The sequence below is a fragment of the Bidens hawaiensis genome, unplaced genomic scaffold, assembly GCF_021521415.1.
Source record: "Bidens hawaiensis isolate Kalapana, Puna unplaced genomic scaffold, B.hawaiensis_p1.1 tig00031918_1, whole genome shotgun sequence".
Taxonomy (NCBI): Eukaryota; Viridiplantae; Streptophyta; class Magnoliopsida; order Asterales; family Asteraceae; genus Bidens; species Bidens hawaiensis.
In genome coordinates this window covers 39,948-108,828 of record NW_027505229.1, presented here as the reverse complement: position 1 = coordinate 108,828, position 68,881 = coordinate 39,948, and the positions used below count along the sequence as shown (strand labels likewise).

The 68,881-nt window shown below is 34.6% G+C and overlaps 13 protein-coding genes and 1 pseudogene across 14 annotated transcripts; all 14 read left to right on the top strand.

Moving 5' to 3' along the window:
- The first annotated feature begins 9,876 nt into the window (after positions 1-9,876).
- Positions 9,877-13,043, top strand: LOC143611679 (cationic peroxidase 1-like). The gene is made up of 4 exons (XM_077085856.1): positions 9,877-10,121; positions 11,265-11,367; positions 11,659-11,750; positions 12,489-13,043. The coding sequence occupies exons 1-4, from the start codon at positions 9,903-9,905 to the stop codon at positions 13,041-13,043; spliced, it is 969 nt and encodes a 322-aa protein (XP_076941971.1). The 5' UTR covers positions 9,877-9,902.
- A 1,675-nt stretch (positions 13,044-14,718) lies between these two features.
- On the top strand, positions 14,719-16,421 carry LOC143611666 (peroxidase P7-like). The gene is made up of 3 exons (XM_077085843.1): positions 14,719-15,263; positions 15,500-15,694; positions 15,864-16,421. The coding sequence occupies exons 1-3, from the start codon at positions 15,051-15,053 to the stop codon at positions 16,419-16,421; spliced, it is 966 nt and encodes a 321-aa protein (XP_076941958.1). The 5' UTR covers positions 14,719-15,050.
- Positions 16,422-17,700: 1,279 nt separating this feature from the next.
- On the top strand, positions 17,701-20,841 carry LOC143611678 (cationic peroxidase 1-like). The gene is made up of 4 exons (XM_077085855.1): positions 17,701-17,919; positions 19,063-19,165; positions 19,457-19,548; positions 20,287-20,841. Exons 1-4 carry the CDS (start codon positions 17,701-17,703, stop codon positions 20,839-20,841), a joined length of 969 nt encoding a protein of 322 aa, XP_076941970.1.
- Positions 20,842-22,516: 1,675 nt separating this feature from the next.
- LOC143611667 (peroxidase P7-like) lies at positions 22,517-24,219 on the top strand. The gene is made up of 3 exons (XM_077085844.1): positions 22,517-23,061; positions 23,298-23,492; positions 23,662-24,219. Exons 1-3 carry the CDS (start codon positions 22,849-22,851, stop codon positions 24,217-24,219), a joined length of 966 nt encoding a protein of 321 aa, XP_076941959.1. The 5' UTR covers positions 22,517-22,848.
- A 3,346-nt stretch (positions 24,220-27,565) lies between these two features.
- LOC143611677 (cationic peroxidase 1-like) lies at positions 27,566-30,706 on the top strand. Its single transcript, XM_077085854.1, has 4 exons — positions 27,566-27,784; positions 28,928-29,030; positions 29,322-29,413; positions 30,152-30,706. The coding sequence occupies exons 1-4, from the start codon at positions 27,566-27,568 to the stop codon at positions 30,704-30,706; spliced, it is 969 nt and encodes a 322-aa protein (XP_076941969.1).
- A 1,675-nt stretch (positions 30,707-32,381) lies between these two features.
- LOC143611665 (peroxidase P7-like) lies at positions 32,382-34,084 on the top strand. The gene is made up of 3 exons (XM_077085841.1): positions 32,382-32,926; positions 33,163-33,357; positions 33,527-34,084. Exons 1-3 carry the CDS (start codon positions 32,714-32,716, stop codon positions 34,082-34,084), a joined length of 966 nt encoding a protein of 321 aa, XP_076941956.1. The 5' UTR covers positions 32,382-32,713.
- Positions 34,085-37,430: 3,346 nt separating this feature from the next.
- LOC143611676 (cationic peroxidase 1-like) lies at positions 37,431-40,571 on the top strand. Its single transcript, XM_077085853.1, has 4 exons — positions 37,431-37,649; positions 38,793-38,895; positions 39,187-39,278; positions 40,017-40,571. The coding sequence occupies exons 1-4, from the start codon at positions 37,431-37,433 to the stop codon at positions 40,569-40,571; spliced, it is 969 nt and encodes a 322-aa protein (XP_076941968.1).
- Positions 40,572-42,246: 1,675 nt separating this feature from the next.
- LOC143611664 (peroxidase P7-like) lies at positions 42,247-43,949 on the top strand. Its single transcript, XM_077085840.1, has 3 exons — positions 42,247-42,791; positions 43,028-43,222; positions 43,392-43,949. Exons 1-3 carry the CDS (start codon positions 42,579-42,581, stop codon positions 43,947-43,949), a joined length of 966 nt encoding a protein of 321 aa, XP_076941955.1. The 5' UTR covers positions 42,247-42,578.
- Positions 43,950-45,202: 1,253 nt separating this feature from the next.
- LOC143611675 (cationic peroxidase 1-like) lies at positions 45,203-48,369 on the top strand. The gene is made up of 4 exons (XM_077085852.1): positions 45,203-45,447; positions 46,591-46,693; positions 46,985-47,076; positions 47,815-48,369. The coding sequence occupies exons 1-4, from the start codon at positions 45,229-45,231 to the stop codon at positions 48,367-48,369; spliced, it is 969 nt and encodes a 322-aa protein (XP_076941967.1). The 5' UTR covers positions 45,203-45,228.
- Positions 48,370-50,044: 1,675 nt separating this feature from the next.
- Positions 50,045-51,747, top strand: LOC143611668 (peroxidase P7-like). Its single transcript, XM_077085845.1, has 3 exons — positions 50,045-50,589; positions 50,826-51,020; positions 51,190-51,747. The coding sequence occupies exons 1-3, from the start codon at positions 50,377-50,379 to the stop codon at positions 51,745-51,747; spliced, it is 966 nt and encodes a 321-aa protein (XP_076941960.1). The 5' UTR covers positions 50,045-50,376.
- Positions 51,748-53,000: 1,253 nt separating this feature from the next.
- Positions 53,001-56,198, top strand: LOC143611661 (cationic peroxidase 1-like; annotated as a pseudogene). The gene is made up of 4 exons (XR_013149805.1): positions 53,001-53,245; positions 54,389-54,491; positions 54,783-54,874; positions 55,613-56,198. The product of XR_013149805.1 is annotated as a cationic peroxidase 1-like (transcript).
- A 1,892-nt stretch (positions 56,199-58,090) lies between these two features.
- LOC143611663 (peroxidase P7-like) lies at positions 58,091-59,520 on the top strand. Its single transcript, XM_077085839.1, has 3 exons — positions 58,091-58,362; positions 58,599-58,793; positions 58,963-59,520. Exons 1-3 carry the CDS (start codon positions 58,150-58,152, stop codon positions 59,518-59,520), a joined length of 966 nt encoding a protein of 321 aa, XP_076941954.1. The 5' UTR covers positions 58,091-58,149.
- A 2,336-nt stretch (positions 59,521-61,856) lies between these two features.
- On the top strand, positions 61,857-63,132 carry LOC143611686 (cationic peroxidase 1-like). The gene is made up of 3 exons (XM_077085861.1): positions 61,857-62,107; positions 62,182-62,376; positions 62,548-63,132. The coding sequence occupies exons 1-3, from the start codon at positions 61,886-61,888 to the stop codon at positions 63,103-63,105; spliced, it is 975 nt and encodes a 324-aa protein (XP_076941976.1). The 5' UTR covers positions 61,857-61,885; the 3' UTR covers positions 63,106-63,132.
- A 1,096-nt stretch (positions 63,133-64,228) lies between these two features.
- Positions 64,229-65,897, top strand: LOC143611685 (peroxidase P7-like). Its single transcript, XM_077085860.1, has 3 exons — positions 64,229-64,784; positions 64,948-65,142; positions 65,293-65,897. Exons 1-3 carry the CDS (start codon positions 64,560-64,562, stop codon positions 65,848-65,850), a joined length of 978 nt encoding a protein of 325 aa, XP_076941975.1. The 5' UTR covers positions 64,229-64,559; the 3' UTR covers positions 65,851-65,897.
- Positions 65,898-68,881: the final 2,984 nt, after the last annotated feature.

The following is a 68,881-nucleotide window of genomic DNA, read 5'->3' as shown; positions in this document are numbered from 1 at the left end:
AAACATCTCAAATCTCAAGCTTCACTTCCGGGCTTTTATAGCCCAAACCTTAACATAAACAACATGTATAAGTAGAGATTAAAAAAAACCAGTTAACCAGTTAATACCCGATAAAAAAAAAACTGGCTTATACTCGGAACCGCAACAGGTCAGTAGTCCTTTAGTAACCAAAACTTTTACCTCCTATATTGTGTGGGACCACCAAAAACGGTTTTCAGACATTAAATGCATAACCATGTATGGTAAGGCTTATTATAGTTTACAATTTACAAATGGTTTTAACCAATGTTTTCAGACCCGGTCCGGACGTCGATTCAGACGCCTTACCGGGTCAAAGGTCGGACCGACCCGGGAGAGCGGTCCAGTGTTTGACCCGAATGACGTCATAAGTGATTTAAATATATAATTCATATACATATAAAAAATAATAACCAAAAATATTAATAATAACAAACTTTAATGTTTATCTATATACATTGTTTTTTAAATATGTATGATTTATGCTTGATCATGTTGGGTTTCAACGGTGGTTCAGAACGAAAACGGTCAAATATATGAAACCCGTTTTAGTTAATAATTATTTCGTTTCGATAGATGTTAATCAATATTAATATATATATATATATAAACGAACTATAAAACGCAGCGGAATATAAACGATTAACACGAACCAAAAACCGAAACCCAAAACCCGGATCCGAATACAACGTTAAACGAGCACGATAAACAAGAATAAATAATCAACCATAGATGAGTATTCGATATACCTCGGTTATCGAAACCGGGAAGACACCGAAGGTTAACGAAACAAGCTAGAGAAAACGACACAATCAAGTTCCCGACTGAATTCCGGCAGTGGCAGCAACTCCGGGCAGCGGCGGCTTACGACGACAGTGCGGTGTCGGAAAGTGGCAAAGACAGATCTACAGTGGTGGCAGTGTTCGGTGGTGAAACAACAGCAGCGAACAGCTGCAAACAACGAGCTCCGGCAGCGTGGATCCGGTGGCCGGAAAAGCGGGTCACCGGAAAAGGATGGTGTCGGCTGGTGGGAGTAGACGACAGCAAGAAAGCAGCAGCTCCGATGCTATGGTGTACAACAGACGGCAACAGCCAAACAGACCAAGAAGGATGGTCGCCGGAAAAACGGCTCGCCGGAATACGGCTGTTGAAGGTGCGTTTAAGGGCGGCTCGATGGTGTAGGTGCAAAGTAGGTGCAACAGCAACAATGGAAAACAACACCAGTCGATTTGGGTGCCGGAATAGGGTAGCCGGAAAACCGGTTTGGCCGGAAAACGGCGCCGGATAATAAGTGGCAGCTAGGGTTTGTATTTTGTAAAGGTTATCTTATTAATATCATTATCTTATACTATTTATAGAATGGTATTAGGGTTTAACAAGTTAAACCAATTGGGCTTGAGCCCAATTAACAAAAAAAATGCCTTTAACCACTATCCGGTCCTATTAATAGATTGTGTCGGGCCTAATTAACAATTAAGTAGGTTTATATCTCGTTACCCCCGGTGTAACTCATTCCGGGTCACATTCGGGTCGGTCGCATTGACTTGACCCGAACCAACCATTAAATCCAACAGTCTCCCACTTGGACGGATTTGGGTCAAGTATCACAACGCTAACAGCCAGAGGCGTTCTAGCTACACATAGCTGTCCCAAACCAAATGTGACATTTTTAAATCCATAACCAAAGTATCTTGGAATACCTTATTGCAAGATAATGAATTTATAGTAATCATTGTCATTTATCCTTTCTATAAAAGACATTAATTGAACAATGAGACATGGATCAAATCAATCTCATACAGTGTACAATTATTGTAGTTCTCGATATAGAGTCAAAGTGGTCCAATCAAACACACAGTTAGTTTGGGTGAGGCCTCACACTTTACCAGTTTGAATCAACGAGGGCGCCAATATGTCTAACTGTTACATTTTAATGTAAGAGTACAGAATCCCATCTTGACTACATATAACTCCCACTGAACTCTAGAACATTCCCAATCAATGCCTTTATGGCTGGCAGTTACGCAACAGCGGTTAACATGATCAAAGAATGTTCCTCAGTAAACGAAAGTTCCAATATGTATCTCAGGTTTAAGGATAAAAAATGAGCATACTATTATCAAAACATCTTATGATCAAGATCCATGAAGATGATTTGATGCGAGTTACATCCAACGTCATTCATAATGAGGTCTGTGAGTTTGGAAGTCAACTGCGTGAGTCCAAAGTCAGAATAGTCTTAATTCAGAGTCGTTCCCACGAGTCTGATCGACTGCGGATAATTTAGAATACAATATTCACAGATTAAACGTATTAAAATGAACACAATTGTATTATTCAACGTTTGCATTTAACCATTAAATCAAAATTGAACAGAGAAGTACAACTGATTAAACGTTCATACATCCAAATACTAAATCAAAATAAATCACTAGCAAGTCTAAGCCCGATAGCATCTCTATGCTGATCATGCTTGTCCTGAGTCATTGGCTTAGTGAACGGGTCAGCTAGATTTAGATCTGTGTCTACTTTGCTTATCATGATGTCACCTCGTTCCAGTATTACTCGTACATAGTGGAACTAAAAATGTGCTTGGCCATGTGATGATAATTGGCTCTTTGGCTTGAGCAATAGCACCTGTGTTATCACATATCACGTCGATCATTTTCCTAAACTTGGAATTAGATCGAGGTTGGCTATGAATTCTTCATCCAAGCAGATTATGAGCGAGAAGCATCTCGGTCATTTTAGAAGTTAGCGTCAGTGTAACATCTTACAATGAGCTCCACTTCCACTTCTCCAGACACGCTTACGAGACGTCAAGTCTAGTGCATAATATAACATACATGACAGAGTAAATCGCTGAAGCATATAGAATTACTTGCATGTGCTTTGTCTCAATGTCCGTTGCCGGAGATTGCGATTTACTAAAACGGTTCCTTTAGCAATGGAACAGCTCCTATCTTGGAGTTGTCCATTGAGAAGGGTGTCATGACTTAGCTTATGACTTAGCCCTAGAAGTCACTTAGATCTATCTCGATAGATCTTCTATTCCCAGAATATATGCGGCTTCTCCAAGATCTTTCATTGCAAAACAAGATTCCAACCAGTGCTTAACTCCCTTAAGCATAGGAATGTTGTTTCCAATTATTAGTATATCATACACATACAAGATGAGGAATGATATAGTGCTCCCACTAGCCTTTCTGTAAACACAAGGCTCATCTTCATTGTTGATAAAACCAAACTCTTTGATTTTCTCATCAAGTGAAGATTCCAGCTTCGAGATGCTTGCTTAAAATTCACTTGCTCCCAATTGCCCGACCTTCGGGGGGTAGCTTAATAAAGTTCCAGACTTGATTGTCATGAATAGATTGCATCTCGGCGTTCATGGCATCTCGCCGTTTCTCATATTCCGGATCCAAGATTGCAGATATGTAGTTAGTAGCTTCGTCGCCAGACTCGGCTACTAATAAGACTTCCGGACCATCCAGATGCCATAGGTATCTAGGATTGGGTGCGAGAGTCTTAGTACTTCTGCGAACGCTCATGTTCATGTCTGATGTATCAGCAACAACAACTTGTTGATCAGACGCTACAACTTCCTCAGCGGTTGTTTGTGGTTCTTGAATTGCTTCAAGATCGACAATGTAATCTCCAGTTCCTCGATCGAGAAATTCTTTCTCGAGGAAGTGGTCTTTCCTCTTGATAGAAATCATATTTGTATCATGATGAATGAAGTAATAACCGCTTTGGTTGTAGTATTTGACGAATGCGGGAGGCGGTCATCAGGGCGAAACTCCAAAAGGAGTGAGGCAAGTTAGTTCTACATATCATTGATCGAACCATGTTTAGCAAAGTTCGATTCCTCCTCTCGCTCACGCCATTATGTTGGGGTGTGCCAGGTGGAGTGAGCTGTGAAATTATTCCACACTTTTTTAGATGATTGAAGAACTCTGAACTGAGATACTTTCCATCTCGATCTGATCGAAGTATCTTAATGGTTTTACCAAGTTGGGTTTTTCCACTTCGTTTTGAAGCTCTTTGAACCTTTCAAAAGTTTCATACTTGTGTTTCATAAGATACACATAAGCTTATCGACTATAATCGTCGATAAAAGAAACGAAGTATCTTTCATGGTTTCTAGACACGGTTCTGAAAGGTCCACATACATCAGTATGTATGAGTCCTAACAGATCTCTTGTTAGTTCACTTTTATGAGTGAATGAGACTTTGGCGAGTGTTCCAGCTAAGCAAGACTTACAATCGTCAAAAGAGTACGGTCCTGTGGATTCAAGAATCCCTTTGGATTGGAGTCTTTTAACTCTTGCCTTGCTTATGTGGCCAAGTCGGCAATGCCTTAGAAATGTATCATTGATGCCAGATCGGATACGTTTGAAAGATTGTATACGTTATTGTTAGTTTGAACATCAATCTCATATATATCATTTCAAGGTTTAGCCTTAAAATAAAAGATATCATTTAAGTAAGTAGAAATAGCTATGCCATTGAAAACGTACTTAAAACCTTGTTCAAACAAAAACGAAACTGAAACGATGTTTCTGGTTAAACCAGTAGCATACAAACAATTATTCAAAAGAAAAACTAGGCTAGATGGACAAGCAAAATGAAATACTCCAGTTGCCAGGACTGGTACTATCTTCTCATCTCCAACGATGAGTTCCATTATGCCTTTATTCAGTTTCCTCCACTTCTCAGGCTCCTGCAAGACATTAAAGATGTGGAAATCACATCCGGTATCAAATACCCATGTGTTGCTAGAGACAGTGAAAAGTTTAATAACGTATATGGAAATACCTCGAGAAGAGCCTTCACCATTGGCTCTCTTCATCTTGATCTCAGAAAGGTATTCGGGACAGTTTCGCATCCAGTGTCCCATTTGGTTGCATCGGTGGCACTGGCGCTCCTCAGGGGGCGGCGGTGGTATCTTTGGAACCCCTTTGTTAGCATTGGTGGCACGAGGGGCAACAATGGTAACATTCTTCTTGCCTTTACCCTTATAACCCCGGTTCTTGGGATTAGGCTTCTTGACACCAGCAGATCGAATAGTCAGAACTTGATTGGTCCTTGAAGGAATGTTCATCTCAGCCGTCTTGAGCATGTTATGAAGCTCCGGCACTGTCTTCACCCAACCATTCATGTTGAAATTAATTACGAACTGGTCGTATGAGTTGGGGAGAGAGTTGAGAATTAAATCAGATGCCATTTCATCGGGCATGGGATAATCAAGTTTCTTGAGTTGATCGATGTGCCCCTTCATCTTAAGAACATGCGCACTGACGGGAGACCCTTCTGCCATCTTGTAACTTATGAGTTGTTTCATGGTGTCGAAACGTTCTTGACAGGCTTGTTTCTGGAACATGCCCTTGAGTTGCTCAAGCATCTCATAGGCACCAAAGTCTTCCAAGCCTTTAGCAAGCTCAGAAGTCATGGTGGCTAGCATAATACAGGAGACATCAACCGAGTCATCCTTATGCTTCTCAAGAACTTTTCGAGCAACAGCTGTGTTGTTTTCAGGCTCGGTTGGAACAGGTCCATCGAGAACATACAGGCGCTTTGCCATGGTGAGAACAAGTCTCAAGTTGCGGTGCCATTCGATGAAGTTGCTACCGTTCAGTTTATTCTTCTCAAGGATAGTCTTAAGGGCGTAGGGTGAGTTTTCGTTTGACGACATATGATAAATTAACCAAAAGTAAATTTAATTAGTATCTTCGACGTTGTAGTCCCATTATTAATGACCCAATAACATTAATGAAATAGGAGCATGAGAATCCGGCTTCCAGTTATTAAAGGCAGCTGTAGCACACAACATTAATAAGTGGTTAGGTAGACTGACAACGATTGCCAATTGTGAATAGAGCACAACTCTCGGTTTATGAGGTCCATAGAGACAACGATTGTCTGTATAGATACGTTTAGCCTCATCTTTGCCCACTTTAAGTCTCCAGACAGCTTTAGCACGTAACAGGAGAGTAAAGTAATAGTCGTCCTAGTATAGTGACGTGTGAAAGAGCCGGTGTCAACGAAAAGCTTTCACCTTGATGGGATAGGCTTGAAAACAAGTGCGGTGCTGTAGCTCCAAACACTCGAAATTTCGCATTATGCCTCAAGTGTGACTTGTAGTAGGATTGGCATAAACTATTGGTTTTTAAATTGGGATTAATTTTAAAATTACCAAATAGAGTAAAAGTCAAATTTTACTGTATTTATTATCGGGACGAATTGATGAACCCTTTCATATCTCAGGACACTTAGTTTTAAATAACCTATTAAAACTAAGTTTGTCGCGATACGACTAACCAATTTTAAGTTAATAGAAATCTATTAAGTTATTAGTTTTGGAAATCAAAACGCTTTTAATTTGTAAAACATAATTGGTTAATAAAATGTTTATTTTCAAATTTATTTGGTATTAGGTCGGTGATATTATAATCCTATTATAAACAATCCAAGTAACCACAATAGAAAATAATAATATGTAAATCCTTATGGCCAAAAGGTGATCGGTCTCGCTAGAGCCAATTAGGGAGACCGATCGGGTCAAGGGGGTCACAACACAAAACAACCACAAGGATGGACTTCTTCGTGCATCCCGTCATCTTGCCCGAACTCCCACTAACTCCAATAAATCTTTGAGCTCGTCCTCGGTTATCTTCGCGTCTTCTTTATTACAAATTTATAAACTAACAACAATTTGCCTTATTACAAATTTGAACCATCTTTATGGCCAAAAGAAAACCGAAAAATTAATAATAACCGTTTACAACTTTTGAACCAACCATATGGCCAAAACAAGCTCAACAATCAAACACAACCAAACAAACATAGGTCGGGGCCGGATTTACATATTCAAAATAAATAAAATTTCGGGTCGTTTTGACTTGGTCAAATAAAATAAACAAAACTTTGACCAAATCTAAAATTACCCGAAAACTAATCTAGATCTACAAACTTTAAACGATTTAAAGTTTGAGATGTAGATCCGGTTCAAACGAACCGGGATCTACTCATACGTTGTAACCGCGGCTCTGATACCACTGTTGGGTTTCAACGGTGGTTCGGAACGAAAACGGTCAAATATATGAAACCCGTTTTAGTTAATAATTATTTCGTTTCGATAGATATTAATCAATATTAATATATATATAAACGAACTATAAAACGCAGCGGAATATAAACGATTAACGCGAACCAAAAACCAAAACCCGGATCCGATTACAACGTTAAACGAGCACGATAAACAAGAATAAATAATCAACCATAGATGAGTATTCGATATACCTCGGTTATCGAAACCGGGAAGACACCGAAGGTTAACGAAACAAGCTAGAGAAAACGACACAATCAAGTTCCCGACTGAATTCCGGCAGTGGCAGCAACTCCGGGCAGCGGCACCGGCGGCTTACGACGACAGTGCGGTGTCGGAAAGTGGCAAAGACAGATCTACAGTGGTGGCAGTGTTCGGTGGTGAAACAACAGCAGCGAACAGCTGCAAACAACGAGCTCCGACAGCGTGGATCCGGTGGCCGGAAAAGCGGGTCACCGGAAAAGGATGGTGGCGGCTGGTGGGAGTAGACGACAGCAAGAAAGCAGCAGCTCCGATGCTATGGTGTACAACAGACGGCAACAGCCAAACAGACCAAGAAGGATGGTCGCCGGAAAAACGGCTCGCCGGAATACGGCTGTTGAAGGTGCGTTTAAGGGCGGCTCGATGGTGAAAGTGCAAAGTAGGTGCAGCAGCAACAATGGCAAACAACACCAGTCGATTTGGGTGCCGGAATAGGGTCGCCGGAAAACCGGTTTGGCCGGAAAACGGCGCCGGATAATAAGTGGCAGCTAGGGTTTGTATTTTGTAAAGGTTATCTTATTAATATCATTATCTTATACTATTTATAGAATGATATTAGGGTTTAACAAGTTAAACCAATTGGGCTTGAGCCCAATTAACAAAAACAAAGCCTTTAACCACTATCCGGTCCTATTAATAGATTGTGTCGGGCCTAATTAACAATTAAGTAGGTTTATATCTCGTTACCCCCAGTGTAACTCATTCCGGGACACATTCGGGTCGGTCGCATTGACTTGACCCGAACCGACCATTAAATCCAACAGATCAATAGAAGCATCAATGAAGCTTGGTTGGTTGGCTGGCTCATAAGTAATTATTAAAGCTTCTATCTCTAAAAGGACCCAAGTTCAAATCTTGGCATGCACATTTCATTTTGGATTCAATGAAAAAATGAGTTTTACTGGTTCACCCGCCGGGTCAACCGGTCAGGGCCGACCGCACCCCCGCAAAACCGGCCGGGTTTTTCGAAAACGGGCCAAATACACTGACCGACCCGATATAGGGACCCGGTCCCGGTCGGACCGGCCGGGCCGGGTTTCAAAACACTGGTTTAAACAACATATTTTGCTTTGCAATATCTTCAAGTCTTGTGTGTGTAACTATTTCAAATGTATTATGCGCAAGAAAGTGTGTTGCACAAACACATGACGATCATGACTCTTAATACTACAAAAGTTGTTATTTACAAGGTTTACGTGCCCCCTTTGTTCGAAATCTGGATATTTCAACCAGTTATAATTAAAAATATATTTTTTATTATATTTTCGAAGTAGCTTGAGTCACATCTGCTTGGTTTAATTAGTCGTCGTATTCAATTATTCAACAAAACCATGTAATATTGTAGCAACAAACTGTTATATGAACGACACAACATTTACATCCACTATACATTGTCAAAATAAGCTAGTGCAAGGATCTAGTAACGTTTACTTCAAGTATTACTTCACCAACACCTTTATTTTAGCAAAAACATGTAAGACGTTTGCGCTACGTTGTTCTGTCAAGGTCATATATTCATATTGTTTTAAACGCAATCAACTAATCGAACTAAAGATCATGATAAGAGAATAGATACAAAGAAATAATTTAACATAGGAAATAAAATGGTTAAAAGTGTAATATTTCTCTATAGCAAATTTGAGAATGAGTACTTCCAAGTATTTTTTTTTTCAAATGTGTATATCCTATGAACGACTTAAGTGCTTTTTTTATTATTTGTTTTTTTTAATAATATTGTGTTTGAATTTGCTAACCAAACTTTATATTTTTTTTATATGTCATTAAGTTTGACAAATTCTCTTGAGACTTTTAAGTTATTAAACATTTAAATTACTACTAGCCAGCCAAGTCAACTTAACTCCATTTTCTTAATCTCAAGTTTAATTTATCAGGGAATTATGTGAAAATTAACAACAAACGACTAAATGCTACATTCTATAGGAATTAAACCCTTACATCCTATTCCACAACCATCTTACCATGTACGTACCCCTCCGAACAACTAATCACATTAACAAACAACTAATACAAATATATTACTTAAAACGTTTATTAAGTTGAAACAATATTTAAAAAAAAAGCGACCAAAAAACAAACAACTAATCACATAACCATAAACAAATCAAACAACTAATATATCTAATCTAAACAATACGTTAATACAAAATACCGGCACTTACATGACTTGAGAGTTGAGATCAACAAGAACACGTACAACCTTATAATCTGATGAGCTACTCATCAAATCCCCTAGCGTCGAAAAACAATATTAATTCGAAAATCGAATAATTAACCCAATGATCTTATTCAACGGGTTATGTGTTTATTAACCAAGTCTCCTGCACTTTTTACTAGTTTAGTGTAAGTATACTGATTAATAAATATTATCTTCTGTCATTGACCATTTCTAAGAACCAACCACCTTTAACACGTTTGTATTTTCTTATAAATCAAACATAATAGAACACAAAGAATCTGTACTAAAACACACTTTTAGTTATCAGTTTTGAAGAAGATGAACATCATAAGTTTCTTGTCTCTTCTTGTCTCGCTCATTATTTTTATTGTCTCCGCATCTTCATCTTCAGACTCGGGTTTGTCATCAAGTTATTATGATCAAATTTGCCCTGAAGCTCTGCTAACCATCAAACTTGTGGTTGAAGATGCAGTGGCACAAGAACAGCGCATGGGTGCTTCTCTATTACGTTTACATTTTCATGATTGTTTTGTTAACGTAAGCAACTTACTCTTATCGAATTTATATTTGATACTCCACATTTGTTATTCATATGATTACGGTCTATATATATGGCTCAAACTTATAAATTAAGTCTAGAAAACATTTGGAACAAGTCACCTAATTAGTTAACAAGTGTTCTAACCTCATAAAAAGGAAAGCACCTTTGCATGACGGATCGAGTAACATTTTTCTTGATGTTCTTCTATTCATAACTCAAAACTTTATTAAAATTGTTTATTACTTGATTAAACATGTAATTTCCACTATATGGTATAAACTAGTCGAGCCCATTTGATTTCAGTTCGACTCAATTTGTTTAACTTAAGAGACTGAACTCATCCTATGCGTAGTTTAGAAAAATTTAAGCTCGACTCACCTTTAAGTCTGTTGTGCCACGAACTACTGGTTTCATCTCCACTTGGCCATGAAGATCATTCAACATGTTATTTGTTATTTATTAAGTAACTTTTTATGTTATTTAAATATGTTTATAAAACACACACACACACGCACATATATAAACATAACATAATATAAGTTTCTCATAAATACATTTTTATTACGGATCGGGTTTGCCATTCAAAAAGGGGTTGCGACGCAACTTGTTGCTCGTTTACTTGCCTCTCTATTTTAATTGAATTTACATTCAATATTAATGATAAAGGATTACAGATAATTAATTATGTAAAATATATTTTATATATTAAATAGAAATTACGAATAGTATGATTTATAGGCTCGCAATCTAGTGTAGCTTAATATGTGAAACTCAGGCTTGTTTAATTACTCGGACTCGGTTCAAGATTTTATGAAGCAAATCTAAAGTAGCTTGGCTCGCTAACACTTCTGTTCTGGTTTCCACGTAATAATTGTATTTTAGTATCATATATTTCCCTGATTCGGTATTAAACTTGACTATTTACGCTTGCTAAAATTGAGATATTACAAACTTTCATATACTTTCTACTGTTTGGCAGGTAATCTGAAAGTTTTATGTTACATATTTGGATTTAATATTACCATTTAAAAAATTCTTTATTGTGATTTATATTATATTTCTAACGGATCTAAGGCATATAACTACAATGACAAGTGAAGTATTGCTTTAATTTGTTTTTTAAACTATATATCATATAGGGATGTGATGCTTCCGTTCTTTTGGATCAAACATCAACGATAGATAGTGAGAAAAATGCGGCATCCAACTTGAATTCTGCTAGAGGATTTGAGGTTATTGATGTTGGGTCAATTGTTGTTTGGCTCAAGTGTCAGGCCCAACACAATAATAGGTTTATTATATTTGGTAATGTCGTGGCTAACAAGTTAGGGTTAGTCTATATAAACCGAGTTATGGTTAGACATTAGAATAAGGTGAGTTTGGTGTAACCGAGTTAGGGTTCATCAAGAGTCAAACCGAGTTAGGGTTTGAGGTATTGTAATCGGTTTTTAGAGTGATATTTTCTGATTAATATAAAAGAGAGTTATTCGTTTAGTTTGTGTGTTGATTATCGATTCGGGACTTGAATTGACAAAATCAAGATTGAGGTCAACAAAGTTTGTGGCCGCCCCATTGTGTCTTGTGCCGACATCTTAGCTATTGCAGATCGTGATTCTGTTGTTGCGGTAAGTAAAACATGTCAATGAAAATCTTGAGAAGCAATCAAGTAATATCCATTTGTTCCATCTCAAGATGTGAACTCTCTATATTATGTTGCAATAATATAGAATGCATGAGGCCTTAAGAGAGCATAATTGTAAAAACTGTGAGCAGGTTGTCATGTAAAACTCAATTATAACATACTGATGTTATTGATGGTATTCATGTGCTCCTCATTCAACTTCTTTCGTAATGTTAATTATGTGGGGTCGTCGGGTTTTAAGCTAGTGGATAATGTTCAACTCGAACATGACCCATATTTTTATTTATATTATAAACATCTAACATAACTCACACACATGACTTAAATATATGTAACCCGAACACAACTTTTTCCCAAAATTAATATTTTAATCTATAAATGGAATAACATGTAATAATCAAGTTTTAAAGGTACTAATCGAGTTGGTTGTTGTAAGAAATTGGGTTACACGAGTTAATGGGTCGATATTTTTATTAAAAAGGTTGGTGAGTCGGCTATTTGAACTAAATAGGTTAAACATGTGAAGTGGACACGACATGTTTGATTAAATATGTCAATCTAATCACAACCTATCTTTTAAACTACTAAATACATTTACCCAAAGCTTGATTATATTTGTTTGGTGTTCGTGTCATGTTTCCGGCCTTGCGTATCCCACCCTAACTTTAAAGTTGTGAGTGGTGACTAATTTAACTTTTTTTTATGGATATATGGTGTGTAGCTTGGTGGCCCGTGGTGGAAAGTCAAGCTCGGAAGAAGAGACTCAACCACAGCTAGTCGGACGATAGCTAACAATAAGATGATGACGCCATTCATGGATTTACCCGCCATGATAAAAAATTTTGAGGACCAAGGGCTCAATGAGAAAGACTTAGTTGTGCTTTCAGGTGCACACACACTAGGGTTTGCTCAGTGTCGAACCTTTAGGTCTCGTATTTACAATGAGACCAACATTGATCCAGCCTTTGCGAGCCACGTTCAAGCCATTTGCCCACAAGTTGGGGGTGACACCATGCTTGCACCACTTGACCCGACACCAGGCTCGTTTGATGTGAAATACTTTTTCGATATAGTGAGTAAAAAAGGGCTTTTGAGTACTGATCAAGCACTATTTAATGGTAAAGATACTTCTGAACTTGTTTTGAAATATAGTAGAAACAAGAAAGAGTTCTCAAAGGATTTTGCGAAGTCGATGATTAAAATGGGTGATATGAAGCCATTAACAAGGAATAAAGGTGAAATTCGACAAGACTGTAGAAAAGTTAATTTGAAGTAATAAGGGTCGATCAAGTGTTATGTCGTATATATTATAAATTAAAAATTGTTTGTAATGTGTTTGTTATTATGTATACAAGTTATTAAGAAAAAAGATTTAAATCACTAAAATTATTATTGTCGGGGTAACATCCCAAATAGAGAACCACACCCTAATGTAGGGCCAATATTCTATATTAGTTTTAGGATTGTGTATGTCTTTATATGTGCTTAGAGTCGGTGTAATACGTACCTCAGTACGTTTATTTTGTATCATGCTATGTAAACTTGGAGAAATGGGGGACCCTATATAAAGGGTCACTTAACCCATTTCTCCAACAACCTTTGTGAATAAACCCTTGTATTATTATTATTATCTAAGTCTTACAACCTCTCTCTACCTCCCTAACCCTCTCCCTAACTTTCGGCTCCCACATCACACCACAAGATCCGAGATTTCGGTCTAGCTAGTTGTTTCCGCCAACTAGTTGTGAGGTTGATCCAAGAACGACTAGTACTTAGTTTGTTGTGTTGTTTGATCCGGTCACGGGACCTACACCTAATTAGTTTACATAAAGACCCCTTAATTTATAATAATAACACGTATGATCACACTTTCTACAAATGCCACAAAGACCTCTATATTCCAGTGTAAACTTTCAACATTTGAAACATTCAACCATTAAAGTTATGAACACTTTAGTGAAATAAAAGTTAACAATATATTTACAATCCACAAGAACAAAGTAATTTAAGTTAACAATATGATTTTTAATTTTTATTAAGTGTATTTTACCAAGTTACAACTAAGTAAGACAAGGTCAAGTTCGATGGGTTTTTCTATTATTAACAAATATATCTACCAAATACAATTATTTATTTGTAATCTTATGGGACGTGATTAAACAATGTATTTTTCTTTATTAACTATCACTAGCCAAGTCAAAAAGTACTTGTATTTTCATATATGTATAACTTATGGGAGCAAGATATCTACCCAGTCTTGCATATTTTTCAATAACGTAGTTGGCTATTAATTATATTCAATACATAATTTCAAACTAACACGCTTTATATCTCTTAGGGGAAGGTTCATGTACATTTTAATCTTAACATGAGAACGTAGGAAATAATACCAAATTATAAAAAAATGAGAACGTAAGAAACAATACCTATCTACATAAACAATCATTTATAATAACAAAGAAAAGAACCTAAAAATTACAATAAAAGAATCAAAATCAAGAACAAAATAATAACAGCAAATACCAACAAATATTTATAAAAGCAAAAGAAAACATCAAATAATAACAACAAAATATAAATCAGGAAATACTTATAACGTCTCATAATCTAAAATTAGCAAATACGAACAAAAAATAACAACAAACACCTATAAAAATAAAGCTAATAATAACAACAAATTGGTTCTCACCGTTTTCATGTTAAGAGTAAAATGTATTTGATCCTGTTTCATATCTTCTTATGTATTAGTTATAGCTTGTGGAAAAGTTTGGACGAAAACGTAAGATGGGGGACTCAGTACTTATAAATTTTTCTTAAACGGGAGCGGGCATAAAATTTTCGATCGCAAACAGACAAATATACACTACATAATACATATTTCCGTAACAAAATTGTGTAAAGTTACACTATTGAACATGAAAACGGGGTGGATGGATGGGTGTGGTGGGGTGTTGACCCTGGCCTTATGAAGCTACACCCTTGCTTATCTGATATACCCATAAATAATTAAAAACACTGATATGCATGCATATTGAATAACTCAAATCTTTCACGAGTTCTAGAATTATGAACCAAGTCTCAAAACATTATGAACCAAGTCTCCAAAATTGTTTGGTGCAACCAAAACACATACTTTTCTTTGACCATTTCCATTAACAGCCATCTTTAACCTTTGCATTCCTTTAAATACAACATAACACCAAAATTAAGTCCATAACAACATAATACAACACAACAAATTTGCACTTACAAAAACCTTTTTGGCTCCCCATTTACAAACAAGATGAACAAAATAAGCTGCTTTACTCTTTTGGTTTCTTTCATTTTTGGTATTGTAGCCGCACATTCAGACTCAGGTTTGTCATCAAGTTATTATGATCGAGTGTGCCCTGAAGCCCTCCCGACCATCAGACGTGTGTTGGAGGATGCATTGGCACAAGAACGTCGCATGGGTGCTTCTCTATTGCGTCTTCATTTTCATGATTGTTTTGTTAATGTGAGTAATTTATTCCTACTTATCATGTATTTGAGATTGAATATTAGTTACTCATGTAGCATCAACATATAAATCGTGTTTAATGTTCATGTATTCAGAATACTTGGTATTTAAAGTAATCGTATACGTTTACTAGTTTACTAAACTGAAACATCACTAACTTTCATTATACTTTTTCACGATTTTGAAACAAAAGTATTGGTTTCGTTTTTGAGTTATTTTTCTATATCATGAAGGGATGTGATGCTTCCATTCTTTTGGACCAAACCTCAACAATAGATACTGAGAAAAATGCAGCCCCTAACGCAAATTCAGCTAGAGGCTTCGAGGTTATCGATAAAATCAAGTCTGAGGTTGACAAGGTTTGCGGTCGCCCTGTGGTATCTTGTGCCGATATCTTAACTGTTGCAGCTCGTGATTCTGTAGTCGTGGTAAGTAGAACAAGCTACTCAACACCTATAACTTAAATCTGTTAAACATGGGTACACCAACGTGGTATCCACGTGTTCATCCCCTAACATTTGAAATAGAAATTAAGATTTCACAAGCATGGGAATACATATTTTGACACTAAATCTTAAATTTGTATATGGAGTGCAGCTTGGTGGCCCATCATGGAAAGTCAAGCTCGGAAGAAGAGACTCAACCACCGCTAGTCAGGCTTTAGCTAATATTAGCATCCCGTCACCATTCATGGACTTACCTGCCCTAATAAAAAACTTTGAGGACCAAGGGCTCGATGAGGAGGACTTAGTTGTGCTTTCGGGTGCACACACCCTAGGGTTTGCTCAGTGTTTTACCTTTAGATCTCGTATTTACAACGAAACCAACATAGATCCAGCTTTCGCAAGCCATCTTCGGACCATTTGCCCACAAGTAGGGGGTGACTCAACGCTCGCGCCACTTGACCCAACACCAAGCTCATTTGACGTAAAATACTACACTGATTTGGTGAGTAAAAAAGGGCTTTTGAGCTCTGATCAAGCACTATTTCATGGTGGCGAAACTGCTGAGCTTGTTTTGAAATACAGTGGGAATCATGAAGAGTTTTGGGAAGATTTTGCAGAGTCTATGATTAAAATGGGCGATATAAAGCCACTGACAGGGAATAGAGGTGAAATTCGAAGGGATTGTAGGAAAGTTAATGTGAATTATTAAGGGTCATTGAGATGGTTGAATTCTTTTATGATGATATAATTTTACAATTCTTTCTTGAAAAGTGTAATGCTTTAAGTCTTTTATATTTCAAATTAAATTCGTTTGTAATGTGCTTGTGTTAAGTATACATTATTCAGAAATAAGATTTGCTCTTTATATATCATGTAATATAAGATTACTCCTGTTATGTCATTGAAAAGACTTTAGCAAAAACTCTGGCTTTATATCTTTTAATCGAGCCGTCTGGGTGTCGGTTAATCCTGAAAATTATGTGGCATCCAGCGATGAAAGTTTCCATATTGTCTTGCATCAGAAAGAGGAAATAACTCCTTAAGATTGAAGTCATACACACTGTAATTAATTTGGAGGTTTGTATATCAGATCTAGGTGAAGTTAGCATTTAAAGTTATATGTATTATACTAAATGTGTTTTGAAGACTAGTTTAGTGTACTTCTGTTTGTTGCTAGTTGTAAGTATCCTAATTGTTTGTAGAAATGTTTAGTCCTTATGTGGTTTGAGCAACACCTACTCTAGTTATATTAATTACTCGTAATACCACCAAACCTGCAAAACTATAGGATTCGAACCCTTAACCCATAGGTATTATTTTAGCCTTTAGAGGCTCCATTTTCTTAATCTCAAGTTTAATTTATCAGGGAATTATGTGAAAATTAACAACAAACGACTAAATGCTACATTCTATAGGAATTAAACCCTTACATCCTATTCCACAACCATCTTACCATGTACGTACCCCTCCGAACAACTAATCACATTAACAAACAACTAATACAAATATATTACTTAAAACGTTTATTAAGTTGAAACAATATTTAAAAAAAAGCGACCAGAAAACAAACAACTAATCACATAACCATAAACAAATCAAACAACTAATATATCTAATCTAAACAATACGTTAATACAAAATACCGGCACTTACATGACTTGAGAGTTGAGATCAACAAGAACACGTACAACCTTATAATCTGATGAGCTACTCATCAAATCCCCTAGCGTCGAAAAACAATATTAATTCGAAAATCGAATAATTAACCCAATGATCTTATTCAACGGGTTATGTGTTTATTAACCAAGTCTCCTGCACTTTTTACTAGTTTAGTGTAAGTATACTGATTAATAAATATTATCTTCTGTCATTGACCATTTCTAAGAACCAACCACCTTTAACACGTTTGTATTTTCTTATAAATCAAACATAATAGAACACAAAGAATCTGTACTAAAACACACTTTTAGTTATCAGTTTTGAAGAAGATGAACATCATAAGTTTCTTGTCTCTTCTTGTCTCGCTCATTATTTTTATTGTCTCCGCATCTTCATCTTCAGACTCGGGTTTGTCATCAAGTTATTATGATCAAATTTGCCCTGAAGCTCTGCTAACCATCAAACTTGTGGTTGAAGATGCAGTGGCACAAGAACAGCGCATGGGTGCTTCTCTATTACGTTTACATTTTCATGATTGTTTTGTTAACGTAAGCAACTTACTCTTATCGAATTTATATTTGATACTCCACATTTGTTATTCATATGATTACGGTCTATATATATGGCTCAAACTTATAAATTAAGTCTAGAAAACATTTGGAACAAGTCACCTAATTAGTTAACAAGTGTTCTAACCTCATAAAAAGGAAAGCACCTTTGCATGACGGATCGAGTAACATTTTTCTTGATGTTCTTCTATTCATAACTCAAAACTTTATTAAAATTGTTTATTACTTGATTAAACATGTAATTTCCACTATATGGTATAAACTAGTCGAGCCCATTTGATTTCAGTTCGACTCAATTTGTTTAACTTAAGAGACTGAACTCATCCTATGCGTAGTTTAGAAAAATTTAAGCTCGACTCACCTTTAAGTCTGTTGTGCCACGAACTACTGGTTTCATCTCCACTTGGCCATGAAGATCATTCAACATGTTATTTGTTATTTATTAAGTAACTTTTTATGTTATTTAAATATGTTTATAAAACACACACACACACGCACATATATAAACATAACATAATATAAGTTTCTCATAAATACATTTTTATTACGGATCGGGTTTGCCATTCAAAAAGGGGTTGCGACGCAACTTGTTGCTCGTTTACTTGCCTCTCTATTTTAATTGAATTTACATTCAATATTAATGATAAAGGATTACAGATAATTAATTATGTAAAATATATTTTATATATTAAATAGAAATTACGAATAGTATGATTTATAGGCTCGCAATCTAGTGTAGCTTAATATGTGAAACTCAGGCTTGTTTAATTACTCGGACTCGGTTCAAGATTTTATGAAGCAAATCTAAAGTAGCTTGGCTCGCTAACACTTCTGTTCTGGTTTCCACGTAATAATTGTATTTTAGTATCATATATTTCCCTGATTCGGTATTAAACTTGACTATTTACGCTTGCTAAAATTGAGATATTACAAACTTTCATATACTTTCTACTGTTTGGCAGGTAATCTGAAAGTTTTATGTTACATATTTGGATTTAATATTACCATTTAAAAAATTCTTTATTGTGATTTATATTATATTTCTAACGGATCTAAGGCATATAACTACAATGACAAGTGAAGTATTGCTTTAATTTGTTTTTTAAACTATATATCATATAGGGATGTGATGCTTCCGTTCTTTTGGATCAAACATCAACGATAGATAGTGAGAAAAATGCGGCATCCAACTTGAATTCTGCTAGAGGATTTGAGGTTATTGATGTTGGGTCAATTGTTGTTTGGCTCAAGTGTAAGGCCCAACACAATAATAGGTTTATTATATTTGGTAATGTCTTGGCTAACAAGTTAGGGTTAGTCTATATAAACCGAGTTATGGTTAGACATTAGAATAAGGTGAGTTTGGTGTAACCGAGTTAGGGTTCATCAAGAGTCAAACCGAGTTAGGGTTTGAGGTATTGTAATCGGTTTTTAGAGTGATATTTTCTGATTAATATAAAAGAGAGTTATTCGTTTAGTTTGTGTGTTGATTATCGATTCGGGACTTGAATTGACAAAATCAAGATTGAGGTCAACAAAGTTTGTGGCCGCCCCATTGTGTCTTGTGCCGACATCTTAGCTATTGCAGATCGTGATTCTGTTGTTGCGGTAAGTAAAACATGTCAATGAAAATCTTGAGAAGCAATCAAGTAATATCCATTTGTTCCATCTCAAGATGTGAACTCTCTATATTATGTTGCAATAATATAGAATGCATGAGGCCTTAAGAGAGCATAATTGTAAAAACTGTGAGCAGGTTGTCATGTAAAACTCAATTATAACATACTGATGTTATTGATGGTATTCATGTGCTCCTCATTCAACTTCTTTCGTAATGTTAATTATGTGGGGTCGTCGGGTTTTAAGCTAGTGGATAATGTTCAACTCGAACATGACCCATATTTTTATTTATATTATAAACATCTAACATAACTCACACACATGACTTAAATATATGTAACCCGAACACAACTTTTTCCCAAAATTAATATTTTAATCTATAAATGGAATAACATGTAATAATCAAGTTTTAAAGGTACTAATCGAGTTGGTTGTTGTAAGAAATTGGGTTACACGAGTTAATGGGTCGATATTTTTATTAAAAAGGTTGGTGAGTCGGCTATTTGAACTAAATAGGTTAAACATGTGAAGTGGACACGACATGTTTGATTAAATATGTCAATCTAATCACAACCTATCTTTTAAACTACTAAATACATTTACCCAAAGCTTGATTATATTTGTTTGGTGTTCGTGTCATGTTTCCGGCCTTGCGTATCCCACCCTAACTTTAAAGTTGTGAGTGGTGACTAATTTAACTTTTTTTTATGGATATATGGTGTGTAGCTTGGTGGCCCGTGGTGGAAAGTCAAGCTCGGAAGAAGAGACTCAACCACAGCTAGTCGGACGATAGCTAACAATAAGATGATGACGCCATTCATGGATTTACCCGCCATGATAAAAAATTTTGAGGACCAAGGGCTCAATGAGAAAGACTTAGTTGTGCTTTCAGGTGCACACACACTAGGGTTTGCTCAGTGTCGAACCTTTAGGTCTCGTATTTACAATGAGACCAACATTGATCCAGCCTTTGCGAGCCACGTTCAAGCCATTTGCCCACAAGTTGGGGGTGACACCATGCTTGCACCACTTGACCCGACACCAGGCTCGTTTGATGTGAAATACTTTTTCGATATAGTGAGTAAAAAAGGGCTTTTGAGTACTGATCAAGCACTATTTAATGGTAAAGATACTTCTGAACTTGTTTTGAAATATAGTAGAAACAAGAAAGAGTTCTCAAAGGATTTTGCGAAGTCGATGATTAAAATGGGTGATATGAAGCTATTAACAAGGAATAAAGGTGAAATTCGACAAGACTGTAGAAAAGTTAATTTGAAGTAATAAGGGTCGATCAAGTGTTATGTCGTATATATTATAAATTAAAAATTGTTTGTAATGTGTTTGTTATTATGTATACAAGTTATTAAGAAAAAAGATTTAAATCACTAAAATTATTATTGTCGGGGTAACATCCCAAATAGAGAACCACACCCTAATGTAGGGCCAATATTCTATATTAGTTTTAGGATTGTGTATGTCTTTATATGTGCTTAGAGTCGGTGTAATACGTACCTCAGTACGTTTATTTTGTATCATGCTATGTAAACTTGGAGAAATGGGGGACCCTATATAAAGGGTCACTTAACCCATTTCTCCAACAACCTTTGTGAATAAACCCTTGTATTATTATTATTATCTAAGTCTTACAACCTCTCTCTACCTCCCTAACCCTCTCCCTAACTTTCGGCTCCCACATCACACCACAAGATCCGAGATTTCGGTCTAGCTAGTTGTTTCCGCCAACTAGTTGTGAGGTTGATCCAAGAACGACTAGTACTTAGTTTGTTGTGTTGTTTGATCCGGTCACGGGACCTACACCTAATTAGTTTACATAAAGACCCCTTAATTTATAATAATAACACGTATGATCACACTTTCTACAAATGCCACAAAGACCTCTATATTCCAGTGTAAACTTTCAACATTTGAAACATTCAACCATTAAAGTTATGAACACTTTAGTGAAATAAAAGTTAACAATATATTTACAATCCACAAGAACAAAGTAATTTAAGTTAACAATATGATTTTTAATTTTTATTAAGTGTATTTTACCAAGTTACAACTAAGTAAGACAAGGTCAAGTTCGATGGGTTTTTCTATTATTAACAAATATATCTACCAAATACAATTATTTATTTGTAATCTTATGGGACGTGATTAAACAATGTATTTTTCTTTATTAACTATCACTAGCCAAGTCAAAAAGTACTTGTATTTTCATATATGTATAACTTATGGGAGCAAGATATCTACCCAGTCTTGCATATTTTTCAATAACGTAGTTGGCTATTAATTATATTCAATACATAATTTCAAACTAACACGCTTTATATCTCTTAGGGGAAGGTTCATGTACATTTTAATCTTAACATGAGAACGTAGGAAATAATACCAAATTATAAAAAAATGAGAACGTAAGAAACAATACCTATCTACATAAACAATCATTTATAATAACAAAGAAAAGAACCTAAAAATTACAATAAAAGAATCAAAATCAAGAACAAAATAATAACAGCAAATACCAACAAATATTTATAAAAGCAAAAGAAAACATCAAATAATAACAACAAAATATAAATCAGGAAATACTTATAACGTCTCATAATCTAAAATTAGCAAATACGAACAAAAAATAACAACAAACACCTATAAAAATAAAGCTAATAATAACAACAAATTGGTTCTCACCGTTTTCATGTTAAGAGTAAAATGTATTTGATCCTGTTTCATATCTTCTTATGTATTAGTTATAGCTTGTGGAAAAGTTTGGACGAAAACGTAAGATGGGGGACTCAGTACTTATAAATTTTTCTTAAACGGGAGCGGGCATAAAATTTTCGATCGCAAACAGACAAATATACACTACATAATACATATTTCCGTAACAAAATTGTGTAAAGTTACACTACTGAACATGAAAACGGGGTGGATGGATGGGTGTGGTGGGGTGTTGACCCTGGCCTTATGAAGCTACACCCTTGCTTATCTGATATACCCATAAATAATTAAAAACACTGATATGCATGCATATTGAATAACTCAAATCTTTCACGAGTTCTAGAATTATGAACCAAGTCTCAAAACATTATGAACCAAGTCTCCAAAATTGTTTGGTGCAACCAAAACACATACTTTTCTTTGACCATTTCCATTAACAGCCATCTTTAACCTTTGCATTCCTTTAAATACAACATAACACCAAAATTAAGTCCATAACAACATAATACAACACAACAAATTTGCACTTACAAAAACCTTTTTGGCTCCCCATTTACAAACAAGATGAACAAAATAAGCTGCTTTACTCTTTTGGTTTCTTTCATTTTTGGTATTGTAGCCGCACATTCAGACTCAGGTTTGTCATCAAGTTATTATGATCGAGTGTGCCCTGAAGCCCTCCCGACCATCAGACGTGTGTTGGAGGATGCATTGGCACAAGAACGTCGCATGGGTGCTTCTCTATTGCGTCTTCATTTTCATGATTGTTTTGTTAATGTGAGTAATTTATTCCTACTTATCATGTATTTGAGATTGAATATTAGTTACTCATGTAGCATCAACATATAAATCGTGTTTAATGTTCATGTATTCAGAATACTTGGTATTTAAAGTAATCGTATACGTTTACTAGTTTACTAAACTGAAACATCACTAACTTTCATTATACTTTTTCACGATTTTGAAACAAAAGTATTGGTTTCGTTTTTGAGTTATTTTTCTATATCATGAAGGGATGTGATGCTTCCATTCTTTTGGACCAAACCTCAACAATAGATACTGAGAAAAATGCAGCCCCTAACGCAAATTCAGCTAGAGGCTTCGAGGTTATCGATAAAATCAAGTCTGAGGTTGACAAGGTTTGCGGTCGCCCTGTGGTATCTTGTGCCGATATCTTAACTGTTGCAGCTCGTGATTCTGTAGTCGTGGTAAGTAGAACAAGCTACTCAACACCTATAACTTAAATCTGTTAAACATGGGTACACCAACGTGGTATCCACGTGTTCATCCCCTAACATTTGAAATAGAAATTAAGATTTCACAAGCATGGGAATACATATTTTGACACTAAATCTTAAATTTGTATATGGAGTGCAGCTTGGTGGCCCATCATGGAAAGTCAAGCTCGGAAGAAGAGACTCAACCACCGCTAGTCAGGCTTTAGCTAATATTAGCATCCCGTCACCATTCATGGACTTACCTGCCCTAATAAAAAACTTTGAGGACCAAGGGCTCGATGAGGAGGACTTAGTTGTGCTTTCGGGTGCACACACCCTAGGGTTTGCTCAGTGTTTTACCTTTAGATCTCGTATTTACAACGAAACCAACATAGATCCAGCTTTCGCAAGCCATCTTCGGACCATTTGCCCACAAGTAGGGGGTGACTCAACGCTCGCGCCACTTGACCCAACACCAAGCTCATTTGACGTAAAATACTACACTGATTTGGTGAGTAAAAAAGGGCTTTTGAGCTCTGATCAAGCACTATTTCATGGTGGCGAAACTGCTGAGCTTGTTTTGAAATACAGTGGGAATCATGAAGAGTTTTGGGAAGATTTTGCAGAGTCTATGATTAAAATGGGCGATATAAAGCCACTGACAGGGAATAGAGGTGAAATTCGAAGGGATTGTAGGAAAGTTAATGTGAATTATTAAGGGTCATTGAGATGGTTGAATTCTTTTATGATGATATAATTTTACAATTCTTTCTTGAAAAGTGTAATGCTTTAAGTCTTTTATATTTCAAATTAAATTCGTTTGTAATGTGCTTGTGTTAAGTATACATTATTCAGAAATAAGATTTGCTCTTTATATATCATGTAATATAAGATTACTCCTGTTATGTCATTGAAAAGACTTTAGCAAAAACTCTGGCTTTATATCTTTTAATCGAGCCATCTGGGTGTCGGTTAATCCTGAAAATTATGTGGCATCCAGCGATGAAAGTTTCCATATTGTCTTGCATCAGAAAGAGGAAATAACTCCTTAAGATTGAAGTCATACACACTGTAATTAATTTGGAGGTTTGTATATCAGATCTAGGTGAAGTTAGCATTTAAAGTTATATGTATTATACTAAATGTGTTTTGAAGACTAGTTTAGTGTACTTCTGTTTGTTGCTAGTTGTAAGTATCCTAATTGTTTGTAGAAATGTTTAGTCCTTATGTGGTTTGAGCAACACCTACTCTAGTTATATTAATTACTCGTAATACCACCAAACCTGCAAAACTATAGGATTCGAACCCTTAACCCATAGGTATTATTTTAGCCTTTAGAGGCTCCATTTTCTTAATCTCAAGTTTAATTTATCAGGGAATTATGTGAAAATTAACAACAAACGACTAAATGCTACATTCTATAGGAATTAAACCCTTACATCCTATTCCACAACCATCTTACCATGTACGTACCCCTCCGAACAACTAATCACATTAACAAACAACTAATACAAATATATTACTTAAAACGTTTATTAAGTTGAAACAATATTTAAAAAAAAGCGACCAGAAAACAAACAACTAATCACATAACCATAAACAAATCAAACAACTAATATATCTAATCTAAACAATACGTTAATACAAAATACCGGCACTTACATGACTTGAGAGTTGAGATCAACAAGAACACGTACAACCTTATAATCTGATGAGCTACTCATCAAATCCCCTAGCGTCGAAAAACAATATTAATTCGAAAATCGAATAATTAACCCAATGATCTTATTCAACGGGTTATGTGTTTATTAACCAAGTCTCCTGCACTTTTTACTAGTTTAGTGTAAGTATACTGATTAATAAATATTATCTTCTGTCATTGACCATTTCTAAGAACCAACCACCTTTAACACGTTTGTATTTTCTTATAAATCAAACATAATAGAACACAAAGAATCTGTACTAAAACACACTTTTAGTTATCAGTTTTGAAGAAGATGAACATCATAAGTTTCTTGTCTCTTCTTGTCTCGCTCATTATTTTTATTGTCTCCGCATCTTCATCTTCAGACTCGGGTTTGTCATCAAGTTATTATGATCAAATTTGCCCTGAAGCTCTGCTAACCATCAAACTTGTGGTTGAAGATGCAGTGGCACAAGAACAGCGCATGGGTGCTTCTCTATTACGTTTACATTTTCATGATTGTTTTGTTAACGTAAGCAACTTACTCTTATCGAATTTATATTTGATACTCCACATTTGTTATTCATATGATTACGGTCTATATATATGGCTCAAACTTATAAATTAAGTCTAGAAAACATTTGGAACAAGTCACCTAATTAGTTAACAAGTGTTCTAACCTCATAAAAAGGAAAGCACCTTTGCATGACGGATCGAGTAACATTTTTCTTGATGTTCTTCTAATTAGTTAACAAGTGTTCTAACCTCATAAAAAGGAAAGCACCTTTCGCAAGCCATCTTCGGACCATTTGCCCACAAGTAGGGGGTGACTCAACGCTCGCGCCACTTGACCCAACACCAAGCTCATTTGACGTAAAATACTACACTGATTTGGTGAGTAAAAAAGGGCTTTTGAGCTCTGATCAAGCACTATTTCATGGTGGCGAAACTGCTGAGCTTGTTTTGAAATACAGTGGGAATCATGAAGAGTTTTGGGAAGATTTTGCAGAGTCTATGATTAAAATGGGCGATATAAAGCCACTGACAGGGAATAGAGGTGAAATTCGAAGGGATTGTAGGAAAGTTAATGTGAATTATTAAGGGTCATTGAGATGGTTGAATTCTTTTATGATGATATAATTTTACAATTCTTTCTTGAAAAGTGTAATGCTTTAAGTCTTTTATATTTCAAATTAAATTCGTTTGTAATGTGCTTGTGTTAAGTATACATTATTCAGAAATAAGATTTGCTCTTTATATATCATGTAATATAAGATTACTCCTGTTATGTCATTGAAAAGACTTTAGCAAAAACTCTGGCTTTATATCTTTTAATCGAGCCGTCTGGGTGTCGGTTAATCCTGAAAATTATGTGGCATCCAGCGATGAAAGTTTCCATATTGTCTTGCATCAGAAAGAGGAAATAACTCCTTAAGATTGAAGTCATACACACTGTAATTAATTTGGAGGTTTGTATATCAGATCTAGGTGAAGTTAGCATTTAAAGTTATATGTATTATACTAAATGTGTTTTGAAGACTAGTTTAGTGTACTTCTGTTTGTTGCTAGTTGTAAGTATCCTAATTGTTTGTAGAAATGTTTAGTCCTTATGTGGTTTGAGCAACACCTACTCTAGTTATATTAATTACTCGTAATACCACCAAACCTGCAAAACTATAGGATTCGAACCCTTAACCCATAGGTATTATTTTAGCCTTTAGAGGCTCCATTTTCTTAATCTCAAGTTTAATTTATCAGGGAATTATGTGAAAATTAACAACAAACGACTAAATGCTACATTCTATAGGAATTAAACCCTTACATCCTATTCCACAACCATCTTACCATGTACGTACCCCTCCGAACAACTAATCACATTAACAAACAACTAATACAAATATATTACTTAAAACGTTTATTAAGTTGAAACAATATTTAAAAAAAAGCGACCAGAAAACAAACAACTAATCACATAACCATAAACAAATCAAACAACTAATATATCTAATCTAAACAATACGTTAATACAAAATACCGGCACTTACATGACTTGAGAGTTGAGATCAACAAGAACACGTACAACCTTATAATCTGATGAGCTACTCATCAAATCCCCTAGCGTCGAAAAACAATATTAATTCGAAAATCGAATAATTAACCCAATGATCTTATTCAACGGGTTATGTGTTTATTAACCAAGTCTCCTGCACTTTTTACTAGTTTAGTGTAAGTATACTGATTAATAAATATTATCTTCTGTCATTGACCATTTCTAAGAACCAACCACCTTTAACACGTTTGTATTTTCTTATAAATCAAACATAATAGAACACAAAGAATCTGTACTAAAACACACTTTTAGTTATCAGTTTTGAAGAAGATGAACATCATAAGTTTCTTGTCTCTTCTTGTCTCGCTCATTATTTTTATTGTCTCCGCATCTTCATCTTCAGACTCGGGTTTGTCATCAAGTTATTATGATCAAATTTGCCCTGAAGCTCTGCTAACCATCAAACTTGTGGTTGAAGATGCAGTGGCACAAGAACAGCGCATGGGTGCTTCTCTATTACGTTTACATTTTCATGATTGTTTTGTTAACGTAAGCAACTTACTCTTATCGAATTTATATTTGATACTCCACATTTGTTATTCATATGATTACGGTCTATATATATGGCTCAAACTTATAAATTAAGTCTAGAAAACATTTGGAACAAGTCACCTAATTAGTTAACAAGTGTTCTAACCTCATAAAAAGGAAAGCACCTTTGCATGACGGATCGAGTAACATTTTTCTTGATGTTCTTCTATTCATAACTCAAAACTTTATTAAAATTGTTTATTACTTGATTAAACATGTAATTTCCACTATATGGTATAAACTAGTCGAGCCCATTTGATTTCAGTTCGACTCAATTTGTTTAACTTAAGAGACTGAACTCATCCTATGCGTAGTTTAGAAAAATTTAAGCTCGACTCACCTTTAAGTCTGTTGTGCCACGAACTACTGGTTTCATCTCCACTTGGCCATGAAGATCATTCAACATGTTATTTGTTATTTATTAAGTAACTTTTTATGTTATTTAAATATGTTTATAAAACACACACACACACGCACATATATAAACATAACATAATATAAGTTTCTCATAAATACATTTTTATTACGGATCGGGTTTGCCATTCAAAAAGGGGTTGCGACGCAACTTGTTGCTCGTTTACTTGCCTCTCTATTTTAATTGAATTTACATTCAATATTAATGATAAAGGATTACAGATAATTAATTATGTAAAATATATTTTATATATTAAATAGAAATTACGAATAGTATGATTTATAGGCTCGCAATCTAGTGTAGCTTAATATGTGAAACTCAGGCTTGTTTAATTACTCGGACTCGGTTCAAGATTTTATGAAGCAAATCTAAAGTAGCTTGGCTCGCTAACACTTCTGTTCTGGTTTCCACGTAATAATTGTATTTTAGTATCATATATTTCCCTGATTCGGTATTAAACTTGACTATTTACGCTTGCTAAAATTGAGATATTACAAACTTTCATATACTTTCTACTGTTTGGCAGGTAATCTGAAAGTTTTATGTTACATATTTGGATTTAATATTACCATTTAAAAAATTCTTTATTGTGATTTATATTATATTTCTAACGGATCTAAGGCATATAACTACAATGACAAGTGAAGTATTGCTTTAATTTGTTTTTTAAACTATATATCATATAGGGATGTGATGCTTCCGTTCTTTTGGATCAAACATCAACGATAGATAGTGAGAAAAATGCGGCATCCAACTTGAATTCTGCTAGAGGATTTGAGGTTATTGATGTTGGGTCAATTGTTGTTTGGCTCAAGTGTAAGGCCCAACACAATAATAGGTTTATTATATTTGGTAATGTCTTGGCTAACAAGTTAGGGTTAGTCTATATAAACCGAGTTATGGTTAGACATTAGAATAAGGTGAGTTTGGTGTAACCGAGTTAGGGTTCATCAAGAGTCAAACCGAGTTAGGGTTTGAGGTATTGTAATCGGTTTTTAGAGTGATATTTTCTGATTAATATAAAAGAGAGTTATTCGTTTAGTTTGTGTGTTGATTATCGATTCGGGACTTGAATTGACAAAATCAAGATTGAGGTCAACAAAGTTTGTGGCCGCCCCATTGTGTCTTGTGCCGACATCTTAGCTATTGCAGATCGTGATTCTGTTGTTGCGGTAAGTAAAACATGTCAATGAAAATCTTGAGAAGCAATCAAGTAATATCCATTTGTTCCATCTCAAGATGTGAACTCTCTATATTATGTTGCAATAATATAGAATGCATGAGGCCTTAAGAGAGTATAATTGTAAAAACTGTGAGCAGGTTGTCATGTAAAACTCAATTATAACATACTGATGTTATTGATGGTATTCATGTGCTCCTCATTCAACTTCTTTCGTAATGTTAATTATGTGGGGTCGTCGGGTTTTAAGCTAGTGGATAATGTTCAACTCGAACATGACCCATATTTTTATTTATATTATAAACATCTAACATAACTCACACACATGACTTAAATATATGTAACCCGAACACAACTTTTTCCCAAAATTAATATTTTAATCTATAAATGGAATAACATGTAATAATCAAGTTTTAAAGGTACTAATCGAGTTGGTTGTAGTAAGAAATTGGGTTACACGAGTTAATGGGTCGATATTTTTATTAAAAAGGTTGGTGAGTCGGCTATTTGAACTAAATAGGTTAAACATGTGAAGTGGACACGACATGTTTGATTAAATATGTCAATCTAATCACAACCTATCTTTTAAACTACTAAATACATTTACCCAAAGCTTGATTATATTTGTTTGGTGTTCGTGTCATGTTTCCGGCCTTGCGTATCCCACCCTAACTTTAAAGTTGTGAGTGGTGACTAATTTAACTTTTTTTTATGGATATATGGTGTGTAGCTTGGTGGCCCGTGGTGGAAAGTCAAGCTCGGAAGAAGAGACTCAACCACAGCTAGTCGGACGATAGCTAACAATAAGATGATGACGCCATTCATGGATTTACCCGCCATGATAAAAAATTTTGAGGACCAAGGGCTCAATGAGAAAGACTTAGTTGTGCTTTCAGGTGCACACACACTAGGGTTTGCTCAGTGTCGAACCTTTAGGTCTCGTATTTACAATGAGACCAACATTGATCCAGCCTTTGCGAGCCACGTTCAAGCCATTTGCCCACAAGTTGGGGGTGACACCATGCTTGCACCACTTGACCCGACACCAGGCTCGTTTGATGTGAAATACTTTTTCGATATAGTGAGTAAAAAAGGGCTTTTGAGTACTGATCAAGCACTATTTAATGGTAAAGATACTTCTGAACTTGTTTTGAAATATAGTAGAAACAAGAAAGAGTTCTCAAAGGATTTTGCGAAGTCGATGATTAAAATGGGTGATATGAAGCCATTAACAAGGAATAAAGGTGAAATTCGACAAGACTGTAGAAAAGTTAATTTGAAGTAATAAGGGTCGATCAAGTGTTATGTCGTATATATTATAAATTAAAAATTGTTTGTAATGTGTTTGTTATTATGTATACAAGTTATTAAGAAAAAAGATTTAAATCACTAAAATTATTATTGTCGGGGTAACATCCCAAATAGAGAACCACACCCTAATGTAAGGCCAATATTCTATATTAGTTTTAGGATTGTGTATGTCTTTATATGTGCTTAGAGTCGATGTAATACGTACCTCAGTACGTTTATTTTGTATCATGCTATGTAAACTTGGAGAAATGGGGGACCCTATATAAAGGGTCACTTAACCCATTTCTCCAACAACCTTTGTGAATAAACCCTTGTATTATTATTATTATCTAAGTCTTACAACCTCTCTCTACCTCCCTAACCCTCTCCCTAACTTTCGGCTCCCACATCACACCACAAGATCCGAGATTTCGGTCTAGCTAGTTGTTTCCGCCAACTAGTTGTGAGGTTGATCCAAGAACGACTAGTACTTAGTTTGTTGTGTTGTTTGATCCGGTCACGGGACCTACACCTAATTAGTTTACATAAAGACCCCTTAATTTATAATAATAACACGTATGATCACACTTTCTACAAATGCCACAAAGACCTCTATATTCCAGTGTAAACTTTCAACATTTGAAACATTCAACCATTAAAGTTATGAACACTTTAGTGAAATAAAAGTTAACAATATATTTACAATCCACAAGAACAAAGTAATTTAAGTTAACAATATGATTTTTAATTTTTATTAAGTGTATTTTACCAAGTTACAACTAAGTAAGACAAGGTCAAGTTCGATGGGTTTTTCTATTATTAACAAATATATCTACCAAATACAATTATTTATTTGTAATCTTATGGGACGTGATTAAACAATGTATTTTTCTTTATTAACTATCACTAGCCAAGTCAAAAAGTACTTGTATTTTCATATATGTATAACTTATGGGAGCAAGATATCTACCCAGTCTTGCATATTTTTCAATAACGTAGTTGGCTATTAATTATATTCAATACATAATTTCAAACTAACACGCTTTATATCTCTTAGGGGAAGGTTCATGTACATTTTAATCTTAACATGAGAACGTAGGAAATAATACCAAATTATAAAAAAATGAGAACGTAAGAAACAATACCTATCTACATAAACAATCATTTATAATAACAAAGAAAAGAACCTAAAAATTACAATAAAAGAATCAAAATCAAGAACAAAATAATAACAGCAAATACCAACAAATATTTATAAAAGCAAAAGAAAACATCAAATAATAACAACAAAATATAAATCAGGAAATACTTATAACGTCTCATAATCTAAAATTAGCAAATACGAACAAAAAATAACAACAAACACCTATAAAAATAAAGCTAATAATAACAACAAATTGGTTCTCACCGTTTTCATGTTAAGAGTAAAATGTATTTGATCCTGTTTCATATCTTCTTATGTATTAGTTATAGCTTGTGGAAAAGTTTGGACGAAAACGTAAGATGGGGGACTCAGTACTTATAAATTTTTCTTAAACGGGAGCGGGCATAAAATTTTCGATCGCAAACAGACAAATATACACTACATAATACATATTTCCGTAACAAAATTGTGTAAAGTTACACTATTGAACATGAAAACGGGGTGGATGGATGGGTGTGGTGGGGTGTTGACCCTGGCCTTATGAAGCTACACCCTTGCTTATCTGATATACCCATAAATAATTAAAAACACTGATATGCATGCATATTGAATAACTCAAATCTTTCACGAGTTCTAGAATTATGAACCAAGTCTCAAAACATTATGAACCAAGTCTCCAAAATTGTTTGGTGCAACCAAAACACATACTTTTCTTTGACCATTTCCATTAACAGCCATCTTTAACCTTTGCATTCCTTTAAATACAACATAACACCAAAATTAAGTCCATAACAACATAATACAACACAACAAATTTGCACTTACAAAAACCTTTTTGGCTCCCCATTTACAAACAAGATGAACAAAATAAGCTGCTTTACTCTTTTGGTTTCTTTCATTTTTGGTATTGTAGCCGCACATTCAGACTCAGGTTTGTCATCAAGTTATTATGATCGAGTGTGCCCTGAAGCCCTCCCGACCATCAGACGTGTGTTGGAGGATGCATTGGCACAAGAACGTCGCATGGGTGCTTCTCTATTGCGTCTTCATTTTCATGATTGTTTTGTTAATGTGAGTAATTTATTCCTACTTATCATGTATTTGAGATTGAATATTAGTTACTCATGTAGCATCAACATATAAATCGTGTTTAATGTTCATGTATTCAGAATACTTGGTATTCAAAGTAATCGTATACGTTTACTAGTTTACTAAACTGAAACATCACTAACTTTCATTATACTTTTTCACGATTTTGAAACAAAAGTATTGGTTTCGTTTTTGAGTTATTTTTCTATATCATGAAGGGATGTGATGCTTCCATTCTTTTGGACCAAACCTCAACAATAGATACTGAGAAAAATGCAGCCCCTAACGCAAATTCAGCTAGAGGCTTCGAGGTTATCGATAAAATCAAGTCTGAGGTTGACAAGGTTTGCGGTCGCCCTGTGGTATCTTGTGCCGATATCTTAACTGTTGCAGCTCGTGATTCTGTAGTCGTGGTAAGTAGAACAAGCTACTCAACACCTATAACTTAAATCTGTTAAACATGGGTACACCAACGTGGTATCCACGTGTTCATCCCCTAACATTTGAAATAGAAATTAAGATTTCACAAGCATGGGAATACATATTTTGACACTAAATCTTAAATTTGTATATGGAGTGCAGCTTGGTGGCCCATCATGGAAAGTCAAGCTCGGAAGAAGAGACTCAACCACCGCTAGTCAGGCTTTAGCTAATATTAGCATCCCGTCACCATTCATGGACTTACCTGCCCTAATAAAAAACTTTGAGGACCAAGGGCTCGATGAGGAGGACTTAGTTGTGCTTTCGGGTGCACACACCCTAGGGTTTGCTCAGTGTTTTACCTTTAGATCTCGTATTTACAACGAAACCAACATAGATCCAGCTTTCGCAAGCCATCTTCGGACCATTTGCCCACAAGTAGGGGGTGACTCAACGCTCGCGCCACTTGACCCAACACCAAGCTCATTTGACGTAAAATACTACACTGATTTGGTGAGTAAAAAAGGGCTTTTGAGCTCTGATCAAGCACTATTTCATGGTGGCGAAACTGCTGAGCTTGTTTTGAAATACAGTGGGAATCATGAAGAGTTTTGGGAAGATTTTGCAGAGTCTATGATTAAAATGGGCGATATAAAGCCACTGACAGGGAATAGAGGTGAAATTCGAAGGGATTGTAGGAAAGTTAATGTGAATTATTAAGGGTCATTGAGATGGTTGAATTCTTTTATGATGATATAATTTTACAATTCTTTCTTGAAAAGTGTAATGCTTTAAGTCTTTTATATTTCAAATTAAATTCGTTTGTAATGTGCTTGTGTTAAGTATACATTATTCAGAAATAAGATTTGCTCTTTATATATCATGTAATATAAGATTACTCCTGTTATGTCATTGAAAAGACTTTAGCAAAAACTCTGGCTTTATATCTTTTAATCGAGCCGTCTGGGTGTCGGTTAATCCTGAAAATTATGTGGCATCCAGCGATGAAAGTTTCCATATTGTCTTGCATCAGAAAGAGGAAATAACTCCTTAAGATTGAAGTCATACACACTGTAATTAATTTGGAGGTTTGTATATCAGATCTAGGTGAAGTTAGCATTTAAAGTTATATGTATTATACTAAATGTGTTTTGAAGACTAGTTTAGTGTACTTCTGTTTGTTGCTAGTTGTAAGTATCCTAATTGTTTGTAGAAATGTTTAGTCCTTATGTGGTTTGAGCAACACCTACTCTAGTTATATTAATTACTCGTAATACCACCAAACCTGCAAAACTATAGGATTCGAACCCTTAACCCATAGGTATTATTTTAGCCTTTAGAGGCTCCATTTTCTTAATCTCAAGTTTAATTTATCAGGGAATTATGTGAAAATTAACAACAAACGACTAAATGCTACATTCTATAGGAATTAAACCCTTACATCCTATTCCACAACCATCTTACCATGTACGTACCCCTCCGAACAACTAATCACATTAACAAACAACTAATACAAATATATTACTTAAAACGTTTATTAAGTTGAAACAATATTTAAAAAAAAGCGACCAGAAAACAAACAACTAATCACATAACCATAAACAAATCAAACAACTAATATATCTAATCTAAACAATACGTTAATACAAAATACCGGCACTTACATGACTTGAGAGTTGAGATCAACAAGAACACGTACAACCTTATAATCTGATGAGCTACTCATCAAATCCCCTAGCGTCGAAAAACAATATTAATTCGAAAATCTAATAATTAACCCAATGATCTTATTCAACGGGTTATGTGTTTATTAACCAAGTCTCCTGCACTTTTTACTAGTTTAGTGTAAGTATACTGATTAATAAATATTATCTTCTGTCATTGACCATTTCTAAGAACCAACCACCTTTAACACGTTTGTATTTTCTTATAAATCAAACATAATAGAACACAAAGAATCTGTACTAAAACACACTTTTAGTTATCAGTTTTGAAGAAGATGAACATCATAAGTTTCTTGTCTCTTCTTGTCTCGCTCATTATTTTTATTGTCTCCGCATCTTCATCTTCAGACTCGGGTTTGTCATCAAGTTATTATGATCAAATTTGCCCTGAAGCTCTGCTAACCATCAAACTTGTGGTTGAAGATGCAGTGGCACAAGAACAGCGCATGGGTGCTTCTCTATTACGTTTACATTTTCATGATTGTTTTGTTAACGTAAGCAACTTACTCTTATCGAATTTATATTTGATACTCCACATTTGTTATTCATATGATTACGGTCTATATATATGGCTCAAACTTATAAATTAAGTCTAGAAAACATTTGGAACAAGTCACCTAATTAGTTAACAAGTGTTCTAACCTCATAAAAAGGAAAGCACCTTTGCATGACGGATCGAGTAACATTTTTCTTGATGTTCTTCTAATTAGTTAACAAGTGTTCTAACCTCATAAAAAGGAAAGCACCTTTCGCAAGCCATCTTCGGACCATTTGCCCACAAGTAGGGGGTGACTCAACGCTCGCGCCACTTGACCCAACACCAAGCTCATTTGACGTAAAATACTACACTGATTTGGTGAGTAAAAAAGGGCTTTTGAGCTCTGATCAAGCACTATTTCATGGTGGCGAAACTGCTGAGCTTGTTTTGAAATACAGTGGGAATCATGAAGAGTTTTGGGAAGATTTTGCAGAGTCTATGATTAAAATGGGCGATATAAAGCCACTGACAGGGAATAGAGGTGAAATTCGAAGGGATTGTAGGAAAGTTAATGTGAATTATTAAGGGTCATTGAGATGGTTGAATTCTTTTATGATGATATAATTTTACAATTCTTTCTTGAAAAGTGTAATGCTTTAAGTCTTTTATATTTCAAATTAAATTCGTTTGTAATGTGCTTGTGTTAAGTATACATTATTCAGAAATAAGATTTGCTCTTTATATATCATGTAATATAAGATTACTCCTGTTATGTCATTGAAAAGACTTTAGCAAAAACTCTGGCTTTATATCTTTTAATCGAGCCGTCTGGGTGTCGGTTAATCCTGAAAATTATGTGGCATCCAGCGATGAAAGTTTCCATATTGTCTTGCATCAGAAAGAGGAAATAACTCCTTAAGATTGAAGTCATACACACTGTAATTAATTTGGAGGTTTGTATATCAGATCTAGGTGAAGTTAGCATTTAAAGTTATATGTATTATACTAAATGTGTTTTGAAGACTAGTTTAGTGTACTTCTGTTTGTTGCTAGTTGTAAGTATCCTAATTGTTTGTAGAAATGTTTAGTCCTTATGTGGTTTGAGCAACACCTACTCTAGTTATATTAATTACTCGTAATACCACCAAACCTGCAAAACTATAGGATTCGAACCCTTAACCCATAGGTATTATTTTAGCCTTTAGAGGCTCCATTTTCTTAATCTCAAGTTTAATTTATCAGGGAATTATGTGAAAATTAACAACAAACGACTAAATGCTACATTCTATAGGAATTAAGCCCTTACATCCTATTCCACAACCATCTTACCATGTACGTACCCCTCCGAACAACTAATCACATTAACAAACAACTAATACAAATATATTACTTAAAACGTTTATTAAGTTGAAACAATATTTAAAAAAAAGCGACCAGAAAACAAACAACTAATCACATAACCATAAACAAATCAAACAACTAATATATCTAATCTAAACAATACGTTAATACAAAATACCGGCACTTACATGACTTGAGAGTTGAGATCAACAAGAACACGTACAACCTTATAATCTGATGAGCTACTCATCAAATCCCCTAGCGTCGAAAAACAATATTAATTCGAAAATCGAATAATTAACCCAATGATCTTATTCAACGGGTTATGTGTTTATTAACCAAGTCTCCTGCACTTTTTACTAGTTTAGTGTAAGTATACTGATTAATAAATATTATCTTCTGTCATTGACCATTTCTAAGAACCAACCACCTTTAACACGTTTGTATTTTCTTATAAATCAAACATAATAGAACACAAAGAATCTGTACTAAAACACACTTTTAGTTATCAGTTTTGAAGAAGATGAACATCATAAGTTTCTTGTCTCTTCTTGTCTCGCTCATTATTTTTATTGTCTCCGCATCTTCATCTTCAGACTCGGGTTTGTCATCAAGTTATTATGATCAAATTTGCCCTGAAGCTCTGCTAACCATCAAACTTGTGGTTGAAGATGCAGTGGCACAAGAACAGCGCATGGGTGCTTCTCTATTACGTTTACATTTTCATGATTGTTTTGTTAACGTAAGCAACTTACTCTTATCGAATTTATATTTGATACTCCACATTTGTTATTCATATGATTACGGTCTATATATATGGCTCAAACTTATAAATTAAGTCTAGAAAACATTTGGAACAAGTCACCTAATTAGTTAACAAGTGTTCTAACCTCATAAAAAGGAAAGCACCTTTGCATGACGGATCGAGTAACATTTTTCTTGATGTTCTTCTATTCATAACTCAAAACTTTATTAAAATTGTTTATTACTTGATTAAACATGTAATTTCCACTATATGGTATAAACTAGTCGAGCCCATTTGATTTCAGTTCGACTCAATTTGTTTAACTTAAGAGACTGAACTCATCCTATGCGTAGTTTAGAAAAATTTAAGCTCGACTCACCTTTAAGTCTGTTGTGCCACGAACTACTGGTTTCATCTCCACTTGGCCATGAAGATCATTCAACATGTTATTTGTTATTTATTAAGTAACTTTTTATGTTATTTAAATATGTTTATAAAACACACACACACACGCACATATATAAACATAACATAATATAAGTTTCTCATAAATACATTTTTATTACGGATCGGGTTTGCCATTCAAAAAGGGGTTGCGACGCAACTTGTTGCTCGTTTACTTGCCTCTCTATTTTAATTGAATTTACATTCAATATTAATGATAAAGGATTACAGATAATTAATTATGTAAAATATATTTTATATATTAAATAGAAATTACGAATAGTATGATTTATAGGCTCGCAATCTAGTGTAGCTTAATATGTGAAACTCAGGCTTGTTTAATTACTCGGACTCGGTTCAAGATTTTATGAAGCAAATCTAAAGTAGCTTGGCTCGCTAACACTTCTGTTCTGGTTTCCACGTAATAATTGTATTTTAGTATCATATATTTCCCTGATTCGGTATTAAACTTGACTATTTACGCTTGCTAAAATTGAGATATTACAAACTTTCATATACTTTCTACTGTTTGGCAGGTAATCTGAAAGTTTTATGTTACATATTTGGATTTAATATTACCATTTAAAAAATTCTTTATTGTGATTTATATTATATTTCTAACGGATCTAAGGCATATAACTACAATGACAAGTGAAGTATTGCTTTAATTTGTTTTTTAAACTATATATCATATAGGGATGTGATGCTTCCGTTCTTTTGGATCAAACATCAACGATAGATAGTGAGAAAAATGCGGCATCCAACTTGAATTCTGCTAGAGGATTTGAGGTTATTGATGTTGGGTCAATTGTTGTTTGGCTCAAGTGTAAGGCCCAACACAATAATAGGTTTATTATATTTGGTAATGTCTTGGCTAACAAGTTAGGGTTAGTCTATATAAACCGAGTTATGGTTAGACATTAGAATAAGGTGAGTTTGGTGTAACCGAGTTAGGGTTCATCAAGAGTCAAACCGAGTTAGGGTTTGAGGTATTGTAATCGGTTTTTAGAGTGATATTTTCTGATTAATATAAAAGAGAGTTATTCGTTTAGTTTGTGTGTTGATTATCGATTCGGGACTTGAATTGACAAAATCAAGATTGAGGTCAACAAAGTTTGTGGCCGCCCCATTGTGTCTTGTGCCGACATCTTAGCTATTGCAGATCGTGATTCTGTTGTTGCGGTAAGTAAAACATGTCAATGAAAATCTTGAGAAGCAATCAAGTAATATCCATTTGTTCCATCTCAAGATGTGAACTCTCTATATTATGTTGCAATAATATAGAATGCATGAGGCCTTAAGAGAGTATAATTGTAAAAACTGTGAGCAGGTTGTCATGTAAAACTCAATTATAACATACTGATGTTATTGATGGTATTCATGTGCTCCTCATTCAACTTCTTTCGTAATGTTAATTATGTGGGGTCGTCGGGTTTTAAGCTAGTGGATAATGTTCAACTCGAACATGACCCATATTTTTATTTATATTATAAACATCTAACATAACTCACACACATGACTTAAATATATGTAACCCGAACACAACTTTTTCCCAAAATTAATATTTTAATCTATAAATGGAATAACATGTAATAATCAAGTTTTAAAGGTACTAATCGAGTTGGTTGTTGTAAGAAATTGGGTTACACGAGTTAATGGGTCGATATTTTTATTAAAAAGGTTGGTGAGTCGGCTATTTGAACTAAATAGGTTAAACATGTGAAGTGGACACGACATGTTTGATTAAATATGTCAATCTAATCACAACCTATCTTTTAAACTACTAAATACATTTACCCAAAGCTTGATTATATTTGTTTGGTGTTCGTGTCATGTTTCCGGCCTTGCGTATCCCACCCTAACTTTAAAGTTGTGAGTGGTGACTAATTTAACTTTTTTTTATGGATATATGGTGTGTAGCTTGGTGGCCCGTGGTGGAAAGTCAAGCTCGGAAGAAGAGACTCAACCACAGCTAGTCGGACGATAGCTAACAATAAGATGATGACGCCATTCATGGATTTACCCGCCATGATAAAAATTTTTGAGGACCAAGGGCTCAATGAGAAAGACTTAGTTGTGCTTTCAGGTGCACACACACTAGGGTTTGCTCAGTGTCGAACCTTTAGGTCTCGTATTTACAATGAGACCAACATTGATCCAGCCTTTGCGAGCCACGTTCAAGCCATTTGCCCACAAGTTGGGGGTGACACCATGCTTGCACCACTTGACCCGACACCAGGCTCGTTTGATGTGAAATACTTTTTCGATATAGTGAGTAAAAAAGGGCTTTTGAGTACTGATCAAGCACTATTTAATGGTAAAGATACTTCTGAACTTGTTTTGAAATATAGTAGAAACAAGAAAGAGTTCTCAAAGGATTTTGCGAAGTCGATGATTAAAATGGGTGATATGAAGCCATTAACAAGGAATAAAGGTGAAATTCGACAAGACTGTAGAAAAGTTAATTTGAAGTAATAAGGGTCGATCAAGTGTTATGTCGTATATATTATAAATTAAAAATTGTTTGTAATGTGTTTGTTATTATGTATACAAGTTATTAAGAAAAAAGATTTAAATCACTAAAATTATTATTGTCGGGGTAACATCCCAAATAGAGAACCACACCCTAATGTAAGGCCAATATTCTATATTAGTTTTAGGATTGTGTATGTCTTTATATGTGCTTAGAGTCGGTGTAATACGTACCTCAGTACGTTTATTTTGTATCATGCTATGTAAACTTGGAGAAATGGGGGACCCTATATAAAGGGTCACTTAACCCATTTCTCCAACAACCTTTGTGAATAAACCCTTGTATTATTATTATTATCTAAGTCTTACAACCTCTCTCTACCTCCCTAACCCTCTCCCTAACTTTCGGCTCCCACATCACACCACAAGATCCGAGATTTCGATCTAGCTAGTTGTTTCCGCCAACTAGTTGTGAGGTTGATCCAAGAACGACTAGTACTTAGTTTGTTGTGTTGTTTGATCCGGTCACGGGACCTACACCTAATTAGTTTACATAAAGACCCCTTAATTTATAATAATAACACGTATGATCACACTTTCTACAAATGCCACAAAGACCTCTATATTCCAGTGTAAACTTTCAACATTTGAAACATTCAACCATTAAAGTTATGAACACTTTAGTGAAATAAAAGTTAACAATATATTTACAATCCACAAGAACAAAGTAATTTAAGTTAACAATATGATTTTTAATTTTTATTAAGTGTATTTTACCAAGTTACAACTAAGTAAGACAAGGTCAAGTTCGATGGGTTTTTCTATTATTAACAAATATATCTACCAAATACAATTATTTATTTGTAATCTTATGGGACGTGATTAAACAATGTATTTTTCTTTATTAACTATCACTAGCCAAGTCAAAAAGTACTTGTATTTTCATATATGTATAACTTATGGGAGCAAGATATCTACCCAGTCTTGCATATTTTTCAATAACGTAGTTGGCTATTAATTATATTCAATACATAATTTCAAACTAACACGCTTTATATCTCTTAGGGGAAGGTTCATGTACATTTTAATCTTAACATGAGAACGTAGGAAATAATACCAAATTATAAAAAAATGAGAACGTAAGAAACAATACCTATCTACATAAACAATCATTTATAATAACAAAGAAAAGAACCTAAAAATTACAATAAAAGAATCAAAATCAAGAACAAAATAATAACAGCAAATACCAACAAATATTTATAAAAGCAAAAGAAAACATCAAATAATAACAACAAAATATAAATCAGGAAATACTTATAACGTCTCATAATCTAAAATTAGCAAATACGAACAAAAAATAACAACAAACACCTATAAAAATAAAGCTAATAATAACAACAAATTGGTTCTCACCGTTTTCATGTTAAGAGTAAAATGTATTTGATCCTGTTTCATATCTTCTTATGTATTAGTTATAGCTTGTGGAAAAGTTTGGACGAAAACGTAAGATGGGGGACTCAGTACTTATAAATTTTTCTTAAACGGGAGCGGGCATAAAATTTTCGATCGCAAACAGACAAATATACACTACATAATACATATTTCCGTAACAAAATTGTGTAAAGTTACACTATTGAACATGAAAACGGGGTGGATGGATGGGTGTGGTGGGGTGTTGACCCTGGCCTTATGAAGCTACACCCTTGCTTATCTGATATACCCATAAATAATTAAAAACACTGATATGCATGCATATTGAATAACTCAAATCTTTCACGAGTTCTAGAATTATGAACCAAGTCTCAAAACATTATGAACCAAGTCTCCAAAATTGTTTGGTGCAACCAAAACACATACTTTTCTTTGACCATTTCCATTAACAGCCATCTTTAACCTTTGCATTCCTTTAAATACAACATAACACCAAAATTAAGTCCATAACAACATAATACAACACAACAAATTTGCACTTACAAAAACCTTTTTGGCTCCCCATTTACAAACAAGATGAACAAAATAAGCTGCTTTACTCTTTTGGTTTCTTTCATTTTTGGTATTGTAGCCGCACATTCAGACTCAGGTTTGTCATCAAGTTATTATGATCGAGTGTGCCCTGAAGCCCTCCCGACCATCAGACGTGTGTTGGAGGATGCATTGGCACAAGAACGTCGCATGGGTGCTTCTCTATTGCGTCTTCATTTTCATGATTGTTTTGTTAATGTGAGTAATTTATTCCTACTTATCATGTATTTGAGATTGAATATTAGTTACTCATGTAGCATCAACATATAAATCGTGTTTAATGTTCATGTATTCAGAATACTTGGTATTTAAAGTAATCGTATACGTTTACTAGTTTACTAAACTGAAACATCACTAACTTTCATTATACTTTTTCACGATTTTGAAACAAAAGTATTGGTTTCGTTTTTGAGTTATTTTTCTATATCATGAAGGGATGTGATGCTTCCATTCTTTTGGACCAAACCTCAACAATAGATACTGAGAAAAATGCAGCCCCTAACGCAAATTCAGCTAGAGGCTTCGAGGTTATCGATAAAATCAAGTCTGAGGTTGACAAGGTTTGCGGTCGCCCTGTGGTATCTTGTGCCGATATCTTAACTGTTGCAGCTCGTGATTCTGTAGTCGTGGTAAGTAGAACAAGCTACTCAACACCTATAACTTAAATCTGTTAAACATGGGTACACCAACGTGGTATCCACGTGTTCATCCCCTAACATTTGAAATAGAAATTAAGATTTCACAAGCATGGGAATACATATTTTGACACTAAATCTTAAATTTGTATATGGAGTGCAGCTTGGTGGCCCATCATGGAAAGTCAAGCTCGGAAGAAGAGACTCAACCACCGCTAGTCAGGCTTTAGCTAATATTAGCATCCCGTCACCATTCATGGACTTACCTGCCCTAATAAAAAACTTTGAGGACCAAGGGCTCGATGAGGAGGACTTAGTTGTGCTTTCGGGTGCACACACCCTAGGGTTTGCTCAGTGTTTTACCTTTAGATCTCGTATTTACAACGAAACCAACATAGATCCAGCTTTCGCAAGCCATCTTCGGACCATTTGCCCACAAGTAGGGGGTGACTCAACGCTCGCGCCACTTGACCCAACACCAAGCTCATTTGACGTAAAATACTACACTGATTTGGTGAGTAAAAAAGGGCTTTTGAGCTCTGATCAAGCACTATTTCATGGTGGCGAAACTGCTGAGCTTGTTTTGAAATACAGTGGGAATCATGAAGAGTTTTGGGAAGATTTTGCAGAGTCTATGATTAAAATGGGCGATATAAAGCCACTGACAGGGAATAGAGGTGAAATTCGAAGGGATTGTAGGAAAGTTAATGTGAATTATTAAGGGTCATTGAGATGGTTGAATTCTTTTATGATGATATAATTTTACAATTCTTTCTTGAAAAGTGTAATGCTTTAAGTCTTTTATATTTCAAATTAAATTCGTTTGTAATGTGCTTGTGTTAAGTATACATTATTCAGAAATAAGATTTGCTCTTTATATATCATGTAATATAAGATTACTCCTGTTATGTCAATGAAAAGACTTTAGCAAAAACTCTGGCTTTATATCTTTTAATCGAGCCGTCTGGGTGTCGGTTAATCCTGAAAATTATGTGGCATCCAGCGATGAAAGTTTCCATATTGTCTTGCATCAGAAAGAGGAAATAACTCCTTAAGATTGAAGTCATACACACTGTAATTAATTTGGAGGTTTGTATATCAGATCTAGGTGAAGTTAGCATTTAAAGTTATATGTATTATACTAAATGTGTTTTGAAGACTAGTTTAGTGTACTTCTGTTTGTTGCTAGTTGTAAGTATCCTAATTGTTTGTAGAAATGTTTAGTCCTTATGTGGTTTGAGCAACACCTACTCTAGTTATATTAATTACTCGTAATACCACCAAACCTGCAAAACTATAGGATTCGAACCCTTAACCCATAGGTATTATTTTAGCCTTTAGAGGCTCCATTTTCTTAATCTCAAGTTTAATTTATCAGGGAATTATGTGAAAATTAACAACAAACGACTAAATGCTACATTCTATAGGAATTAAACCCTTACATCCTATTCCACAACCATCTTACCATGTACGTACCCCTCCGAACAACTAATCACATTAACAAACAACTAATACAAATATATTACTTAAAACGTTTATTAAGTTGAAACAATATTTAAAAAAAAGCGACCAGAAAACAAACAACTAATCACATAACCATAAACAAATCAAACAACTAATATATCTAATCTAAACAATACGTTAATACAAAATACCGGCACTTACATGACTTGAGAGTTGAGATCAACAAGAACACGTACAACCTTATAATCTGATGAGCTACTCATCAAATCCCCTAGCGTCGAAAAACAATATTAATTCGAAAATCGAATAATTAACCCAATGATCTTATTCAACGGGTTATGTGTTTATTAACCAAGTCTCCTGCACTTTTTACTAGTTTAGTGTAAGTATACTGATTAATAAATATTATCTTCTGTCATTGACCATTTCTAAGAACCAACCACCTTTAACACGTTTGTATTTTCTTATAAATCAAACATAATAGAACACAAAGAATCTGTACTAAAACACACTTTTAGTTATCAGTTTTGAAGAAGATGAACATCATAAGTTTCTTGTCTCTTCTTGTCTCGCTCATTATTTTTATTGTCTCCGCATCTTCATCTTCAGACTCGGGTTTGTCATCAAGTTATTATGATCAAATTTGCCCTGAAGCTCTGCTAACCATCAAACTTGTGGTTGAAGATGCAGTGGCACAAGAACAGCGCATGGGTGCTTCTCTATTACGTTTACATTTTCATGATTGTTTTGTTAACGTAAGCAACTTACTCTTATCGAATTTATATTTGATACTCCACATTTGTTATTCATATGATTACGGTCTATATATATGGCTCAAACTTATAAATTAAGTCTAGAAAACATTTGGAACAAGTCACCTAATTAGTTAACAAGTGTTCTAACCTCATAAAAAGGAAAGCACCTTTGCATGACGGATCGAGTAACATTTTTCTTGATGTTCTTCTATTCATAACTCAAAACTTTATTAAAATTGTTTATTACTTGATTAAACATGTAATTTCCACTATATGGTATAAACTAGTCGAGCCCATTTGATTTCAGTTCGACTCAATTTGTTTAACTTAAGAGACTGAACTCATCCTATGCGTAGTTTAGAAAAATTTAAGCTCGACTCACCTTTAAGTCTGTTGTGCCACGAACTACTGGTTTCATCTCCACTTGGCCATGAAGATCATTCAACATGTTATTTGTTATTTATTAAGTAACTTTTTATGTTATTTAAATATGTTTATAAAACACACACACACACGCACATATATAAACATAACATAATATAAGTTTCTCATAAATACATTTTTATTACGGATCGGGTTTGCCATTCAAAAAGGGGTTGCGACGCAACTTGTTGCTCGTTTACTTGCCTCTCTATTTTAATTGAATTTACATTCAATATTAATGATAAAGGATTACAGATAATTAATTATGTAAAATATATTTTATATATTAAATAGAAATTACGAATAGTATGATTTATAGGCTCGCAATCTAGTGTAGCTTAATATGTGAAACTCAGGCTTGTTTAATTACTCGGACTCGGTTCAAGATTTTATGAAGCAAATCTAAAGTAGCTTGGCTCGCTAACACTTCTGTTCTGGTTTCCACGTAATAATTGTATTTTAGTATCATATATTTCCCTGATTCGGTATTAAACTTGACTATTTACGCTTGCTAAAATTGAGATATTACAAACTTTCATATACTTTCTACTGTTTGGCAGGTAATCTGAAAGTTTTATGTTACATATTTGGATTTAATATTACCATTTAAAAAATTCTTTATTGTGATTTATATTATATTTCTAACGGATCTAAGGCATATAACTACAATGACAAGTGAAGTATTGCTTTAATTTGTTTTTTAAACTATATATCATATAGGGATGTGATGCTTCCGTTCTTTTGGATCAAACATCAACGATAGATAGTGAGAAAAATGCGGCATCCAACTTGAATTCTGCTAGAGGATTTGAGGTTATTGATGTTGGGTCAATTGTTGTTTGGCTCAAGTGTAAGGCCCAACACAATAATAGGTTTATTATATTTGGTAATGTCTTGGCTAACAAGTTAGGGTTAGTCTATATAAACCGAGTTATGGTTAGACATTAGAATAAGGTGAGTTTGGTGTAACCGAGTTAGGGTTCATCAAGAGTCAAACCGAGTTAGGGTTTGAGGTATTGTAATCGGTTTTTAGAGTGATATTTTCTGATTAATATAAAAGAGAGTTATTCGTTTAGTTTGTGTGTTGATTATCGATTCGGGACTTGAATTGACAAAATCAAGATTGAGGTCAACAAAGTTTGTGGCCGCCCCATTGTGTCTTGTGCCGACATCTTAGCTATTGCAGATCGTGATTCTGTTGTTGCGGTAAGTAAAACATGTCAATGAAAATCTTGAGAAGCAATCAAGTAATATCCATTTGTTCCATCTCAAGATGTGAACTCTCTATATTATGTTGCAATAATATAGAATGCATGAGGCCTTAAGAGAGTATAATTGTAAAAACTGTGAGCAGGTTGTCATGTAAAACTCAATTATAACATACTGATGTTATTGATGGTATTCATGTGCTCCTCATTCAACTTCTTTCGTAATGTTAATTATGTGGGGTCGTCGGGTTTTAAGCTAGTGGATAATGTTCAACTCGAACATGACCCATATTTTTATTTATATTATAAACATCTAACATAACTCACACACATGACTTAAATATATGTAACCCGAACACAACTTTTTCCCAAAATTAATATTTTAATCTATAAATGGAATAACATGTAATAATCAAGTTTTAAAGGTACTAATCGAGTTGGTTGTTGTAAGAAATTGGGTTACACGAGTTAATGGGTCGATATTTTTATTAAAAAGGTTGGTGAGTCGGCTATTTGAACTAAATAGGTTAAACATGTGAAGTGGACACGACATGTTTGATTAAATATGTCAATCTAATCACAACCTATCTTTTAAACTACTAAATACATTTACCCAAAGCTTGATTATATTTGTTTGGTGTTCGTGTCATGTTTCCGGCCTTGCGTATCCCACCCTAACTTTAAAGTTGTGAGTGGTGACTAATTTAACTTTTTTTTATGGATATATGGTGTGTAGCTTGGTGGCCCGTGGTGGAAAGTCAAGCTCGGAAGAAGAGACTCAACCACAGCTAGTCGGACGATAGCTAACAATAAGATGATGACGCCATTCATGGATTTACCCGCCATGATAAAAAATTTTGAGGACCAAGGGCTCAATGAGAAAGACTTAGTTGTGCTTTCAGGTGCACACACACTAGGGTTTGCTCAGTGTCGAACCTTTAGGTCTCGTATTTACAATGAGACCAACATTGATCCAGCCTTTGCGAGCCACGTTCAAGCCATTTGCCCACAAGTTGGGGGTGACACCATGCTTGCACCACTTGACCCGACACCAGGCTCGTTTGATGTGAAATACTTTTTCGATATAGTGAGTAAAAAAGGGCTTTTGAGTACTGATCAAGCACTATTTAATGGTAAAGATACTTCTGAACTTGTTTTGAAATATAGTAGAAACAAGAAAGAGTTCTCAAAGGATTTTGCGAAGTCGATGATTAAAATGGGTGATATGAAGCCATTAACAAGGAATAAAGGTGAAATTCGACAAGACTGTAGAAAAGTTAATTTGAAGTAATAAGGGTCGATCAAGTGTTATGTCGTATATATTATAAATTAAAAATTGTTTGTAATGTGTTTGTTATTATGTATACAAGTTATTAAGAAAAAAGATTTAAATCACTAAAATTATTATTGTCGGGGTAACATCCCAAATAGAGAACCACACCCTAATGTAAGGCCAATATTCTATATTAGTTTTAGGATTGTGTATGTCTTTATATGTGCTTAGAGTCGGTGTAATACGTACCTCAGTACGTTTATTTTGTATCATGCTATGTAAACTTGGAGAAATGGGGGACCCTATATAAAGGGTCACTTAACCCATTTCTCCAACAACCTTTGTGAATAAACCCTTGTATTATTATTATTATCTAAGTCTTACAACCTCTCTCTACCTCCCTAACCCTCTCCCTAACTTTCGGCTCCCACATCACACCACAAGATCCGAGATTTCGGTCTAGCTAGTTGTTTCCGCCAACTAGTTGTGAGGTTGATCCAAGAACGACTAGTACTTAGTTTGTTGTGTTGTTTGATCCGGTCACGGGACCTACACCTAATTAGTTTACATAAAGACCCCTTAATTTATAATAATAACACGTATGATCACACTTTCTACAAATGCCACAAAGACCTCTATATTCCAGTGTAAACTTTCAACATTTGAAACATTCAACCATTAAAGTTATGAACACTTTAGTGAAATAAAAGTTAACAATATATTTACAATCCACAAGAACAAAGTAATTTAAGTTAACAATATGATTTTTAATTTTTATTAAGTGTATTTTACCAAGTTACAACTAAGTAAGACAAGGTCAAGTTCGATGGGTTTTTCTATTATTAACAAATATATCTACCAAATACAATTATTTATTTGTAATCTTATGGGACGTGATTAAACAATGTATTTTTCTTTATTAACTATCACTAGCCAAGTCAAAAAGTACTTGTATTTTCATATATGTATAACTTATGGGAGCAAGATATCTACCCAGTCTTGCATATTTTTCAATAACGTAGTTGGCTATTAATTATATTCAATACATAATTTCAAACTAACACGCTTTATATCTCTTAGGGGAAGGTTCATGTACATTTTAATCTTAACATGAGAACGTAGGAAATAATACCAAATTATAAAAAAATGAGAACGTAAGAAACAATACCTATCTACATAAACAATCATTTATAATAACAAAGAAAAGAACCTAAAAATTACAATAAAAGAATCAAAATCAAGAACAAAATAATAACAGCAAATACCAACAAATATTTATAAAAGCAAAAGAAAACATCAAATAATAACAACAAAATATAAATCAGGAAATACTTATAACGTCTCATAATCTAAAATTAGCAAATACGAACAAAAAATAACAACAAACACCTATAAAAATAAAGCTAATAATAACAACAAATTGGTTCTCACCGTTTTCATGTTAAGAGTAAAATGTATTTGATCCTGTTTCATATCTTCTTATGTATTAGTTATAGCTTGTGGAAAAGTTTGGACGAAAACGTAAGATGGGGGACTCAGTACTTATAAATTTTTCTTAAACGGGAGCGGGCATAAAATTTTCGATCGCAAACAGACAAATATACACTACATAATACAAATTTCCGTAACAAAATTGTGTAAAGTTACACTATTGAACATGAAAACGGGGTGGATGGATGGGTGTGGTGGGGTGTTGACCCTGGCCTTATGAAGCTACACCCTTGCTTATATGATATACCCATAAATAATTAAAAACACTGATATGCATGCATATTGAATAACTCAAATCTTTCACGAGTTCTAGAATTATGAACCAAGTCTCAAAACATTATGAACCAAGTCTCCAAAATTGTTTGGTGCAACCAAAACACATACTTTTCTTTGACCATTTCCATTAACAGCCATCTTTAACCTTTGCATTCCTTTAAATACAACATAACACCAAAATTAAGTCCATAACAACATAATACAACACAACAAATTTGCACTTACAAAAACCTTTTTGGCTCCCCATTTACAAACAAGATGAACAAAATAAGCTGCTTTACTCTTTTGGTTTCTTTCATTTTTGGTATTGTAGCCGCACATTCAGACTCTGGTTTGTCATCAAGTTATTATGATCGAGTGTGCCCTGAAGCCCTCCCGACCATCAGACGTGTGTTGGAGGATGCATTGGCACAAGAACGTCGCATGGGTGCTTCTCTATTGCGTCTTCATTTTCATGATTGTTTTGTTAATGTGAGTAATTTATTCCTACTTATCATGTATTTGAGATTGAATATTAGTTACTCATGTAGCATCAACATATAAATCGTGTTTAATGTTCATGTATTCAGAATACTTGGTATTTAAAGTAATCGTATACGTTTACTAGTTTACTAAACTGAAACATCACTAACTTTCATTATACTTTTTCACGATTTTGAAACAAAAGTATTGGTTTCGTTTTTGAGTTATTTTTCTATATCATGAAGGGATGTGATGCTTCCATTCTTTTGGACCAAACCTCAACAATAGATACTGAGAAAAATGCAGCCCCTAACGCAAATTCAGCTAGAGGCTTCGAGGTTATCGATAAAATCAAGTCTGAGGTTGACAAGGTTTGCGGTCGCCCTGTGGTATCTTGTGCCGATATCTTAACTGTTGCAGCTCGTGATTCTGTAGTCGTGGTAAGTAGAACAAGCTACTCAACACCTATAACTTAAATCTGTTAAACATGGGTACACCAACGTGGTATCCACGTGTTCATCCCCTAACATTTGAAATAGAAATTAAGATTTCACAAGCATGGGAATACATATTTTGACACTAAATCTTAAATTTGTATATGGAGTGCAGCTTGGTGGCCCATCATGGAAAGTCAAGCTCGGAAGAAGAGACTCAACCACCGCTAGTCAGGCTTTAGCTAATATTAGCATCCCGTCACCATTCATGGACTTACCTGCCCTAATAAAAAACTTTGAGGACCAAGGGCTCGATGAGGAGGACTTAGTTGTGCTTTCGGGTGCACACACCCTAGGGTTTGCTCAGTGTTTTACCTTTAGATCTCGTATTTACAACGAAACCAACATAGATCCAGCTTTCGCAAGCCATCTTCGGACCATTTGCCCACAAGTAGGGGGTGACTCAACGCTCGCGCCACTTGACCCAACACCAAGCTCATTTGACGTAAAATACTACACTGATTTGGTGAGTAAAAAAGGGCTTTTGAGCTCTGATCAAGCACTATTTCATGGTGGCGAAACTGCTGAGCTTGTTTTGAAATACAGTGGGAATCATGAAGAGTTTTGGGAAGATTTTGCAGAGTCTATGATTAAAATGGGCGATATAAAGCCACTGACAGGGAATAGAGGTGAAATTCGAAGGGATTGTAGGAAAGTTAATGTGAATTATTAAGGGTCATTGAGATGGTTGAATTCTTTTATGATGATATAATTTTACAATTCTTTCTTGAAAAGTGTAATGCTTTAAGTCTTTTATATTTCAAATTAAATTCGTTTGTAATGTGCTTGTGTTAAGTATACATTATTCAGAAATAAGATTTGCTCTTTATATATCATGTAATATAAGATTACTCCTGTTATGTCAATGAAAAGACTTTAGCAAAAACTCTGGCTTTATATCTTTTAATCGAGCCGTCTGGGTGTCGGTTAATCCTGAAAATTATGTGGCATCCAGCGATGAAAGTTTCCATATTGTCTTGCATCAGAAAGAGGAAATAACTCCTTAAGATTGAAGTCATACACACTGTAATTAATTTGGAGGTTTGTATATCAGATCTAGGTGAAGTTAGCATTTAAAGTTATATGTATTATACTAAATGTGTTTTGAAGACTAGTTTAGTGTACTTCTGTTTGTTGCTAGTTGTAAGTATCCTAATTGTTTGTAGAAATGTTTAGTCCTTATGTGGTTTGAGCAACACCTACTCTAGTTATATTAATTACTCGTAATACCACCAAACCTGCAAAACTATAGGATTCGAACCCTTAACCCATAGGTATTATTTTAGCCTTTAGAGGCTCCATTTTCTTAATCTCAAGTTTAATTTATCAGGGAATTATGTGAAAATTAACAACAAACGACTAAATGCTACATTCTATAGGAATTAAACCCTTACATCCTATTCCACAACCATCTTACCATGTACGTACCCCTCCGAACAACTAATCACATTAACAAACAACTAATACAAATATATTACTTAAAACGTTTATTAAGTTGAAACAATATTTAAAAAAAAGCGACCAGAAAACAAACAACTAATCACATAACCATAAACAAATCAAACAACTAATATATCTAATCTAAACAATACGTTAATACAAAATACCGGCACTTACATGACTTGAGAGTTGAGATCAACAAGAACACGTACAACCTTATAATCTGATGAGCTACTCATCAAATCCCCTAGCGTCGAAAAACAATATTAATTCGAAAATCGAATAATTAACCCAATGATCTTATTCAACGGGTTATGTGTTTATTAACCAAGTCTCCTGCACTTTTTACTAGTTTAGTGTAAGTATACTGATTAATAAATATTATCTTCTGTCATTGACCATTTCTAAGAACCAACCACCTTTAACACGTTTGTATTTTCTTATAAATCAAACATAATAGAACACAAAGAATCTGTACTAAAACACACTTTTAGTTATCAGTTTTGAAGAAGATGAACATCATAAGTTTCTTGTCTCTTCTTGTCTCGCTCATTATTTTTATTGTCTCCGCATCTTCATCTTCAGACTCGGGTTTGTCATCAAGTTATTATGATCAAATTTGCCCTGAAGCTCTGCTAACCATCAAACTTGTGGTTGAAGATGCAGTGGCACAAGAACAGCGCATGGGTGCTTCTCTATTACGTTTACATTTTCATGATTGTTTTGTTAACGTAAGCAACTTACTCTTATCGAATTTATATTTGATACTCCACATTTGTTATTCATATGATTACGGTCTATATATATGGCTCAAACTTATAAATTAAGTCTAGAAAACATTTGGAACAAGTCACCTAATTAGTTAACAAGTGTTCTAACCTCATAAAAAGGAAAGCACCTTTGCATGACGGATCGAGTAACATTTTTCTTGATGTTCTTCTATTCATAACTCAAAACTTTATTAAAATTGTTTATTACTTGATTAAACATGTAATTTCCACTATATGGTATAAACTAGTCGAGCCCATTTGATTTCAGTTCGACTCAATTTGTTTAACTTAAGAGACTGAACTCATCCTATGCGTAGTTTAGAAAAATTTAAGCTCGACTCACCTTTAAGTCTGTTGTGCCACGAACTACTGGTTTCATCTCCACTTGGCCATGAAGATCATTCAACATGTTATTTGTTATTTATTAAGTAACTTTTTATGTTATTTAAATATGTTTATAAAACACACACACACACGCACATATATAAACATAACATAATATAAGTTTCTCATAAATACATTTTTATTACGGATCGGGTTTGCCATTCAAAAAGGGGTTGCGACGCAACTTGTTGCTCGTTTACTTGCCTCTCTATTTTAATTGAATTTACATTCAATATTAATGATAAAGGATTACAGATAATTAATTATGTAAAATATATTTTATATATTAAATAGAAATTACGAATAGTATGATTTATAGGCTCGCAATCTAGTGTAGCTTAATATGTGAAACTCAGGCTTGTTTAATTACTCGGACTCGGTTCAAGATTTTATGAAGCAAATCTAAAGTAGCTTGGCTCGCTAACACTTCTGTTCTGGTTTCCACGTAATAATTGTATTTTAGTATCATATATTTCCCTGATTCGGTATTAAACTTGACTATTTACGCTTGCTAAAATTGAGATATTACAAACTTTCATATACTTTCTACTGTTTGGCAGGTAATCTGAAAGTTTTATGTTACATATTTGGATTTAATATTACCATTTAAAAAATTCTTTATTGTGATTTATATTATATTTCTAACGGATTTAAGGCATATAACTACAATGAAAAGTGAAGTATTGCTTTAATTTGTTTTTTAAACTATATATCATATAGGGATGTGATGCTTCCGTTCTTTTGGATCAAACATCAACGATAGATAGTGAGAAAAATGCGGCATCCAACTTGAATTCTGCTAGAGGATTTGAGGTTATTGATGTTGGGTCAATTGTTGTTTGGCTCAAGTGTAAGGCCCAACACAATAATAGGTTTATTATATTTGGTAATGTCTTGGCTAACAAGTTAGGGTTAGTCTATATAAACCGAGTTATGGTTAGACATTAGAATAAGGTGAGTTTGGTGTAACCGAGTTAGGGTTCATCAAGAGTCAAATCGAGTTAGGGTTTGAGGTATTGTAATCGGTTTTTAGAGTGATATTTTCTGATTAATATAAAAGAGAGTTATTCGTTTAGTTTGTGTGTTGATTATCGATTCGGGACTTGAATTGACAAAATCAAGATTGAGGTCAACAAAGTTTGTGGCCGCCCCATTGTGTCTTGTGCCGACATCTTAGCTATTGCAGATCGTGATTCTGTTGTTGCGGTAAGTAAAACATGTCAATGAAAATCTTGAGAAGCAATCAAGTAATATCCATTTGTTCCATCTCAAGATGTGAACTCTCTATATTATGTTGCAATAATATAGAATGCATGAGGCCTTAAGAGAGTATAATTGTAAAAACTGTGAGCAGGTTGTCATGTAAAACTCAATTATAACATACTGATGTTATTGATGGTATTCATGTGCTCCTCATTCAACTTCTTTCGTAATGTTAATTATGTGGGGTCGTCGGGTTTTAAGCTAGTGGATAATGTTCAACTCGAACATGACCCATATTTTTATTTATATTATAAACATCTAACATAACTCACACACATGACTTAAATATATGTAACCCGAACACAACTTTTTCCCAAAATTAATATTTTAATCTATAAATGGAATAACATGTAATAATCAAGTTTTAAAGGTACTAATCGAGTTGGTTGTTGTAAGAAATTGGGTTACACGAGTTAATGGGTCGATATTTTTATTAAAAAGGTTGGTGAGTCGGCTATTTGAACTAAATAGGTTAAACATGTGAAGTGGACACGACATGTTTGATTAAATATGTCAATCTAATCACAACCTATCTTTTAAACTACTAAATACATTTACCCAAAGCTTGATTATATTTGTTTGGTGTTCGTGTCATGTTTCCGGCCTTGCGTATCCCACCCTAACTTTAAAGTTGTGAGTGGTGACTAATTTAACTTTTTTTTATGGATATATGGTGTGTAGCTTGGTGGCCCGTGGTGGAAAGTCAAGCTCGGAAGAAGAGACTCAACCACAGCTAGTCGGACGATAGCTAACAATAAGATGATGACGCCATTCATGGATTTACCCGCCATGATAAAAAATTTTGAGGACCAAGGGCTCAATGAGAAAGACTTAGTTGTGCTTTCAAGTGTCGAACCTTTAGGTCTCGTATTTACAATGAGACCAACATTGATCCAGCCTTTGCGAGCCACGTTCAAGCCATTTGCCCACAAGTTGGGGGTGACACCATGCTTGCACCACTTGACCCGACACCAGGCTCGTTTGATGTGAAATACTTTTTCGATATAGTGAGTAAAAAAGGGCTTTTGAGTACTGATCAAGCACTATTTAATGGTAAAGATACTTCTGAACTTGTTTTGAAATATAGTAGAAACAAGAAAGAGTTCTCAAAGGATTTTGCGAAGTCGATGATTAAAATGGGTGATATGAAGCCATTAACAAGGAATAAAGGTGAAATTCGACAAGACTGTAGAAAAGTTAATTTGAAGTATTAAGGGTCGATCAAGTGTTATGTCGTATATATTATAAATTAAAAATTGTTTGTAATGTGTTTGTTATTATGTATACAAGTTATTAAGAAAAAAGATTTAAATCACTAAAATTATTATTGTCGGGGTAACATCCCAAATAGAGAACCACACCCTAATGTAGGGCCAATATTCTATATTAGTTTTAGGATTGTGTATGTCTTTATATTTGCTTAGAGTCGGTGTAATACGTACCTCAGTACGTTTATTTTGTATCATGCTATGTAAACTTGGAGAAATGGGGGACCCTATATAAAGGGTCACTTAACCCATTTCTCCAACAACCTTTGTGAATAAACCCTTGTATTATTTTTATTATCTAAGTCTTACAACCTCTCTCTACCTCCCTAATCCTCTCCCTAACTTTCGGCTCCCACATCACACCACAAGATCCGAGATTTCGGTCTAGCTAGTTGTTTCCGCCAACTAGTTGTGAGGTTGATCCAAGAACGACTAGTACTTAGTTTGTTGTGTTGTTTGATCCGGTCACGGGACCTACACCTAATTAGTTTACATAAAGACCCCTTAATTTATAATAATAACACGTATGATCACACTTTCTACAAATGCCACAAAGACCTCTATATTCCAGTGTAAACTTTCAACATTTGAAACATTCAACCATTAAAGTTATGAACACTTTAGTGAAATAAAAGTTAACAATATATTTACAATCCACAAGAACAAAGTAATTTAAGTTAACAATATGATTTTTAATTTTTATTAAGTGTATTTTACCAAGTTACAACTAAGTAAGACAAGGTCAAGTTCGATGGGTTTTTCTATTATTAACAAATATATCTACCAAATACAATTATTTATTTGTAATCTTATGGGACGTGATTAAACAATGTATTTTTCTTTATTAACTATCACTAGCCAAGTCAAAAAGTACTTGTATTTTCATATATGTATAACTTATGGGAGCAAGATATCTACCCAGTCTTGCATATTTTTCAATAACGTAGTTGGCTATTAATTATATTCAATACATAATTTCAAACTAACACGCTTTATATCTCTTAGGGGAAGGTTCATGTACATTTTAATCTTAACATGAGAACGTAGGAAATAATACCAAATTATAAAAAAATGAGAACGTAAGAAACAATACCTATCTACATAAACAATCATTTATAATAACAAAGAAAAGAACCTAAAAATTACAATAAAAGAATCAAAATCAAGAACAAAATAATAACAGCAAATACCAACAAATATTTATAAAAGCAAAAGAAAACATCAAATAATAACAACAAAATATAAATCAGGAAATACTTATAACGTCTCATAATCTAAAATTAGCAAATACGAACAAAAAATAACAACAAACACCTATAAAAATAAAGCTAATAATAACAACAAATTGGTTCTCACCGTTTTCATGTTAAGAGTAAAATGTATTTGATCCTGTTTCATATCTTCTTATGTATTAGTTATAGCTTGTGGAAAAGTTTGGACGAAAACGTAAGATGGGGGACTCAGTACTTATAAATTTTTCTTAAACGGGAGCGGGCATAAAATTTTCGATCGCAAACAGACAAATATACACTACATAATACAAATTTCCGTAACAAAATTGTGTAAAGTTACACTATTGAACATGAAAACGGGGTGGATGGATGGGTGTGGTGGGGTGTTGACCCTGGCCTTATGAAGCTACACCCTTGCTTATATGATATACCCATAAATAATTAAAAACACTGATATGCATGCATATTGAATAACTCAAATCTTTCACGAGTTCTAGAATTATGAACGAAGTCTCAAAACATTATGAACCAAGTCTCCAAAATTGTTTGGTGCAACCAAAACACATACTTTTCTTTGACCATTTCCATTAACAGCCATCTTTAACCTTTGCATTCCTTTAAATACAACATAACACCAAAATTAAGTCCATAACAACATAATACAACACAACAAATTTGCACTTACAAAAACCTTTTTGGCTCCCCATTTACAAACAAGATGAACAAAATAAGCTGCTTTACTCTTTTGGTTTCTTTCATTTTTGGTATTGTAGCCGCACATTCAGACTCAGGTTTGTCATCAAGTTATTATGATCGAGTGTGCCCTGAAGCCCTCCCGACCATCAGACGTGTGTTGGAGGATGCATTGGCACAAGAACGTCGCATGGGTGCTTCTCTATTGCGTCTTCATTTTCATGATTGTTTTGTTAATGTGAGTAATTTATTCCTACTTATCATGTATTTGAGATTGAATATTAGTTACTCATGTAGCATCAACATATAAATCGTGTTTAATGTTCATGTATTCAGAATACTTGGTATTTAAAGTAATCGTATACGTTTACTAGTTTACTAAACTGAAACATCACTAACTTTCATTATACTTTTTCACGATTTTGAAACAAAAGTATTGGTTTCGTTTTTGAGTTATTTTTCTATATCATGAAGGGATGTGATGCTTCCATTCTTTTGGACCAAACCTCAACAATAGATACTGAGAAAAATGCAGCCCCTAACGCAAATTCAGCTAGAGGCTTCGAGGTTATCGATAAAATCAAGTCTGAGGTTGACAAGGTTTGCGGTCGCCCTGTGGTATCTTGTGCCGATATCTTAACTGTTGCAGCTCGTGATTCTGTAGTCGTGGTAAGTAGAACAAGCTACTCAACACCTATAACTTAAATCTGTTAAACATGGGTACACCAACGTGGTATCCACGTGTTCATCCCCTAACATTTGAAATAGAAATTAAGATTTCACAAGCATGGGAATACATATTTTGACACTAAATCTTAAATTTGTATATGGAGTGCAGCTTGGTGGCCCATCATGGAAAGTCAAGCTCGGAAGAAGAGACTCAACCACCGCTAGTCAGGCTTTAGCTAATATTAGCATCCCGTCACCATTCATGGACTTACCTGCCCTAATAAAAAACTTTGAGGACCAAGGGCTCGATGAGGAGGACTTAGTTGTGCTTTCGGGTGCACACACCCTAGGGTTTGCTCAGTGTTTTACCTTTAGATCTCGTATTTACAACGAAACCAACATAGATCCAGCTTTCGCAAGCCATCTTCGGACCATTTGCCCACAAGTAGGGGGTGACTCAACGCTCGCGCCACTTGACCCAACACCAAGCTCATTTGACGTAAAATACTACACTGATTTGGTGAGTAAAAAAGGGCTTTTGAGCTCTGATCAAGCACTATTTCATGGTGGCGAAACTGCTGAGCTTGTTTTGAAATACAGTGGGAATCATGAAGAGTTTTGGGAAGATTTTGCAGAGTCTATGATTAAAATGGGCGATATAAAGCCACTGACAGGGAATAGAGGTGAAATTCGAAGGGATTGTAGGAAAGTTAATGTGAATTATTAAGGGTCATTGAGATGGTTGAATTCTTTTATGATGATATAATTTTACAATTCTTTCTTGAAAAGTGTAATGCTTTAAGTCTTTTATATTTCAAATTAAATTCGTTTGTAATGTGCTTGTGTTAAGTATACATTATTCAGAAATAAGATTTGCTCTTTATATATCATGTAATATAAGATTACTCCTGTTATGTCATTGAAAAGACTTTAGCAAAAACTCTGGCTTTATATCTTTTAATCGAGCCGTCTGGGTGTCGGTTAATCCTGAAAATTATGTGGCATCCAGCGATGAAAGTTTCCATATTGTCTTGCATCAGAAAGAGGAAATAACTCCTTAAGATTGAAGTCATACACACTGTAATTAATTTGGAGGTTTGTATATCAGATCTAGGTGAAGTTAGCATTTAAAGTTATATGTATTATACTAAATGTGTTTTGAAGACTAGTTTAGTGTACTTCTGTTTGTTGCTAGTTGTAAGTATCCTAATTGTTTGTAGAAATGTTTAGTCCTTATGTGGTTTGAGCAACACCTACTCTAGTTATATTAATTACTCGTAATACCACCAAACCTGCAAAACTATAGGATTCGAACCCTTAACCCATAGGTATTATTTTAGCCTTTACAAGCGCTGATGTTGTGTTGGCGTGTTGCTAGGGGAGAAATCTTAATGCGGTTCAAGTTGTGATGAATTACTTACTGCTCAAAGAACCACATTTCCAACAACTAAACCAATATTACTTATATAGCGATTATTTATCATATACTCTCGTCTCTCTACTATACTCACGCGCCCTCATGGTGTTATTCTCTTTTTCTCATATTAGAGACAACATGATCATACAATCATGCATACATTGGGTCAGATGTTTTGTTGTAGCAAGCTAGCTTCTTGCTATTGACTTCAATGATAATTTCTGTGTTTTTCAAAGAAAAAAGTAGCACTAGAGTCTAGACAGTAAATAACAATGTGCTTTAGTAAGTCTTAAGGTGTAGGTAACTACGTACTACTTATGTGAGAAGTCTAAGGCGCATGACCAGGGCCGGCTAGGAGGAGGGGCAAGGAGGGAGCTGCCAGGGCCCGCTTTACTAATTTTTTTTAAACGGCGACTTTCTTGTATTTATGCTACCCCACTTCATAAACTTGGAGATCTCCGTTGCCCCACTGGCTAGACTATGTTGTTTTAACCGGGCTCACGCTGGCTTCAAAGTTTGGCCGGCTAGCGACTGCCACTTAACAGTCGTTGACTTTATGTCATAACACACAGTGGGACGTAAACCTAGGTGGACTCTGGATTTGAATTGACAACGTTGCAACTTCTTCGTAACCAAACATTGTATTTATGTGATATTATAAAATAAACGAAAGTCTACTTTAGCGCGTATTGAAATATTTACCAAGTTTAAGTACGGAAACTTCTTTTGGGTGATCAATCAATGTCCTTTTGTCTATTATTAACCAAGTCAGACACACCAACTAATTTTATATCCTATAACTTATAATAACTTAATTAATGGATTGTAACACCCACCAGATTTTAAGTATTCTTAATTAGACTAGGTAATCAGTCAGATTTTTATTAGTTTACATTAATAATCATTATTTCTATAATCGGCAACGGTGGCTAAAAGTACAATGGGGATCACGAAAACAACCTATTAAAACATACACATTCTAAGCGGGGGCTAACACCTTAACATGCGTATTGATTGATTTGGTTGGATGTATTATGTTCGGTGCGCTAGCTAATATTTAACCTACTTAGTTAGCGACCTTGTTTGGGGCTAAGTGACTGGTTGGTTTTGCATGTCTATTTTAGTAAAGGTTAATTCTGTTTCCATAAAGTTTTTAACAAATGCTATCGTGTACAATCCTTATTTTCGCATTATAATTTTGATAATTAGTTGAGTATAACAATTCAAAAGATCAAGAAGGCAAGAAGTAACAACTATGTGAATTATTGCAATTTACAAGTGGTTAACTTGGATTATTATGTTGTTTTTTTCTTAGCAAACTGATCTATAGGCATTGTGGTCTTGCCACTTGACGACCATGAATTTTATTTACAAGTTTTGAAAATGTCAACGAAGTTTCTTTTAAATTTTTTAGTATTTATAAAAATATTGATTTACCTTTAACAAAGACAACTTAAAATGGTGATCTAAACCAAGTCTCCTACATTGTTTATATACAAGACTGCAAGTGCAATGATGGTAATATATATAAATAATTGTCTTTGACCATTTCTAAGACTAGCCACCTTTGATTATTAACAATATTTGGGTTCCTTATAAATACAACACAAAACCTCAACAACATTAAACAACACAAAGAATTTATACTAAAAAGAATACTGTTGGTCCATTGGTTATGGAGAAGATGAACATCATAAGCTTCTTGTCTCTTTTCGGTTCTCTTATTTTTTCTATTGCCACGGCATATCCAGGCTCGGGTTTGTCATCAAGTTATTATAATCGTTTGTGTCCGGAAGCTCTACCGACCATCAAACGTGTGGTGGAGGAGGCAGTGGCACAAGAACGTCGCATGGGTGGTTCTCTATTACGTCTTCATTTTCATGATTGTTTTGTTAACGTAAGTAACTTACCAATGTCATACTTAAGGTAAGTATTGGTTTTGTTTCTTGACTAAGTTTTTATATTACGCAGGGGTGTGATGCTTCCATTCTTTTGGATCAAACGTCAACAATAGATAGTGAGAAAAGCGCAGCCCCAAATGCAAATTCTGCTAGAGGATTCGAGGTTATTGACAAAATCAAGTATGAGGTCGACAAAGTTTGTGGTCGTCCAGTGGTGTCTTGTGCAGATATCTTAACTGTTGCCGCTCGTGATTCTGTTGTTGCGGTAAGTACATAGTGTAGACTTATGAGCTATTCTTGTTATACACGTTCTCATCATTTAACTTCCTTCGTAATGTTGAAAATATAAATTAATAAGAACTTGTATATAATGAATATTTTGACACTAGAATTTCGTTTGTGATCGAATTTAACTTTTGATTTGTTTGGCGTGTAGCTTGGCGGCCCATGGTGGAAGGTAAAGCTTGGAAGAAGAGACTCAACCACAGCTAGTCGGACCGCAGCTAACAATGACCTCCCGGCACCATTCATGGATTTAGCCGCATTACTTAAAAACTTTAAGAAACAAGGGCTCGATGAAAATGACTTAGTTGTGCTTTCGGGTGCACACACCCTAGGGTCTGCCCAATGTTTTACATTTAGAGATCGTATTCACAACGAAACCAACATTCATCCCGCTTTTGCACGCCACCTTCGAACCATTTGTCCACAAGTTGGGGCCAACTCAAGGCTTGCACCACTTGACCCCACACCAAACTCGTTTGACGCCAAGTACTTCACGAATTTGGTGAGTAAGAAGGGGCTTTTGAGCTCTGATCAAGCGTTATTAAGTGGTGGCGTAACTGATGAGCTTGTGTCAAAATACAGTCGGAAACAAAAAGAGTTCTACAAGGAGTTTGCAAGGTCTATGATTAAAATGGGTGATATAAAGCCATTAACAGGGAATAGAGGTCAAATTCGCAACAACTGTAGGAAAGTTAATTTGAAATATTAAGAGTTCATTTAATTTTATATTATGTTACTTTTTCTTAAATTGCGGTCGCGGTATTGATTTGTTGATAATTGTAATGTTCTATTCTTTTATATTTCAAATTAAAATTGTTTGTAATTTGTTTGTTAATGAATTAATAAGATTTGTTTCTTTAAATCCAGATTAAGATTGCCTATGCACGTTAAATTATGATTGTTATTGGTGTTGTCATCGTCGTTGCTGTTAACTTAGAATGCCATTTCAAATACTACTTAATTTCTATCCTAATAGTTGATGTTACACTAAGGATAATGATACACAAACAATAAGTATGCCTCCACAAGCTTAATGCGAAAGAGTGTGCAAAAGGATAATCAGTTGGTTGTCCTAAATGCGAGTGCCAAATGCCCAAAGAATGTGCGAAATGTACGTACTTAGTAGCAGAAAACGAGTGAATTAAGCAATGCAGTTTTAATCAGGAAGCATGTCTTAGAGGGCTAGGGTGTAAAGTCTGAATAGACAAACCATAACATGAGAATAATTGAATAATAGTTAGAAGATTCTTGGTTAAAGCAGTAATATGAGGCCAACCTTATCGATAACGTCCTACCATGATTCTGATTCATTCGGAAAGCGATTAATATTTGAACATGTTACACCACCGTGATTCTGATTCATGCGAGAGCCTTTATGGCCATGAACCTGTCCACGATTTCGATTTGTTTCATCATATTGATGGACATATATATCTTAAATAGCATGAAGATATTCATGTGTTTTTTCTTGGAAATAAGGTAACGTTATAGAAGAAGTTCCTTTTGTGGGTTCCATCATATGAATCACTACATGTTTGATTTCTCTTAAAATCATTATTCACTTTCAATTTAAAACACAAATTGTTATATAAGGCCCAGTTTATTAGAACCAAAAGTCTTTTCCAGATATTTACCAAGTTAAAAGTTTAGGTATGTGTATGACTAGTTCTTTAAGTTTTTTTTCCAATATTAACAAAATGCATCAACCAGATACATTTATTAAATTTAAATCATGTGGGTGATGGGTGATCAAACAATGTCTTTTAGCCAAGTCAAAATCTACTTTTACTTTTATATCTTATTATGTATAACTTGTGGGATTAAGATATCTACCAAGTCTTACATAGCTTCATAACATAGCTGGCTTTTTATTATACAAAATACATATTCAATGTAACTCGTTTTTAATATATATCTAATCTATAACTTATGGAACATGCATATTGAATAACTCAAATCTTTTACAGTTCTAGAATTATGAACCAAGTCTCCAACATTGTTTGGTGCAATTCATACTAAACATCTATATTTTTTTGACCATTTATGAAACCAGCCATCTTTAGCATTTGCATTCCTTATAAATACAACATAACGTACACCATAACAACATAATACAATTAACAAAAAGAATTTGTGCTAAAAGAACCTTTTTGGCTGCCAATTATGAAGAAGATAATGAACAACATAAGTTGCTTAACTCTTTTTGTTTCTTTCATTATTGCTATTGTGGCTGCACATTCGGACTCGGGTTTGTCATCAAGTTATTATGATCGAGTGTGCCCTGAAGCTCTCCCAACCATCAAACGTGTGGTGGAAGATGCATTGGCACAAGAACGTCGCATGGGAGCTTCTCTGTTACGTCTTCATTTCCATGATTGTTTTGTTAACGTAAGTGATTTATTCCTACCCTTTCATAATTGAGATTCCAGATTTGTTATTCATGTAACATCAACATATGAATTTTGTTTAATATTCATGTTTTAAGAAAAATTGGTACTATGGTATTTAAATTAACTATGTGGTTAGTACTAAACTTTTTTATATCATGAAGGGATGTGATGCTTCCATTCTTTTGGATCAAACGTCAGCAATAGATAGTGAGAAAAATGCAGCTCCGAACGCAAATTCAGCTAGAGGATTCGAGGTTATTGACAAAATCAAGTATGAGGTTGACAAGGTTTGTGGTCGCCCCGTGGTGTCTTGTGCTGATATTTTAACAGTTGCTGCTCGTGACTCTGTAGTTACGGTAAGTATAAACAAGTTCCTCAGCACCTATAATTTAAATGAATTCTACTTGGGTATTGTGGTATTCATATGTTCATCACTTACATTTGAAAATAAAAAAATGATGATGTATATTTTGACACTAAATCTCAATTTTGTATATTGAGTGCAGCTTGGTGGCCCATCATGGAAAGTCAAGCTCGGAAGAAGAGACTCAACCACCGCTAGTCAGGCAGCAGCTAACGCTAGCATCCCATCACCGCTCATGAACTTACGCGCCTTAATAAAAAACTTTGAGGACCAAGGGCTCGATGAGGAGGACTTAGTTGTGCTTTCGGGTGCACACACCCTAGGGTTTGCTCAGTGTTTTACCTTTAGATCTCGCATTTACAACGATACCAACATAGATCCAGCTTTCGCAAGCCATCTTCGGACCATTTGCCCACAAGTCGGGGGCGACTCAACTCTCGCACCACTTGACCCGACACCAGGCTCATTTGACGTAAAATACTTCACTGATTTGGTGAATAAGAAAGGGCTTTTGAGCTCTGATCAAGCACTATTTCATGGTGGAGAAACTGCTGAGCTTGTTTTGAAATACAGTGGGGACCATGAAGAGTTCTGGGAAGATTTTGCAGAGTCTATGATTAAAATGGGTGATATAAAGCCGTTGACGGGGAATAGAGGTGAAATTCGAAGAGATTGTAGAAAAGTTAATTTGAAATATTAAGAGTCATGCATTGAGCCGGTTAAATTCTTTTATGATAATTAATTATACGTTTTTGTTTTATAATATTATGGTCGTGATGTTGATTAATTTCTCGAAAATTGTAATGGTCTAGTCTTTTATATTTCAAATTAAAATTGCTTGTACACGTTATTTTTAAATAAGAATATTTGTTTACATAATTATACACCTTGTATAATATTATGCTTGTGATTTTGTTTGTTTTGAAACAAAAGAAAAAAGGAATATTTGTTGTTTATATAATTATACATCTTGTTATTTGTTACATGTAGCTTAGTCCTGAAAATTATTTGACAACCAACAATAAATGATCAATTGTCTTGTATCAGAAAGAAGAATTAGCTCATTAAGATTGAATTCATACACACAAACTTGATATTCTTTTGGTCCCCTTTGGGTATCTTATAATTCTTGCCGATTTAATGTACCCCACGTAGTGGACCACCGTAATTTACTTACGGTGGTTCAACTACAAGGAAACGCTCCCAATTGATGGGCTTTTGGACCCGTAGCTGCCGCATAAGCGACATATTGTAAGTTGAAGGGAACTGTTGTTAAATTTATTAATATATAACCATGTGTAAACCCATGGTTTCATCTTCCATTGTCCAAAACGGAACTTTTCTACCATGATATGATCTTTTACGAGTCTCGAGACTTTGATAAAACTCGGGAGAATACAAACCAGCTTTCAATGCATTTGCAAGTTTTGGGGGGTCCAATCCTCTTATAAGTGGTATCATGCAATACTCAGCGATATTGCATTGACTCTTTCCAAATTTGTTTTTTTTTTTTGATTTTTATATAACCTTTTTTATAGCAATTCGGGCCTTTAGAGGCTCGAACCATCCAATATTCTTGAGAATCTTCCGAAACCCCATAACCGGTGATGCAAATGACATGATAGGAAGCTAGTCCACGACATTTACCTTTAAAAACATGCTACAAAATAAAAAATAAAAAGTCAAAAACAAATTAAATATACAACTAAATGAGATTATAAAAAACTACCTTAGCATTAAATTTTTCAAAAGTTACATCAACTAATATCTCCGCAAGGACAGATTGTGTAGCCACAACAAGCTGTATTGCGTACTCATCATTGGGTACATGTAAAAACCCGTGTACCAACGGGTCTACAAGTTCCTCGTCCTTCAAATCCAGTTGGTGATGTCTGAAGTTTTATATATACTTGTAATTCGAAGCCAATGAAACTCTTCCCTTTTTCAGTTGATTCACGGGAAAATTTCTACAAATCCCGAACGACGAGTTTGCTCTGCAACTCGCAGTAGCAACTCAACCTGTTGTTGCAGTAATACGAAGCAATGATGATTTTTACAAGCATGATCCAAAGGTATGAAGTTCTATTTAGTTATATACATTTAATTGCTTTTGATTTTTTTTAAAAATTATTATAGGATTTTTTTAAAAAATTATTATAGGAAATTTACACTCGTAAGCCGGTTGGGAAGTCGCTATTACATGTTGTTTGCATTGTTGGGTACGGTGAAAATTTTTGGCTCATACCTGACTCGGGTGTACCCAACAATTTCAGAAACTGTCATGTTAAAGTTGGTAAAAATCACATTTTTTGATTGAGCCATCTCGAAATTGCCGAGAATGCTTATATTCCACTGATGGAGGGACTTAAACCTCCAAACCTTGCGAATGCACTGAAAGCGGGCATGTACTCTCCGGTGTTCTATGAATTTCGTAGTATTTAGGTTAAGAAGTCAATGAAGCAACTGAAGGAAAGGAAGAACAAGGCAGAGATTAGAGGTGTAAAGAAGGTAAAAAAATAATTATATTTTATAAAAGAAGAAGAGGGAAGCAACTATCACACTTTTTAATCAAAAACATGTATGTAAATAATGACACATGATGTTTTTTTAACTATTATATTGTAGTAATTCCATGACCTATAATATTCTAAGGCTAAGGATAATGGGGCTTGGTTGAGCCCAAGTGATCCAATCAAAACCCGACATGTAGGCGATGACATGACCATTGATCAAGTCCCTCAACCAAGCCCCAGAGGGTGTAGTGGTTCAGGTGATCAGAGGCTTAAACCAGTTATTTATTTATTTAATTATTTTAGATAGTACATTAAATAATAATATAAAACATTACACTAATATGACCCCTAAATATAATTATTAAAATTATATAAGTTACGTAAATATTAAAAAATGTATATAAACAAACGTAAATAATAAAATTATATTAAAATTATATACCTCTACAAAAGTGGTTAAGCGTATCTCGTCCGGTCTTTTTAGCCATTTGTAGATACTCGTCCAACATGTCCGACCCAACACCGTACGCTAGTTTCCGAAGAGCGGCGGTAATTTTTTGAGTAGCCGTGAATCCGGGCTTACCTCTAGCGTCATCCCTTTATTGAAAATACTCAAAGTGCTCCGGCAAGTCATTTGCTAGACACATGAATAATCGTCTAGTCATTCGAAAACGGGTTCTGAAACTATCCTCACCATATGTGGGATTGAGACTAAAATAGTGACGTATCAAAGTTTCGTTAGCGGTCTTTCGATCACGAATACGTGGTTGCCGGAATAATGGAGCTCGGGGGCGTTTTCAATCTCTCAAAAGGCTTATCGCCGTTTGAACCGCTTGACAAATGAGTTCGTCTTCTTCGGTAGAATAGGAAGACAAAGACGATGACGACGATGCCATTTATAAATATGGAGAGAAATAGAAGTTTTGGTAGAGGGAAAGTGTGGTTTGAGTTTTTATAAAGTATAATTATTGCCAGTATTATGCCCTGATGCCACCCTGTGGCTCGTTCGAAATTTTGCCAGTATTGCCAAAAGGGGTAGATACCAGACCCTTTCTGATCGATTGAAAAGGAACTGACCTTGTGAATTTGAAGCGCGTTCTCTCCCTCGTTGACGTTCCTCAAATGCCTTAAGTCTTCCAACAACATCTTTAAACCTCATACTATCAAGATCAACACTTTGCTCGATTGAGGCTACAAGTTGAAAGTACTTATCTGAAA

Bases quoted from the DNA above. Each gene is read 5' to 3' on its own strand.
- LOC143611665 (XM_077085841.1), top strand. From the start codon at position 32,714: ATGAACAAAATAAGCTGCTTTACTCTTTTGGTTTCTTTCATTTTTGGT. The intron at 32,927-33,162 runs GTGAGTAATTTA...TATATCATGAAG, and splicing joins TTCATGATTGTTTTGTTAAT to GGATGTGATGCTTCCATTCT. The intron at 33,358-33,526 runs GTAAGTAGAACA...TATGGAGTGCAG, and splicing joins CTCGTGATTCTGTAGTCGTG to CTTGGTGGCCCATCATGGAA.
- LOC143611678 (XM_077085855.1), top strand. From the start codon at position 17,701: ATGAACATCATAAGTTTCTTGTCTCTTCTTGTCTCGCTCATTATTTTT. The intron at 17,920-19,062 runs GTAAGCAACTTA...TATATCATATAG, and splicing joins TTCATGATTGTTTTGTTAAC to GGATGTGATGCTTCCGTTCT. The intron at 19,166-19,456 runs TTGGGTCAATTG...CTTGAATTGACA, and splicing joins AGGATTTGAGGTTATTGATG to AAATCAAGATTGAGGTCAAC.
- LOC143611666 (XM_077085843.1), top strand. From the start codon at position 15,051: ATGAACAAAATAAGCTGCTTTACTCTTTTGGTTTCTTTCATTTTTGGT. The intron at 15,264-15,499 runs GTGAGTAATTTA...TATATCATGAAG, and splicing joins TTCATGATTGTTTTGTTAAT to GGATGTGATGCTTCCATTCT. The intron at 15,695-15,863 runs GTAAGTAGAACA...TATGGAGTGCAG, and splicing joins CTCGTGATTCTGTAGTCGTG to CTTGGTGGCCCATCATGGAA.
- LOC143611686 (XM_077085861.1), top strand. From the start codon at position 61,886: ATGGAGAAGATGAACATCATAAGCTTCTTGTCTCTTTTCGGTTCTCTT. The intron at 62,108-62,181 runs GTAAGTAACTTA...TATATTACGCAG, and splicing joins TTCATGATTGTTTTGTTAAC to GGGTGTGATGCTTCCATTCT. The intron at 62,377-62,547 runs GTAAGTACATAG...TTTGGCGTGTAG, and splicing joins CTCGTGATTCTGTTGTTGCG to CTTGGCGGCCCATGGTGGAA.
- LOC143611664 (XM_077085840.1), top strand. From the start codon at position 42,579: ATGAACAAAATAAGCTGCTTTACTCTTTTGGTTTCTTTCATTTTTGGT. The intron at 42,792-43,027 runs GTGAGTAATTTA...TATATCATGAAG, and splicing joins TTCATGATTGTTTTGTTAAT to GGATGTGATGCTTCCATTCT. The intron at 43,223-43,391 runs GTAAGTAGAACA...TATGGAGTGCAG, and splicing joins CTCGTGATTCTGTAGTCGTG to CTTGGTGGCCCATCATGGAA.
- LOC143611676 (XM_077085853.1), top strand. From the start codon at position 37,431: ATGAACATCATAAGTTTCTTGTCTCTTCTTGTCTCGCTCATTATTTTT. The intron at 37,650-38,792 runs GTAAGCAACTTA...TATATCATATAG, and splicing joins TTCATGATTGTTTTGTTAAC to GGATGTGATGCTTCCGTTCT. The intron at 39,279-40,016 runs GTAAGTAAAACA...TATGGTGTGTAG, and splicing joins ATCGTGATTCTGTTGTTGCG to CTTGGTGGCCCGTGGTGGAA.
- LOC143611675 (XM_077085852.1), top strand. From the start codon at position 45,229: ATGAACATCATAAGTTTCTTGTCTCTTCTTGTCTCGCTCATTATTTTT. The intron at 45,448-46,590 runs GTAAGCAACTTA...TATATCATATAG, and splicing joins TTCATGATTGTTTTGTTAAC to GGATGTGATGCTTCCGTTCT. The intron at 47,077-47,814 runs GTAAGTAAAACA...TATGGTGTGTAG, and splicing joins ATCGTGATTCTGTTGTTGCG to CTTGGTGGCCCGTGGTGGAA.
- LOC143611677 (XM_077085854.1), top strand. From the start codon at position 27,566: ATGAACATCATAAGTTTCTTGTCTCTTCTTGTCTCGCTCATTATTTTT. The intron at 27,785-28,927 runs GTAAGCAACTTA...TATATCATATAG, and splicing joins TTCATGATTGTTTTGTTAAC to GGATGTGATGCTTCCGTTCT. The intron at 29,031-29,321 runs TTGGGTCAATTG...CTTGAATTGACA, and splicing joins AGGATTTGAGGTTATTGATG to AAATCAAGATTGAGGTCAAC.
- LOC143611668 (XM_077085845.1), top strand. From the start codon at position 50,377: ATGAACAAAATAAGCTGCTTTACTCTTTTGGTTTCTTTCATTTTTGGT. The intron at 50,590-50,825 runs GTGAGTAATTTA...TATATCATGAAG, and splicing joins TTCATGATTGTTTTGTTAAT to GGATGTGATGCTTCCATTCT. The intron at 51,021-51,189 runs GTAAGTAGAACA...TATGGAGTGCAG, and splicing joins CTCGTGATTCTGTAGTCGTG to CTTGGTGGCCCATCATGGAA.
- LOC143611667 (XM_077085844.1), top strand. From the start codon at position 22,849: ATGAACAAAATAAGCTGCTTTACTCTTTTGGTTTCTTTCATTTTTGGT. The intron at 23,062-23,297 runs GTGAGTAATTTA...TATATCATGAAG, and splicing joins TTCATGATTGTTTTGTTAAT to GGATGTGATGCTTCCATTCT. The intron at 23,493-23,661 runs GTAAGTAGAACA...TATGGAGTGCAG, and splicing joins CTCGTGATTCTGTAGTCGTG to CTTGGTGGCCCATCATGGAA.
- LOC143611663 (XM_077085839.1), top strand. From the start codon at position 58,150: ATGAACAAAATAAGCTGCTTTACTCTTTTGGTTTCTTTCATTTTTGGT. The intron at 58,363-58,598 runs GTGAGTAATTTA...TATATCATGAAG, and splicing joins TTCATGATTGTTTTGTTAAT to GGATGTGATGCTTCCATTCT. The intron at 58,794-58,962 runs GTAAGTAGAACA...TATGGAGTGCAG, and splicing joins CTCGTGATTCTGTAGTCGTG to CTTGGTGGCCCATCATGGAA.
- LOC143611685 (XM_077085860.1), top strand. From the start codon at position 64,560: ATGAAGAAGATAATGAACAACATAAGTTGCTTAACTCTTTTTGTTTCT. The intron at 64,785-64,947 runs GTAAGTGATTTA...TATATCATGAAG, and splicing joins TCCATGATTGTTTTGTTAAC to GGATGTGATGCTTCCATTCT. The intron at 65,143-65,292 runs GTAAGTATAAAC...TATTGAGTGCAG, and splicing joins CTCGTGACTCTGTAGTTACG to CTTGGTGGCCCATCATGGAA.
- LOC143611679 (XM_077085856.1), top strand. From the start codon at position 9,903: ATGAACATCATAAGTTTCTTGTCTCTTCTTGTCTCGCTCATTATTTTT. The intron at 10,122-11,264 runs GTAAGCAACTTA...TATATCATATAG, and splicing joins TTCATGATTGTTTTGTTAAC to GGATGTGATGCTTCCGTTCT. The intron at 11,751-12,488 runs GTAAGTAAAACA...TATGGTGTGTAG, and splicing joins ATCGTGATTCTGTTGTTGCG to CTTGGTGGCCCGTGGTGGAA.